Here is a 72089-nt window from a genome sequence, read left to right on the forward strand (position 1 = left end):
GGAGATAAGGAGATGGCAGAGGAACTGAATGAGTATTTTGCATCAGTCTTCACTGAGGAAGACATCAGCAGTATACCGGACACTCAGGAGTGGCAGGGAAGAGAAGTGTGCACAGTCACAATTACGACAGAGAAAGTACTCAGGAAGCTGAATAGTCTACAGGTAGATAAATCTCCCGGACCAGGTGGAATGCACCCGCGTGTTCTGAAGGAAGTAGCTGTGGAGATTGCGAAGGCATTAGCGATGATCTTTCAAAAGTCGATAGATTCTGGCATGGTTCCGGAGGACTGAAAGATTGCAAATGTCACTCTGCTATTTAAGAAGGGGGCAAGGAAGCAAAAAGGAAATTATAGACCTGTTAGCTTGACATCAGTGGTTGGGAAGTTGTTGGAGCCGATTGTCAAGAATGAGGTTACAGAGTACCTGGAGGCATATGACAAGATAGGCAGAACTCAGCATGGATTCCTTAAAGGAAAATCCTGCCTGACAGACCTATTACAATTTTTTGAGGAAATTACCAGTCGTCTAGACAAGGGAGATGCAGTGGATGTTGTATATTTGGATTTTCAGAAAGCCTTTGACAAGGTGCCACACATGAGGCTACTTAACAAGGTAAGAGCCCATGGAATTACAGGAATGTTACATTCGTGGATAGAGCGTTGGCTGATTGGCAGGAAACAGAGAGTGGGAATAAAGGGATCCTATTCTGGTTGGCTGCCGGTTACCAGTGGTGTTCCACAGGGGTCCGTGTTGGGGCCGCTTCTTTTTACATTGTACATCAACGATTTGGATTATGGAATAGATGGCTTTGTGGCTAAGTTTGCTGATGATACAAAGATAGGTGGAGGGGCCGGTAGTGCTGAGGAAACAGAGAGTCTGAAGAGAGACTTGGATAGATTGGAAGAATGGGCAGAGAAGTGGCAAATGAAGTACAATGTTGGAAAGTGTATGGTTATGCACTTCGGCAGAAATAATAAACGGGCAGACTATTATTTAAATGGGGAAAGAATTCAAAGTTCGGAGATGCAACGGGACTTGGGAGTCCTTGTACAGGATACCCTTAAGGTTAACCTCCAGGTTGAATCAGTAGTGAAGAAGGCGAATGCAATGCTGGCATTCATTTCTAGAGGAATAGAGTATAGGAGCAGAGATGTGATGTTGAGGCTCTATAAGGCGCTGGTGAGACCTCACTTGAAGTACTGTGGGCAGCTTTGGTCTCCTTATTTAAGAAAGGAGGTGCTGACATTGGAGAGGGTACAGAGAAAATTCACTCGAATGATTCCGGGAATGAGAGGGTTAACATATGAGGAATGTTTGTCCGCTCTTGGCCTGTATTCGTTGGAGTTTAGAAGAATGAGGGGAGACCTCATAGAAACATTTCAAATGTTGAAAGGCATGGACAGAGTGGATGTGGCAAAGTTGTTTCCCATGAGGGGGGAGTCTAGTACGAGAGGGCATGACTTAAGGATTGAAGGGTGCCCATTCAGAACAGAAATGCGAAGAAATTTTTTGAGTCAGAGGGTGGTGATCTATGGAATTTGTTGCCTCGGGTGGCAGTGGGGGCCAAGTCATTGGGTGTATTTAAGGCAGAGATTGATAGGTATCTGAGTAGCCAGGCCATCAAAGGTTATGGTGAGGAGGTGGAGGAGTGGGACTAAATGGGAGAATGGATCAGCTCATGATAAAATGGCGGAGCAGACTCAATGGGCTGAATAGCTGACTTCTGCTCCTTTGTCTTATGGTCTTATGGTCTTATGGTTTCCCACTGTGTCCCAAAAACACAGGGTAAGTTAGCTGGATTCTGTTAATCATCTGCAGTGTGGGTGGGTGGTGGGAGATTTGACAAGAGCTCGTGGGCGAATGAGAGAACAGGTGGCAAGGAAATATTTAATTTTAATTATTTTTTATTGAGACGGGTAAGTATATTGATAGGATTGTTCTGAGACCTGGTAAAAACCCAGTGGCTGAATATCCTCTTGTTGTATGTCATAGATATGAGAATTTACTTAAAGCAAAATTGTCCTGAATTATTGGGTCAGTTTCTATTCAAGCCATCAACAACTGGACTTTAGAAGCCCTGAACAAAGTGTTTCCAAATACTTCTATGGAAATAGTGACTTTATTTGTAAGAATATGTAATCCTTGGTACTGTCAGTAGATCAATATACAAAAGTAAGGTTTCATTAAACCTTTAATGGCTCTGTAGTTAAGAAGGCATACGGTGCATTGGCCTTCATCAATCGTGGGATTGAGTTTAAGAGTCGAGAGGTAATGTTGCAGCTATATAGGACCCTGGTCAGACCCCACGTGGAGTACTGTGTTCAATTCTGGTCGCCTATAGGAAGGACGTGGAAACCATAGAAAGGGTGCAGAGGAGATTTTCAAGGATGTTGCCTGGATTGGGGAGCATGACTTATGAGAATAGGTAGAGTGAACTCGGCCTTTTCTCCTTGGAGCGATGGAGGATGAGAGGTGACTAGATAGAGGTGTACAAGGTAATGAGAGGCATTGATCCTGTGGATAGTCAGAGGCTTTTCCCCAGGGCTGAAGTGGCTAGCACGAGAGGGCATTGTTTTAAGTTGCTTGGAAGTAGGTACAGATGAGATGTCAGGGGTAAGTTGCTTTGTTTTGTTTTATTTTGACACAGAGAGTGGTGAGTGCATGGGATGGGCTGCCAGCAGCGTTGGTGGTGGAGGCGGAAATGATAGGGTCTTTTAAGAGACTCCTGGATGGGTACGTGGAGCTTAGAAAAATAGTGGGCTATGGCTAAAGCTTTGGTAGTTCTAAGGTAGGGTCATGTTCGGCACAGCTTTGTGGGCGGAAGGACCTGTATTGTGCTGTATGTTTTCTATGTTTCTATGTTTTTCAAATGCTGGTCAAGCTTCAGCTGGAGTGCGCTGTTCATTCAAGTGTCACACTGGGCCAGACTTGGATAGTGTCAAGGTGAAAGACTTGAGTTATTTGTGTAGATTGGAGAAGCTCAGGTTGTTTTCTTCGAACACAGAACAGCACAGCATTGGACAGGCCATTTCACCCACAATGTTGTGCCAATGAATGCCAATTAATGCTAAACATCATCCTGTTCCTCATCCACATCTCCCTAATTCCCTCATTCGTGTGTCTATTTAAAGTCTCTTACCCAACCAGACAGCTTCCTTTCACTACTACTCCTGATAGTCTACTCCAGGTACCTACCACTCTCTTTGTTTAAAATAAAATGCCCCTCCCATCCCCCTAAATCTCCCCAACCCCTCAAACCATAAAGGCATGTCCTCTGGTGTTTGACATTTCCACCCTTGGAGAAAAGATTCTGACTGTCTGCACTATCTATGTGTCTCTGAATTATAAAAACCTCTGTCAAGTCTCACCTGTTCCTCTGATGCTTGGAGAGAACAACCCAAGTTTGTCCAACCTTTCCTTGTAGTTTATACACTCTAATCCAGTCAGCATCCTGGTAAACCTCTTCTGCACCCTCTCCAATCCTTCCACAATGGATCAACCAGAACTGCACGCAGTATTCCAAGTGCGGTCTCACTGAAGTTTTGTACAGCTGCAGAAATACTTCCTCACTCTTATACTCAATGTCCCTCCCAATGAAGGCAAGTGTACCATGTGCTGCCTTTACCACCTTAGCCACCTTCAGTGAACTATGGCCCTGAACCCCAAGGTACCGCTGTATCTCATTGCTATTAAAGAGTCTACCATTATAGTAAAAGAGAAATTATACTTTCTCCTTTCATGTGACCTCCCAAAGAGCAACATCTCACACTGCCCAGTTTGTATATGTCACCTTGAGATTCATTTTCTTGCAGGCGTTTACAGGAAAATAAAGAAATACAATAGAATCTATTAAAAACTATAAATAAGCAACCTATGTGCAAAAGACGACGAGTCAGGCAAACAATAAAACTGTTGTAACCTGTGCAGGTTCCAGGAAGCGGCTGGTTATCCCACGCTGGCAGCCTTCCAGCGCAGAGCCGAGAAAGCTGCCGTTCTCTGGCCTCATAAGTCTGGTGTTTCCACCCTCCGGTGCCGCCAAATCTGTGAGATTGGGATGTCTCTCCCACCCAAGCTCCGGTTTGTGTGGATGCTGTGTGATTTGATGCCCTGTTACAGGAAATGACAGATCGCACACGGCGTACAGTTAAACAAAGTACATTTAGGAACAGTAACTTAAAGTGGTTCGGAAGAAAATGAGAGAAAAAAACAAAAAGGGCCCATTATTCTGAAACAGTCAATTGTGCACAGGTTGGGGCTGATCTTAAACGTTTTCCACTGGCTCGCTGGGCCCTCGGTCTGTGTGAAAGCACACACCACTTTCCGATCGTCGCTCGAAATCCATCCCGAAGAAACGGATCTCCCACCGGAGTATTGGTTCTTCCTTCTGGAAACAGTCATCTGCACAAACCACCTTGTGCAACAGGGACGGCATCCTCAGCCATCTTTCCCCCGTCTTCTTCCAGCTCCCCGCCAACGGAGCCAGCGTTCTCCAGAACCTTCTTCCAATTCCACTGTCCCGACTGGCTGACAGTACATTCCTAAATTGAATAACAAGCCCCTTATCTCAGCTCAGACCCAAACAAGCTGAAAGCACAACAGACTGCTCTTAAAGAGCTGCTGAACTGAAATAGCCACAGTCAAAATCTGAAGCAGAATACTGAGGATGTGACTGTAGAATCCTTGAAAGTGATTCTCTCGGTTGTGTATAAAGGTGATTCCGCCTTGCCCCCTCCCCTCAGTCCAGGGGCAGACACTCAGCATGGAGGTCGTATTGTACAGCGAGTAAAAGCCTTTCAGTATTTTACCCAACCTCAGTCTTTCAGAGTTATTGAAGGTGCTTCACAAAATATTCAAAATTACATTTATTATCAAAATATGTATAAACTATACAACCTTGACGCAGGAGGGATTTCAGCAGAGTACAGGACAGCGTTTGTCTAATGGCAGAGCAGTTGGTAACTAGAAGCAGCATTCATGGTAATTAGTAAAAACTGGTAAAAAATTACAGCAGTCCGTCCAGTACTGGGGTAATCTCCAACACTACAGAGGTGTAAAGTATAGCAGTCCATCAGGTACTGGGGTAATCTCCAACACTACAGAGGCGTATAGTACAGCAGTCTATCCAGTACTGGGGTAATCTCCAATACTACGTAGTCCGTCCAGTACTGGGGTAATCTCCAATACTACAGTGTGGACCAATATTACAGAGGCGTATAGTACAGCAGTCTATCCAGTACTGGGGTAGCCCCCAATACTACCGTGCAGTCCCCCCAGTAATTTGCTGATTTTCCCAGCAATAAGGAAAATAAAGAAAACAAGTCAGCAAAGTGAACCAAACAAAGAGCAAAAATTAAAAACTCTCCTCCTGTTGTGCTGCGGATTGGAGTCAGTGCAGGGCAAATAAATTAGACAGGATGCACCCAGACCCAAAGGCCCTGGACAGACTGACTTCCAGTCTCCCCACTGGAATTCAGAATGATTACTATTTATTTTGCAGCAAATCCGATTGAATTCTAAATGGAGGAACATTGTATCATTTTTAATGCATGCATTTCTAAATGTCTATAAACGAGGACTGAGTGTCCTCATAATCTAATCTAAAAATGTTGTAAAGAGTGCACAAGCACTTTTTATATAGTATAGATAAAAGTACAGAGAGATGTAACCCTCTCCTTTCCACAATCTAGGCGATACTTTGTCATCCTCTCCTTTCCTCAGGCTGGGTAATACCTTGTAAACCTCTCCTTTCCACAAGCTGGGCCATAGATTGAAACCCTCGCCTTTCCACAAGCTGGGCCATACTCTGTAACCCTCTCCTTTCCACAAGCTGGGCCATACTCTGTAACCCTCTCCTTTCCACAAGCTGGGCCATACCCTGTAACCCTCTCCTTTCCACAAGCTGGGCCATACGCTGTAAACCAGGGTCTCCTCTCCAAACCGCAGAAACACCTTCTGCTTGCCCTCTGTGTGGTACAAGTTGTTTCATCTACTGTGTAATTGGTGCCAAGTATGGGATTTTTCTACCACAGGGAAGTTGATAAAATCTATTCCTGACATCAATCAGGTTTTGTGCAAGTTGTCCTCCTTCTTTCATTTAGTTATTCAATGAAATGTTTATAGCTGAAATTCTAAGCCTTATTTAAGTGTCTGTTGCTGATTCCCCAGCCTTCAGTTCCCACTCTCGGGGATGCCAGCTCCCAATTGACATTGTAAGGCTCACACACCTTCTCCCATATGCCAGTCCACACATCTTCCCCCATGTTCCAGTCCACACACCTTCTCCCATATCCAGTCCACACACCTCCTCCCGTGTCCCAATCCACACACCTTCCCCCATGTCCCAGTCCACACACCTTCTCCCATATCCCAGTCCACACACCTTCTCCCATATCCCAGTCCACACACCTCCTCCTGTGTCCCAGTCCACACATCTTCTCCCATATCCCAGTCCACACACCTTCTCTCATGTCCCAGTCCACACACCTCCCCCATGTTCCAGACCACACACCTTCTCCCATGTCCCAGTCCACACACCTTCTCCCATATCCCAGGCCACACACCTTCTCCCATATTCAAGTCCACACACCTTCAAGTGTCCTTGCTGAGGAAAGTCACAATGGTCAGGTCTCTGGCATTGAGTCTGTCTCTGACTGAGAAGGGAACGGGGGAGAAGAGGCACCCTGTGGTGATAGGGGATTCGTTCGCTCAGGGAACGAACAGCAGGTTCTGTGAGCAAGAACAAGATTCCCGAATGGTATGCTGCTTCCCAGGTGCCAGGCTCCGTCTCATCTTGGATCGAGTCCTCGGCATTCTTATGTGAGGGTGAACAGCTACAGGTCATGCTCTATGTAGGCACTGCTGACATGAGAAGGATGAGTGACGAGGTTTTTCATAGGGATTTCAGGAAGTTGGGTGCTGGATCAGCTGTTAGGGAATGAGGCAGGATCGCTGACAGATGCTTGTGCAGGGAAACATTTTGCATCCAGTGGCCACAATGCCACTAGCTTCAAAGTAAATATGCAAAAAGATAGGTCTGGGCCACGGCTTGATATTCTAAATTGGAGAAAGGCCAGTTTTGATGGTATCAGAACTGATCTGGCAAGTGTAGTTTGGGACAGGCTGTTTTCTGGCAAAGGTCTACTTGGAAAGTGGGAGGCCTTCAAAAATGAAATTTTGAGATTACAAAGCCTGTATGTGCCTGTCAGAATAAAAGGTAAAAACAACAGGGGTAGGGAACCTTGATTTTCAAGCGACATTGAGGCTCTGGTTAAGATTTAAAAAGGGGTGCATAACGGGTAAAGGCAAGTAGGATCAAACAAAGTGCTTATGGTGGACAAGAAATGCAAGGGAACACTTCAGAATGAAATCAGGAAGGCTTAAAGATGGTGTGACATTGCTCTAGCCGATAAAGTGCAGGATAATCCTAAGGAATTCTACAAATCAGTGAAGGGCAAAAGGATTGCAAGGGACAAAATTGGTCCTCTAGAAGACCAGAATGGTCATCCTTGTGTGGAGCTAAAACAGATGGGGGAGATCTGAAATGAATTCTTTGCATCTGTATTTTCTCGGAAGACTGATACAGAGTCTATAGAAATGAAGAAAAGCAGCATCAACTCATGGACCCTGTAGAGATTGTGTGAGACAGCAGCTCCAATGTCATAAGGGGACGTGTCATAGGCCAGTGTGATGGGTAGAGATGGGTCATAATGGGTGAGCAGTTCATCTGATGTTATTCATCTCCTTGTTTTCTTAATGCTCTTTCAAATCTTTCTGACCAATCCCATTTTGTGACAGTACGTTCAATGGATGCAGCAGTGTAGTAATGTTTGGGAGAAACCGGTGGTAGTCGTTTCCCAGGCCCAAAGATGACATGGCTTATGACACATTTTCTGGTTTGGCTGCCTGCAGCTCTGCTTCAGTCTTCTCTTGTGACTCATGTATGTCCTGCTTGTCAATGACATGTCCACAATATGAGATTTTATTCTTGAAAAACTCACATTTTATTCACAGGGTGAGATTTTATTCTTGAAAAACTCACATTTTATTCACAAGGTGAGATTTTATTCTTGAAATACTCACTCTGCGGACAGGTGTGACATGCCTCAAGGAGATCTGTGACTTTTTTTGTGAGAATGATGTAATGGTCTTTTGGGGGTCACCTGATGCAATTTTCCCGCCGATGTGAGGTCACGTGATGACATGTGCACCACGGGTATATAAGGGAAGACCCCAGATGACGTAGTTAGTTTTTAGTTTTTAGATTTCCAGCTAGAATGTACTGTGTCTCCGTTTCTGTTGTGTATTTGTTTTTTATGACGCAGTTTCATTTTTAAAATGGTTGTTATGTTCTGTTGCAAGGTACAATAGTGCTGGATTGGCAATTTTTGCTAGATGTGTTGATGTACCTTATTCCAGCAGTAGTAAGGGAGAGTGAAGATTTTATCGAAGTACAGGACCCGAAGGATTGAGAGGAGTCAGCATCGTTCAGCAGTTTAACAAAGGATCGACCTTATTGAGTCTTTGTTGAATGAGTAGTGACCTGCATCAAAGATAACTCTTGCCAAAAGAGCAAGGAGTTCATGCGGGATTTGCTCTCTAGAAGAATATAAGGTCAGTTGTTTTAAACTGATTATCTCCTGCATCGTAAATCCTGTGAACAGAACCAGCAGGAGAGTCGTGTCCATGAAGGACTCCTTCTCCAGAGAAGTCTCTCCTAATTGAATGTATAAATCTGTTGGACTGTCGAATTTACCATTTTAAGAACTATATCTGACTTTACCGCTTTAAGAACTGTTTTCACATCTAACGCTTTCAGAACCAGTGCCCAGTGACGATTTGTTGAACGGCTGCACAGCGGTTAACTTCCGGTTAAGGTTTTCGTTTTTTATCGTTTATCCGTGTTTAATAAATGGTTGTTTTTATATAACCTGTCTCGATTGATATTCATTGTTGCCGGTTACGTAACACAGGCCATACTCACGCAGCCTAGGAAGCACTTTACCAATGTTCTGGAAGTGCTCTTCATCATTCTTGCCAGTCACAGTGATGTCATCAAGGTAACATTGTGTTCCTGAGATGCCTTGGAGCTCACTTTGCAAACTGATGGAGCTGATGCATTGCCAACGATGAGACGAATATACTGGAACAGCCCCTTCTGACTGTTGATTGTGAGAAGCTTCCTACTTAACTCCTCTATCTCCATTTGCAGATAGGCTTGTGACAAGTCAATCTCTGAAAACCTCTCCCCTCCTGCCAAAGATGCAAGAATGTCTTCTATTCATGGCAGGAGATGCTGTATAGTACACAGCACAGGACTGATCTCACTCTGAGGTCCCTGAAAACTCCAACAGCTCCAGCCTTCCCTTTCTTCAACACTGGGACAATGGTCACGGCCCAATTGCTCCACTCCACCTTGGGGAGAATGCCAGATGCCTCCAAGCTCTGAAGTTCAGCATCCTCTTTAGAACGTAGTGTGTAAGGCACCAGACGTGTTTTATGGAATCTTAATGTTGCTGATCCATCCAGTTTAATTCAGACCGTCATGCCTTTGGCTTTACCAGTACCCTTCCCAAACAACTTCTCATTAGTATTGCTTGCTGACTTTTCAGGGGTTACGAAGTTGCATAAGAGCCTGTATCTTTCAGCACCCATTAAGCTGAGAAGTGTGGAGACTTTCTTTTCCTCATCCATGTCGTCCATGTTACAATGCAGTTCAACCCTCTTGATATGCAATACTGTCCTTGCCTGTGTGATGGCAGCATTGAGAACAGGGAGTGGCCTGGATGGTGTGGACTTTGGTCCCTGATCTTGATCATTGCTGGGGTTAGAGGTCAGATGAATCCACCAAATTCAGGGCGGACTCTCCCGGAGCCTTTATCAGCGATCCTTCCCGTCTCGCGCATCCTGCTGCCTAAGGGGACAGACAAGTGTGAGGTAATGCATTTTGTAGTCCAAATTATGACAGAATTTACAGAGTAAATGGCACAGACCTCAGGAGTGTTGACGTACAGAGGGACGATGAGGTGCAAGTCCAGTGCTCCCTGACACAAGTGGAGAGGATGGTGAAGAAGTCATTTTGCTTGTCTTCATAGCCAAGGCATTGAGTGTAAGTACTGGCTGTCACGTTCCTAACTGGCTGTCCCACCACCTCACCCAGCATTCCTTTCTCTCTGAGGACCACCTTCCCTCACTCCATCCTCCACCTGCTCTCGCACACACACACACACACACACACCCAGTAATGGATGCAACCTCTTAGCTGAGTCTCTGACTCTCCTCCCGACCCTCCCGAATCTCACACCCTCCTGCCGTCGCCAACTCACAGGGAAGGGAGGCTTCTGCAATGTAATAACACCCCTATCTCTGGTTATGGACAGGACTCTTTCCAGCCCTAATTCCCTGGATACCCACCCACAGTTCGCCTGCACATTCCCCATCCCTCCACAACCGTCCTTGCCTAACATCAATGCAGTTCCTGATTCGTTTGCATCTACAACTTCAAAAAGCCTTTAATTGGGAGGTTGTTCAATCCCAAATGTGTCTGGTACCACACAGAACAGTAACCCCATTAACCGTTTCAGTGCCATGTAATCACCACAGATACTAACACGTTTGGTACTTGTTGATATTCAGAGTAGAGATAATAATGAAATAAATTTTAAAATATTTTCTTATTGTGCCATTCTCTCTCAATGACCCACACACTTTCATCCATTGCCCATCCTTCCTCTTTTTCTTCACCCACTCCCACTCTCTATCCTCCCTCTCACACTCCCACTATTTCTCCTCCCCACCCTCTTCCTCCTGCCCTCCCATCACAATGCCTGCAGTGGCCCACAATGCTGGGCAGGAGATATACATGTATCACAATAAATTTCATGACAATGGTTTCGCTGGTGAGATCCTGAAGACAAAGTTCCTGCGACAGAGAAAGCCCACATTTGACCCGAAGAACATCCAGATGAGACCCTGGCTGAACTGAAAGAAGCTGCACATGAAGGTAAGAGCAGGAAACATTGGTCAGATTGGAAACAGTCCCTTTAGCCCATCGAGTAATGCCGACCCATCACAGGAAGGACGTGGAGACTTTAGAGAGGGTACAGACAGGATTCGCTAGGACAGTGCATGGATTAGAGGGCATGCGTGATGAAGAGAAGTTGAACGAACTTTGGTTGCCTTTTCCTGGAATGCTGGAGGCTGAGGGGAACTCTGATACAAATTTATGAAATTATGAGAGGCATCGATAGATTAGGTAGCATTTAATTACTAGTTTAAATAATTCAGAGAAGTTGTGTGGCTCAGTGACATCGCAGTTAGTGTAACGCTTCACGACACTAGCTGTAAGATCAGGGTCCAATGTCCGCTGCTGTCTCTAAGGACTTTGTACATTCTCCCCATGACCACATGGATTTCCTCTGGATGCTCCAGTTTCCTCTCAAGTTCCAAAGATGTATGGTTTATGATTAGTAAATTGTGGGCATGAAGCTGGCACCAAAAGTATGGCAACCTTTACGGTCCACCCCAGACTGTCCTTGTTGATTGTTGACGCAAATGACGCATTTGACCGTGTGTTTTGATGTACCTATGATAAATAATGGTAATCGCTTTAAAAGGTTGGCACAGCCTCGTGGGCAGAAGGGACTTCACTGTCCTGTACTCTTCGATGTTCCCTGATCGTTAATTTCATCCAGTGGTCAAATTACTCAAGTTATTATTGCACCACCCGGCCCTCACATCGTGTCCTTACCTCTCCACAGGTCATCTCTGCCCAGCAGCTCCCTCAGTCAAACATGGACAAACCCAGCTCGGTGGTGGACCCGCTCATGAAGGTGCGGGTGTTGGAGTCAAACAAGACAATGATTAGAAAGTGTTGCCAACAATGATTATAAATTGACGCCACGTGCTTCCAATAATGGTAAGCATCGAATTGCTTGAGTATGGCTGGGGTTAATGGTAGTTGGTTGGGTTCAGGTCCAGCTCCTCTCAGTTCTGTGTAATACGAACAGCTCTTTGGATTCTGAGTAGTTTTCGGCCCCATAGCTAAAAAGGGATGTGCTGGGATTGGAGGCTAAAAGAATGATCCTAGGAATTAAGGGGTGTTTGATGGTTCTGGGCCTGTACTCACTGGAGTTCAGAAAAATGAAGAGCATCTCATATTGAAAACTATTCAATATATAATGGTCTGCACCGAGTGATCGTGGAGATGATGTTTCAAATTGTGGGAGAGTCTAAGACCAGAGACCACAGCCTCAGAATGGACAGACCTTCTTTTAGATCAAATGTTTGTTGGAGTTTCTTTAACAGAGGATGGTGAATATATAGAATTCATTGACACAGTTGATGGAATGGTTGAGGAGATTGTATATTGTCCTTGTGACCATGTGGCTTTCCAACGCATTTTCTCTTCTCATCTCCCATTGGAAGATAGACCCATGGCCTATAAGCGAGAGCCAGTATGGCTTTGTGCATGGCAGATCTTTCCTTACCAATATAATTGATTTTTTGACAAGGTGATGAGAGAGATTGCCTGGGGTAGGGCAGTGGATGTTGTCTACATGGATTCATGGCGTCAAAGAGACCTTGCAGTTGAGGCAACACCACCTGTGAGCCTGTTGTGTTCATCTGTAGTTCCCAGCGCTCCTGATGCAGTCTCCTCTATATTGATGAGATACATCACAGATTGGGCACCGTTGTCAAGAACCTCTGCTCCACGCACAGAAAGCAGGATTTATTAGTGGCCAACTATTTTAATTGCTATTCCCATTTCTGTTCCAACATATTGGTCCATGGCCTCCTTTTCTGTCATGATGACACTACTCCTCTGGAGCAACACCTCTTATTCCATTGAGGTAGCCTCCAATCTGATGTCATGATCATCGATCTCTCCAAGTTCCCCTACTCCTCCACTTTCTACCATGGTCCACTCTCCTCTCTGATCAGACTCCTTCTCCAGTTCTTTGCCTTTTCCAGCTCTCACTTCCTAACTTCTCACTGCATCCCCACATCTCCCACCCACCTGTTTTCTCCTATCACCTTCTCACCTGTCCTTCTTCCCCTCCCACTATTTTATTATTCTGGCATCTTCCCCCTTCCTTTCCAGTCCTGATAAACAATCTCGGCCTGAAACATTCACAGTTTATTCATTTGCCTAGATGCTGCCTGACCTGCTTAGTTCCTCCAGAATCTGTGTGCATTGCTCTGGATATCAGCATCTTGTGAGACTTTTGTGTTTATATTTGCAATATTATTTCAGAGGCAGTGTTGTCTGGATTTGAACCCATGTTACTGTCGGAGCTGCTAATGTTGTGTCTGACACGTCGTCTCCTTCACTGTTTCAGGCTTCAATCTCACGTGGAACACAACCTTCCAGTTCGACGTGTCCGTGTCTGAGCTGGCCTTTGTTCGCTTCCTCGTTCAAACTCTGACGACTTCTGGAGGAATGACTTCATCGGACAGTTCACACTGCAGTTCACTAGTATACAGCTGGGTAATGTGCCAGGATCCCACACCTTTGAAACTGGGAGATGCGGAAGGAAGATTGGGTGGTGGGAGTGAGCGGTTAGAGACCAAGACCGTCCCACTGAGGTTCATTGAGTCTCACCCCTTCTCCAGGGATGGAGTCATGTGTTCTGTCCCACCCTGTACTCTCCTCTTCACATGGAAGCCTGCTGTTAAACACAAACACGAGGAAATCTGCAGATGCTGGAATTTCAAGCAACACACATAAAAGTTGCTGGTGAACGCAGCAGGCCAGGCAGCATCTCTAGGAAGAGGTACAGTCGACGTTTCAGCCCGAGACCCTTTGTTAGGGATTCTAGCGGGTTCCAGGGGGACCAATATTCTAGGTGTGCCTTTTTCATCGCACAGCTTGTCTGTACAGACCACTTGAGATGCTCAGTGATGTGAATGCTGTGGAATTTAAAGCTGTTCACCCTCTCAACCCCAGATCCATTGATGTCAATGCCCGTCTCTATTCCTCCTGTAATCCACAGACAGCTCCTTTGTTTTTGCAACATTGAGGGAGGGGTTGTTTTCTTGACACCACTCTGTAGGGTGTCTCATTATTGCTTGCTGAGAGGCATTCAGACCGACTCATCAACAGGCAGGGAGTCGAGGCATACACATCCTACACAGGCAGATGTGATCAGTTTAGATCAGCCGTAGATCTGATGAAGGGCCGATTACTACACTGTACTGTTCAATGTACAATCCATTCATCAACCTGAAGAAACAGGTTCTGACCAGAAGGTTTGAAGACAATTAAGTGACTGTTTCAGCATTTGATCAAGATACGACATATCTTGTCCCAGTTTACCTGACCCGTCACCTCTTCCTTCTCTCACCTTCCTAATCAGCTAAAACCAGACATTATTCACTACTGGGAATAACTTTAAAAAGATCCCAATAATTTCAGTGTAATGAAGAACAACAACCTCTGGGAGTTGATCATTCACTGTACTTACCAGTTTTCATTTCCTACAGCTAATGATTTCATGCAGAACACTGGTTCACACCCAGCAAGGGTTTGAAATGTGTGTATCCCATTCCTGTAGTAACTAACCAGCTGGGGGAGAACCTGGAATCTCAGGACACAAGATGAGGTCAGATGCCTCAGTGCAGACTGGAAATGGAATCTGGGATCTGCTGCCCCACATGGGGAGAAGCCTGGAGAATGGGGTTGAGAGGGATAATAAATCAGCCATGATGGACTGGCAGAGCAGAATGGATGTGCTGAATGATTTAATTCTGCTCCTATGTCTCGTGATCCTCAGTACCACTGTGCTAAGATGCACCTTGAATGGTGTTTGCACACAGGAATATTTCATATCAGAACAAGTACATACCTTCACTGTCAGATCATGGAATTTAAATGTGTGGCCACTGGGAGATCCTGCTTTCTCTGGATGATAGAGCGTAGGTGTTCAGCAAAACGATCTGATGTGGAATCTTCCTCCTGGCACTTATCCTTGTAAGTGGAACAAGTGCTACACATGCCCTTACACTTCCTCCCCTACCACCATTCAGGGCCCAGACAGTCCTTCCAGGTGAGGCAACACTTCACCTGTGAGTTGGCTGGGGTGATATACTGTGTCCGATGCTCCCTATGTGGCCGTCTATATATTGGCGAGACCCGACGTAGACTGGGGGACCGCTTCGCTGAACACCTGCGCTGTGTCCGCCAGAGAAAGCAGGATCTCCCAGTGGCCACACATCTTAATTCCATGTCCCATTCCCATTCTGATATGTCTACTCCTCTACTGTAAAGATGAAGCCACACTCAGGTTGGAGGAACAACACCTTATATTCCGTCTGGGTAGCCTCCAACCTGATGGCATGAACATTGACTTCTCAAACTTCCGCTAATGCCCCACCTCCCCCTCGTACCCTATCCATTATTTATTTATATACATACATTCTTTTTCTCTGTCTCCTTTTTCTCCCTCTGCCCTTCTCACTATACCCCTTGCCCATCCTCTGGGTTCCCCCCCCTCCCCCTTTTCCTTCTCCCTGGGCCTCCTGTCCCATGATCGTCTCACATCCCTTTTGCCAATCACCTGTCCAGCTCTTGGCTCCATACCTCCCCCTCCTGTCTTCTCCTATCATTTCGGATCTCCCCCTCCCCCTCCCACTTTCAAATCTCCGACTAGCTCTTCTTTCAGTTAGTCCTGACGAAGGGTCTCGGCCTGAAACATCGACTGTATCTCTTCCTAGAGATGCTGCCTGGCCTGCTGCGTTCACCAGCAACTTTGATGTGTGTTGCAACATAACCTCCTGTCCTTTGAAATCAATGCCTCGACTAATAAAAGCAAGCATTCAATAAGCCTTTTTAACTACCTGATCGATCGGTGCAGACACTTTCAAGGATCTATGAACTTGGATCCCAAGATCTCTCTGCTCAGCAACACTGTCAAGGACCTTGCCCTGAACAGAGAACTGTCTCCTTGCATTTGCCATACCGAGGCACACAACCTCACATTTATCTGGGTTAAGCTCCATCTGCCATTTCTCAGCCCATATCTGCAACTGGTCTACAGTAATCTACACTCTCCACAACTCCACCAATCTTGGTATCATCAAATCATAGAGAAGCACAGCACATAAACAGGCCCTTCAGCCCATTTAGTCCGTGGTGAAAACATTAAAACTGCCTATTCCCATTGACCTGCACTGGGACCATAGCCCTCCGTATCCCTACTATCCAAGGACATATCCAAACTTCTCTTCAATATTGGAATCAAGCTCACATGAACCACTTGTGCTGGCAGCTCACTCCACACTCACGACCCTCTGAGTGAAGAAGTTTCCCCTCACGTTCCCCTCAAACTTCTCACCTTTCAACCTTATTCCAAAACCTCTGGTTGTTGTCCCCCCAATCTCAGTGGAAAATGCCTGCTTGCATTTACCCGATCTGTGCCAGTGATAACTTTCTGTAGCTCTATCAAATCTCACAATCCACTGTGTTCTACAGAATACAATCCCAATCTATTAAATCTTTCCTCAGAACTCATGCCCTCCAGACCTGGCAACATCCTTGTAAATTTTCTCTGCACTCTTACAACCTTGTTTAATCTTTCCTGTAGGTAGGTGAACAAAACTGTGCACAATACTCCAATTAGATCTAACAAACATCTTATACAGCTTCAACATAACATCCCATCCCCTGAACTCAATACACTGATTATGAAGGCAATGTGCCAAAAGATTTCTTTACAACCCTATCTACCTGTGACGCCACTTTGAAAGAATTATTGACTTGTATTCCCATATCCTTTTGTTCTACCACAATCCTCAGTACCCGACCGTTCACTGTGTAAGACCGACCCTGCTTGGTTCTACTGAAGTGCAAAATCTCACACTTGTTTGCATTAAATTCCATTTGCTGTCTTTTAGCTCATTCTTCCAGCTGATCAGATCCCTCTGCAAGCAATGATAGCCTACCTCACTACCCACAACACCATCAATCGAGGTGTCATCTGTAAATTTGCTGATCCAATAAACAACACTATCATCCAGATCATTGGTACAGATGACAAACAACAGAGAATGCAGCCCTGATTCCTGCAGCGCACCATTAGTTACAAGCCTCCAGTCAGAGAGGCAGAACTCTACTACTACTCTCTGGTTTCTCCCACAAAGCCAATCTCTAATTCAATTTACTAATTCACCCTGAATGCCGAGCGACTGAACCTTCTTGACCAGCCTCCCATTCAGGGCCTTGTCAAATGCCTTCCTCAAGTCCATACAGACAACATCTGCTGCCTTGCTTTCATTCACTTTCCTGGTAACTTCTATAAAATTGACTGGACATGACTTACCACACATGAAGCCATGCTGACTATCCTTAATCAGTCCTTGTCTACCCAAATACATTATACATCCAGTTCCTTAGAACACCTTCCAATAACTTTCTCACAACTGATGTCAGACTGACCGACCTTTAATTTCCTGGTTTAAGTTTCGAGCTTTTATTTAAACAGGAGAATAACATTGTCTATCCTCCAATCCAACAGTACCTCTCCTGTCACAAAGATATTTTAAATGTCTCTTTAGGACCCCAGGAATTTCTACACTTGCCTCCCATCGGGTCTGGAGGAATACCTTGTCAGCACCTGGGGATTTATCCCCCCTGACTTATCTCAGGGTAGCAAACACCTCTTCCTCTGCAACCTGTACAGGGTCCATGAGTTGATGCTGCTTTGCCTCACTTCCATAAACTCTGTATCAGCCTCCCGAAGAAATACAGATGCAAAGAATTCATTTCAGATCTCCTCCATCTGTTTTAACTCCACACAAGGATTATCATTCTGGTCTTCCAGAGAACCAATTTCTCCCTTGCAATCCTTTTGCCCCTCACATATCTGTAGTATTCCTTAGGATTCTCCTTCACTTTGTCTGTGAGAGCAATGTCATGCCTTCTTTAAGCCTTCCTGACTTCTTTCTGAAGTGTTCTCTTGCATTTCTTGTCCACGATAAGCACTTTGTTTGATCCTACTTGCGTTTACCTGTTATGCATCCCTTTTTAAAATCTTAACCAGAGCCTCAATGTCGCTTGAAAATCAAGGTTCCCTATACCTGTTTCTTTTTACCTTTTATTCTGACAGCACATACAGGCTTTGTAATCTCAAAATGTCATTTTTGAAGGCCTCCCACTTTCCAAGTAGACATTTGCCAGAAAACAGCCTGTCCCAAACTACACTTGCCAGATCAGTTCTGATACCATCAAAACTGGCCTTTCTCCAATTTAGAATATCAAGCCATGGCCCAGACCTATCTTTTTGCATATTTACTTTGAAACTAGTGGCATTGTGGTGAGATGAGAATACACATAAAATTAAGATGTTTGCTGGCCTGGGTTAGCATCAGTGACATCAGCAAGTGGTCTGCCACCTGCCCTCAGGGGAAGGAGAGATAAGGAACAATGGAGCAGCGTCTGGAGATGTGTAATGAAGGGACGGGGGAGAGAGAGCTGTCTGGAGCGGCTCCCCCCTTTGAACCTTGAACTGTTTGAAGTGATGGACAGGCGATACCCCAGCAGGGGGATAAAAAGGGGCCGGTTCGCTAAGGGAAAACACACACGCCACCCGAGGTAACGGGACCCTGGAAGCGGTGCGCCTCTCACGAGTCGGTGGGAAGTATCAGACAACGGCCAGGGTGGAAAGGTACGATCAGCGGGAACCTGGTGTGTGTCCGCCCTTGCCTGGGTGCCGGGTTCACTGCAGAGGATCGACCGCATCTGGAGGAGGGGTCACAGTCGGTGACCTCAGGTGACATCACCAAGGACCTGCCCAAAAGCTGCTTGTGAGCCGTATCGCCGGTCAGTGAGTGAAGCCGTGTCTGAATGATCAGTTGTTCCTGTTCTCTCTCTCTCTCCCTCCACGTTGTCCATCGTCATGGCAACGATTACTGCGAACTTGACTACTAAACTGGACTGAACTTTGAGTCACTTTGAAATTTGGTCATTTACCCCAAGACAACGATAGAGCTTGATTGATGCTGTTATCTTAATTCTGTGCACATGTGTGTTTATCATTGCTAAACTGTTGCATTTATTATCCTTTCGATTACTGTGTTGCTTGTTTCTTTAATAAAACTTTCTTAGTTCTAGTACTCCAGACTCCAACTGAGTGATCCATTTCTGCTGGTTTGGCAACCCAGTTATGGGGTACGTATCAGTGGCCACTAGATGCAAAATATTTCCCTACACAAGCATCTGTCAGCGGTCCTGCCTCATTCCCTAACAGCTGATCCAGTATCGTACACACCCTTGTTGAAAATTCTACAAGCTGATGAAGGAAATTTTCCTGAACACATTTGACATCTGGTCCTTTTGCAGTATTAGAATCCCAATCAATATGTGGAAAGGTAAAACCACCTACGATAGAAACCCTATGTTTCTTGCAACAGTCTGCGATCCCTTTACAGATTTGTTCCTCTAAAACCCTAAGAGCGTTGGGTGGTCTGTAACATATCCCATTAACGAGGTCATACCTTTCTTATTTCTCAGTTCCACACATAACACCTCACTAGTCGTGTTCTCCGGTCTGTCCTGATGAATCTCTGTCGTGACATTTCCCCTGACTAGTAACACCACCCCTCCCGCTTTAATCCCTCCCACTCTGTCACGTCTAAAACAACAGAATCCCGGAATACTGAGCTGCCAGTCCTACCCCTCCTACAACCAAGTCTCACTAATGGCTACAACGTCATAATTCCAGGTGTTGATCCTGGAATCTGCCCTGAGCTCATCTGCCTTTCCTACGATACTTCCTGCATTGAAATATACACAGCTCAGGACAATAGTCGCACCATGTTCAACCTTTAGATTCCTGACTTTGTCTGAGGTCTTACCAACATCTGCCTCCACAACCTGTCCACTAACTTCTGGCACTCTGATTCCCATCCCCCTGCAACTCTAGTTCAAACCCCACCATGCAGCATTAACAAAACTTCCCACTGGGATATTAGTCCCCTCCAGTTCAGGTGTAAGCCCTCCGTTCTGTACAGGTCCCATTTTCCCTGGAAGAGAGCCTACAGCAACTCCTTCGCCATATGTAATCTTCAGAGTTCTGGCCTCACTAGCACATGGCACGGGTAGCCATCCTGAGATCAAATTCTGGAGGTCCTGCCCTTTAACTTAGCACCCAACTCCCTGAACTCTCTATGAAAACCTCATCACTTCTCCTACCCATGTCATCGGTACCTACATGGACCACGACCTCTAGCTGTTCACCCTCCCACACAAGAATGCCGAATACTCGATCCAAGGTGAGACGGAGCCTGGCCCCTGGGAGGCAGCATACCATTCGGGAATCTCGTTCTTGCTCACAGAACCTGCTGTTCATTCCTAGCTAATGAATCCCCTATCACCACAGGGTGCCTCTTCTCTCCCATTCCCTTCTCAGTCAGAGCCAGGCTCAGTGCTAGAGATCTGACCACTGTGACTTTCCTCTGTTAGGTCATCCCCCGACAGTATCCAAAGTGATAGACCTGTTGTTGATTGGGATGGCCACTGGGGTACTCTGCACTGGCTCCTTCACACCCTTCCCCTTCCAATTTCCCATGTCCTGCACCTTGAGTGTAACTGCCTCTCTATATGTCTTATCTATCACCCCTTTAACCTCCCAAATGATCCGGAGTTCATCCAGTTCCAGCTCCAACTCCTTAATGTGGATTGTTGGAAGCTGGAGCTGGATGCATTTCCCACAGTTGTAGGTCTCCCTGCCTTCGCCACATCCACAAGAGGAGCATTCAACTATGTTGCCTCCCATCTCTACTGCCCTAACTGAGCAGATATAAAGAAGGGAAGGCAATGAAAACAAGAACTTGAGAGAATGAAACTGAGAGATTTTATTCCTTTTTCGCTTTCTCTGACTGGAGCTCCCCTTCGCTGGACTTCTGATAGCAAAAGCGTTAAGATCACCATTCTGACTCTGTCCACTCAGACGACAAACATCTACAAACTTACCAACCTCCCCACCCATCTACATTTCCATCCAGGTCATTTCATACATGACAAACAGCAGAGGTCCCAGCACAGGTCCCTGTGGAACTCCACTAATCACAGACCTCCAGTTTGAAAACATCCCTTACACCACTATCCCGTCTTCCATCCTCAGTCAGGGTCTTTTTACACTTGCACTCCCTTAGCTCTTCCGACACCTTCCAACCCTATGTCACCCCTTTCTAATGATTTGATTTCATTTTTTACCAACAAAGCAACACCGCCTGCTCTGCCTTCCTTCCGATGCAATGTGTCTCCTCGGACATTAAGCTCTCAGCTGTGATCTTCTTTCAACCATCATTCAGTCATGCCCACGACATCATACCTGCCAATCTGTAACTGTGCTGCAAGTTCATCTACCTATTCCACATACTGCACACGTTAAAAATTAACACCTTCAGTCCATGCACATGAGGTACATGAAGAGTGCAATGGTCGGCACAATGCAACGTATGCCCCATGACTTGACCTGGGTTGGGTTGTAGTGGGTGAAGTCTGCCTCGATTGTGCTCATCAGCCTACTGTCACCACACTTACGACTGTCCTGGAGAACGAATGCTCAAGGCATTTCAGACCCTGTGAGAGAGGAAGATCGGAGGCAAACAAAGTAAGTCTCTGCTCAACCAGATTTAGGCACGCTGGTCTTTGTCACTTGGAAGATAAGCTGGCACTTTCCAAAGAAGATGAGGTGTGTGGATTGGGATATGGGAGAAAGTGTGCTCATTGGGATACAGGAGAAGGTGTGTGGACTGGGATATGGGAGCAAGTGTGCGGACTGAGACGGAGGAGAAGATGTGTGTACTGGGACATGGGAGAAGGTGTGTGGATTGGGATATGGGAGAAGGTGTGCGGACTGAGATATGGGAGCAAGTGTGCGGACTGAGACGGAGGAGAAGATGTGTGTACTGGGACATGGGAGAAGGTGTGTGAGCCTTACAATGTCAATTGGGAGCTGGCATCCCCCAGAGTGGGAACTGAAGGCTGGGGAATCAGCAACAGATACTCAAATAAGGCTTTGTTTTTTAGCTATAAACATTTCATTAAATAACCAAATGACAGAAGGAGGACAACTTACACAAAAGGTGATTGATGTCAGGAATAGAGTTTATCAACTTCCCTGTGGTAGAAAAATCTCATTCCTGGCATCAATTACACAGTTTATAAAACAACTTGTACCACACTGAGAGCAAGCAGCAGGTATTTCTGCTGTTTGGAGAGGAGGCCCTGGTTCATGGAGTTTGGCCCAGCTTGTGGAAAGGAGAGGGTTACATCTCTCTGTACATTTATCTATACGATATAAAAAATGCTTGTGTACTCATCACAACATTCAGAATTCAATCGGATTTGTTGCAAAATAAAAATTAGTCATTCTGAATTCCAATGAGGAGATTTCCTGCTGGAAGTCAGTCTGTCTAGGGCCTTTGGGTCTGGGTGCATCCTGTCTAATTTATTTGCCCTGCACTGACTCCAATCTGCAGCACAACAGGAGGAGAGTTTTTAATTCTTGCTCTTTGTTTGGTTCACTTTGTGGACTTGTTTTCTTAATTTTCCTTATTGCTGGGAAAATCATCAAATTACTGGATGGATGACACTGTAGTATTGGAAATTACGCCAGTACTGATTTTCATTCCAAGTTACCTGGCATACAAATATATCCTCGTCCCCCCAGTTTTCACTAATTACCATGAATGCTGCTTCTAGTTACCGACCACTCTGCCATTAGACAAAACCTGTCCTGTACTCTACTGAAATCTCTCATGGGTTAGGGTTGTATAGTTTATACATTTTTTGATAATAAATGTAAATTTGAATACTTTGATTTTGATCACCTGATTAATCTCTTGAAAGTTCACTGCCTAAAACATTTGCAGCAGCTGGAACAGCAGAGGGGAGGAGCCTGCAGGTATTAAAACTTAAAAAATACATATTATTGGCTAAGTGCCTGGCACTTCAGGCAATAAAGGGCATGGTAAAGTGGAGTGGCCATTTTGGAGTGGTCATTCTGACTGTGGCCAGTGTGAAATTTGAAAGCTGAGCCTTTGGCTCAAGAGGCTTCATCAAGAAGGGACAGGTGAGTAACAGGTAAGAACTGCTAAGGTTTTAATTTTTGTGTCGGCTTGTGACCTTTGACTTAGCATAAAGAAAATGGCAGTCAGGGCAGTGGTGATACATGGTGAAGTTCAATATATGGTGAAGGAGCTGGTGCAGAAGGGAGGTCTTCAGACTTATGAATCATTGGTCTGTGTTCCAGGGTAGACAAGAGCTGTACAAACAAGAATGTTTGCATCTGAACTGGATGGGAACAAATATCCTCACGGGACATTTGCTGGTGGTACATGTAGGGAGACCAGACATCCGGCTTTAGGCCGGACTGTCCGGCTTTTGCACACCCTGTCCTCTGTCCGGCGCCCACCCTGTCCTCTGTCCGGCGCCCACCCTGTCCTCTGTCCAGCGCCCACCCTGTCCTCTGTCCGGCGCCACCTCGAGCCAGATGTTAATTTGTCCTTTTTTGGGTCTGACTAAAAAACTTATATAAATTACCTCAGCTATACTTAAAACAGTGGGAACTGAAACCTATAACAACCCTTAACGTATTTTTATTTTATGTAGTTGCCGTTGTCAACACTGCTGATGCGCAGTGTACGAGTCACGTCAGCACGTCCGAGAGGATCAGTCTGTCCACGGCCGCTGCCGCAGTGCAGAGTGGTTGACTTCTTTGTTCTTGTTTCAAGCCCCTAAAGAAATGCCGAAAAGAAAGACTATATTTAACCATGAATGGGCCAAAGAATTTGGATTTATTGCTAAAAGCAGAAAAGATACCTTTGATGTTTTTTGTACACTATGCCATTGTGATGTGGAGTTTGGCAGTAAGGGAAAAAGTGCAGTTGAAAAACACGCTACCACAGATAAACATAAAGTTAACACTCGTACTGCTGGTACGTCATCATTGTTAGCATTCTTCTCCGCAGCTCGATCAACTCAAGATGACAAAATCTTGGCTGCAGAACTGTGTAAAGTGTACCATGCTGTGAAGTGTTAGTCAAGTGAAGTCATACAGAAGTGTTGATTGTGGAGTAAAAGTTGACAAAGAAATACAGCTTGTCACACCAGACAGTCAGCCATTCTTGTCTGGTATGTAATGTCAGGATTGGTCTCCTTTCGGATTAACCGGGTCACGGATTGAACATTCCTGACTCGACCCTTGTTTTTTTTTTATGAGGCTGAGCGGCTAGCTCGATGCTCAACCCGGAACGGATGGAAAGTGTATTTGGGGGTGAGGGGGGGTGGAGCGACTGGGTTCAAACTCGGGAGCCTTCGCTTCGAAGTCCGGCACTGATGCCACTGCACCACCAGCCGTCCCAGAAATGTACAGTGACTCATTGATAGTGAAAGGTGCAACATGTGGGGAAACTAAAGCAAAAGCTCTGTGTGAAAATATTCCAGCTCCGTATTCTCTACAAAAGCATGTGGACTATATCAAAGAACATGGCTTGCCCTTTTCAGTAGCAACTGATGCTTCAAACAGTGTTTCCCAATACTTCTGAGATACTTTCATTTTGAGAAGGGAGTGCAACATGTGTTACTTGACTTTTACAGTGATAACAATGAATCATCAGGGGACATAACAAATCAGCTACACGTTAAACTAGAGACGGCAGATCTGGATCTGAATAAAGTGTCCGCATACACTGCTGAAAATGCAGGTGTAAACTATGGAAAACACAACAGTGTTTATCAAAAACTGAAAATGGCTCCAGAGAACATTATTGCTGCAAATTGTCTGGCCCATATTTTGTACAATGCAACAAGATTTGCTACAGGAAAACTGGAAATTGATATTGAAAATATTCTGCTCAAAGTATACAACCATTTCAGCATCTCAGCTAAACAAACAGCAGAATTAAAGGAATTCTGTGAATTCGTGAATGTTGATAATTGTAAACTGTTTCGGCATGTTGTGACTAGATGGCTCTCTCTTATGCCGTCTATTGACAGAATACTTAAATGCTGGGAGGTCCTAAAAAGTTATTTTCAGAGTCTAGGTGAGGAGGAGTGCCCCAAGGTACTCTGGAGGTGGTTTGGAGATGAAGGAAATGCCTGTGAATCGTCAGAGATCTATTTCTTCTTCCTCAGTCACACTCTTAAATTGTTCTCAGACGCTAGTAAAGTACTAGAAGCCAAGTCATTCAGCATAATGTCAGTATTTAAGCTAATGGCTGAACTGAAAAGCAAACTTGAGAGAAGAGTAAAGGACTGTTTTTTGGCTTTGCAGTGAACACCAAGCTTAGTCAGCTTACCCCTGATGTGTCCAAGAAAAGTGAGGCAGACTTCATTGTTTTCTATGAAAGACTCATAAAGAACTTATAAAGCGACAGGTATGACTTCTCTGAAAACAGCTTTCATAATCAAAATTGAGCCTAACAAGTGCCTTTTGGAGAATTCTGTGATGCAGTCAAGGCCTGTAACCTTCAAGATATTGAAATGGTTGAATTATATGAAGAGTATAGGATTGTGGAGGCAATTATCAAGTCTCCTGAGATGGTAGATAGCCACAGTGAAGAACGTTATCTCAAGCTGTTCAGTAAATCTGAGATCTCTTTTACAAACCTGAAGAAGGTGAGTGCTTATATCTTCTCCATTCCATGCAGCAATGCTCACACAAAACGAGTTTTTCAATCAACACACACAAAATGCTGGTGGAACACAGCAGGCCAGGCAGCATCTATAGGAAGAAGTACAGTCAATGTTTCAGGCCGAGACCCTTTGTCAGGACTAAATAAAAGAAGAGCTAGTAAGAGATTTGTAAGTGGGAGGGGGAGGGAGAGATCCGAAATGATAAGAGAAGACAGGATGGGGAGGGATGAAGCTAAGAGCTGGACAGTTAATTGGCAAAAGGGATACAGAGCTGGAGAAGGGGGAGGATCATGGGACAGGAGGCCTGGGGAGAAAGAAAGGGGGAGGGGAGCCCAGAGGAAGATTGAGAGGAGGCAAGGAGTGATAGTGAGAGGGACAGAGAGAGAAAGGAAAAAAAAGGGGGAGGAGAAATAATAAATAAATAAATAAATAAGGGATGGGGTGTGAAGGGGAGGAGGGGCAGTAATGAAAGTTTGAGAAGTCAATGTTCATGCCATCAGGTTGGAGGCTATCCAGATGAAATATGAGGTGTTGTTCTTCCAACCTGAGTGTGGCTTCATCTTGACAGTAGAGGAGGCCGTGGATAGACATATCAGAATGGGAATGGGACGTGGAATTAAAATGTGTGGCCACTGGGAGATCCAGTTTTCTCTGGCGGACAGAGCATAGGTGTTCAGCGAAATGGTCTCCCAGTCTGCGTCGGGTCTCGCCAATATATAGAAGGCCACACCGAGAGCACCAGACACAGTATATAACCCCAGCCAACTCACAGGTGAAGTGTTGCCTCACCTGGAAGGACTATCTGGGGCCCTGAATGGTGGTAAGGGAAGAAGTGTAAGGGCAGGTGTAGCACGTGTTCCACTTACAAGGATAAGTGCCGGGAGGGAGATTGGTGGGAAGGGATGCGGGGGATGAATGGACCAGAGAGTAGCGCAGGGAGCGATCCCTGCGGAAAACAGTGGGGGGAGGGAAAGACGTGCTTAGTGGTGGGTCCCACTGGAGGTGGCGGAAGTTATAGATGTTACGTACCCCGTAACTGGGTTGCCAAACCAGCAGAAATGGACCACTCGTTGGAGTCTAGATTACTAGGATCTAATAAAGTTTTATTAAAGAAATAAGTACCACAGTACTCTAATCGTAAGTATATAAATGCAACAGGTTAGCAATGATAAAACACACATGCACACAGAAATAGGGTAATAGGAGTCAACCAAGCTCTGTCGCAGTCTAGGGGTAAAATGATCAGTTTTAAGTGACGCAGAGTTCAGTTCAGCTTAGTACAGTTTGCAGTAATCGCTGTTGTGCCATTGGAGAGACAGAGAGAGAGAGATGCAATTTGATTCAGACAGGCCTTTGATGTCTTCACAGGTGGTTTTGGGCGGACCCTTTTACGTCTTCTATCCCGCTGTTATCACTGACTGTGACCCCTCCGTTCCAGATACGACTGTTCTTCCGCGGTGAACCCGGCACCCAGGCAAGGGCAGACACACACACCAGGTTCCCACCGATCGTACCTTTACACCCTGTGAGCCTATGGTCGGTTCCCGCGAACCGGACCTCCAAACTCACACCAACTTGTGGGGGCACACCGCTCTTCCAGGGTCTCATTATCTCGTGATCTCGAGGGGATCTTAGACTGAAGCAAGGAGCAGTTGAAGATGTCAGCAAACACTCCAGCTAGATCGCTTGCACAGGCCCGGAGAACCCGTCCTGGGACGCCATCTGGGCCCGTCACCTTCCTTGGATCTATCTTCAGGAAGGCCCTTCTAACGTCCTCCTCGGTGACAATGAACCTCGATGCCACCATGTCCGGTTCATCCCGAGGGAGCGGGATGCTCCTGTTCTGTTCGAATCTTGCATAGAATACGTTGAGTTCGTCAGGAAGGGAAGCGCCAGTTATTGATATTCCCAGCATTTTCTTTGCGCCCAGTGATCTCATTTAGACCTTGCCATAGTCTACTGGCATCCCTTTGGTTAGCCTGGGCTTCCAACTTGGCTCGATATTGCCTCTTGGCGCCCTTGATGGCTTTCCGGAGTTCATGCCTGGATTCCGTGCAGCAACTGATATCCCCGGACCTAAATGCCGCAGCCCTAGCCTTTAAGGGGGACTTGACCTTTTAATTCATCCACGGTTTCTGGTTAGAGAACACCTGGATCGCCTTGCGAGACACACAGTCCTCCATGCATTTCCAAATAAAGTCCGTGACAGCTGAGGCATACTCATCGAGGTTAGCTGCCGAGTCCTTGAATACTAACCAGTCCACCGATTCAAAGCAGTCACGGAGGATCTCATCCATTTCCTCCGTCCAATGCGACACTACTTTTGACACCGTGACCTCCCGCTTCAGTTTCTGTTTGTAAGCCGGGAGGAGGAGTACGGCCTGATGGTCCAATTTTCCGAAGTGAGGTCGTGGGACGGAACGCTAGGTATCCTTGACTGCTGTGTAGCAATGGTCAAGTATATTCGGGCCTCTAGTGGGGCAGGAGACATGTTGGTATAACTTTGGCAGTGCCTTTCTGAGGTTGGCCTGGTTAAAGTCCCCGGCTGTAATGAGCAAAGCCTCCGGATACCTGGTCTCAATTTCACTGATGTTGGCATACAGTATGTTCAGAGCACACTCCACGTCCGCCTGGGGGGAGGATTGTAGACCGCTGTCAATATGACCGAGCTGAATTCCCGTGGCAGATAGTAGGGACGACACTTCATCGACAGGTGTTCCAGGTCCGGGCTGCAGGAGCTTGTCAGTGCCACTGTGTCTGAGCACTACCCAGTGTTGATCAGTAGGCAGGCAATACATCCCCTCGTCTTGCCTGAAGATGCCGTGCGGGTCATCCAATGGACTGAAAATCCCTCCGGTCGGATGGCACAGTCGGGGGTGGCAGTGGAGAGCCAGGTCTTGGTGAAGCAGAATACACAGCAGTTCTGCATCTCCCTGCAGTAGGTGAGTCTCCCTTTAAGATCATCGACTTTGTTCTCTATGGCTTGCACATTAGCTAGTAGGATGGTGGGCATAGGGGCCCTGAAGCCCCTCAGCTTCAATCTGACCAACAGCCCAGCTCTTTTCCCACGCTTCCTCGGTAAATAGTGCATCTTTCCAGGTTTCCATCAATGCAATGTGTTATTGTCAGCTCTTTGCGGTTGGCGGACGCATCCCGCGGGGAACAATCGGCGGGTCGCGTCGTCGGACGCTCCGGGTTGGGCCGAGTAACGAGGGAGGCTCCGCTGCCACTTCCAGCTGCCGAGGGCCCGGTCTGTCGATTGGGTTGGGCCCCGAAGCCGACACTTAATCCTGGAGGGCCGGTCTCCTGGCTGAAACAAGTCCGTAAACTGAGTCACAGTTGTGGAGGCCTCTGCTCCATTCGAGCCTGGGGCTCGATTTCAGTGGTTGGCGGCTGGGGCCTCACTTCCGGCAGCTGTGGATGGCCACTAACGGGGCTTTACGGTGGTCGCTCTGGGGAAGCGTCTGGGGCACCTTGAGGTCTCCGCCGTCCCTTCTGTGTGGTCGTCTGCTCCACAGAGGTGCTGGTCAGAATGGGCCGTGTCTCCAAGTGCTCTGGCACGGTCGCAGGTCGCGGGTCTCCAGGAATGTGGTGGGCCTTGTTGGTCGGGTCTAGGTGCGGTCTTGAGTTTAAGAAGCAATTCTTGCGCGGTGGTCTCCAGTTGGGTCAGTAGCTTCGCCAGGGTGTTGTTGATCGTTATCTTGCTAGATTGAAGGTTTAGAAGGGTTTCTTGGGTATAGGATAGTGGAGAAGGCAGTTTGCTTGGGAGAGCATGCGCAGAGTCGCCAGTTACCAGCGCCATCTTTAATCGCATAATCTTTAATCGTGTGTGTGTGTGTGTGTGTTTGTGTTTGTGTGTTTGTGTGTGTGTGTGTTTGTGTGTGTGTGTGTCTGTGTGTGTGTGTGTGTGTGTGTGTGTGTCTGTGTGTGTGTGTGTGTGTGTGTGTGTGTGTGTGTGTGTGTGTGTGTGTGTCTGTGTGTGTGCGTGTGTGTGTGTGTGTGTGTGTGTGTGTGTGTGTCTGTGTGTGTGTCTGTGTGTTTGTGTGTGTGTGTGTGTGTCTGTGTCTGTGTGTCTGTGTGTGTGTGTGTGTGTGTGAGTGTGTGCGAGAGCAGGTGGAGGATGGAGTGAGGGAAGGTGGTCCTCAGAGAGAAAGGAATGCTGGGTGAGGTGGTGGGACAGCCAGTTAGGAACGTGACAGCCAGTACTTACACTCAGTGCCTTGGCTATGAAGACAAGCAAAATGACTTCTTCCCCATCCTCTCCACTTGTGTCAGGGAGCACTGGACTTGCATCTCATCGTCCCTCTGTATGTCAATACTCCTGAGGTCTGTGCCATTTACTCTGTAAATTCTGTCATAATTTGGACTACAAAATGCATTACCTCACACTTGTCTGTCCCCTTAGGCAGCAGGATGCGTGAGACAGGAAGGATCGCTGAAAAAGGCTCCAGGAGAGTCCACCCTGAATTTGGTGAGTAGAATATTCCGGTGTGTCAAGGTAAGATCGCGGAAATTTCAGAAAAATGGGAAAAAAGAACCAAAAATCGGGTCAAGAAGTGGCCGAAAGAAGGAACATTTGATGTAAGTTTATGTGAGGAAATGGAGGCGCTGATTAAAAATTATAAACGAAGAGACAAATCTAAAAAAAGGGAGGAAAAAAAAACAGGAGATAGAAGTGTTAAAACTCTTTAGGATGGAGGGAGAAAGATTGAGAAAGAAAGGACGAATATCAGTAGCAAGTAAAGAAGACACTGAGAAACAAGAAAAGCAGTTTGGTAAATCACAGGAGAAACCAAATAAAGAGCCGACTCTATACCCAGACCTGAGAAATCTAGAAACTCCTCCCCCTTATTACGAGAAGGAGACTCTTAAACAGTGCCCTGTATTAACAGGAGAACTAGAACTGGAGGGAAAGTTTAAAGTCTGGGAGACCGAGGAGGAAAGAAGGAAATGTGAGGAGGAGAGAGGGGCACTGTGGAAGGAGATGCAGGAAGATAAGAAAAAAGTAGAACGAGAAAATAAGATAATAAGAGAACGTATCAAAGAGTTGCAGGAATTGAGGCTGAGGAAAAATCAGGAGGAATTCCTGTTACAGGAACACGACACTGAACAGGCGGAAAAAGAAGATGATTTATCAGGAGAGCAAGAGTCAAGTAATGAGTATGAGGGTATAAGAGAGTGCAGACAGGGGATAGAAGAGGAGTTCCTTGAAGGGGAAAAAAGAGAGAGTGGAAAGGGAGATAAGAGAAGCGGAGAAAGAGTATAGGAGATTACAGCGGAAATTGGATTTCCCACTGGGTTTCCAACAACAGTTTGAGGAATTCGCGAGGACTCGAGCAAATGTTAGTCGGAATCAGAAAGAGAGGGCTCTAAGGAGAAGTCAAGAGAAAATAGGAAAACAAGGGAGAGAGCAAACCCCAGAGAGATTTGTGTGGCAGCCAGTAAGAACGAGGTCAGAAGGGGACGAGGAGTGATGCCATTGTTAGTAAAAGGGTCAGGACAAGTACAGTATGTTCCTTAGGGCTCCCAGGACCTGGAAGTGCTGAAAAACACCCTGCCTAGCTTACATGAAGGAGCAGAGAAGTGGATTAGAGCCTTTGAAGAAGAAACTACGGGACGGTTATTGGCTATGGGAAATTTGAAGGCACTGCTGATAAGGTTGATGGGAACCTCCAAATTAAAAGAGTTGATGGAAACGGCTGGACTACTAAATGCGTTCAGCCCAATGACTGACGGGACCAGCTTTGACCAAGTGAGGCAGAGGGTATGGCAGGCCCTCAGGAAGTTTTACCCACCCCAAAGCTTTGAAAGGGGATCCGCTGGGGGACACTAGGAATCCAGCAGCCTATGTAGAAAATCAGTTGAAAAGGTGGAGGCTGGAGACTGAGCAAGAAGTGGAAGACAACTCGTTTATGACCATACTGTTCCGAACCGCCGTTTTGGAAGCAATGCCTCTGCAAGTTAAATCTAAATTGGAGTAAGTGGTCGGACTGACATCAATGAACTCACAAGAATTTAGAGACCACGTAATTCATGCAGTTGAGAAATATCGGAAAGACAAACGGAAGCTGATTGAGCAGCAGGAAGAGGTGCAAAGAAAGCTAATGCAAATGCAGCTTGAAGAACTCAAAAAGAAGGAAAAAGAGAAGGGAAAAAAGATGCTGCCAGTAGCACCCGATTTGAGTGCAACCATTGAAATGAATGAAACACCACTGTATGGAGGAACCGGTCGCGCTGTCAGACAGGGGCCAGAAAACCCCATGCCAATAATAAACGTCTTTGGAGAAGCATTCCCATGAATGCCCCATCAGGAACAGAGTAAATTTAAACAGCAGCCCTGACAGGAATGGAAATCCCAAGGAGGGGGACAGAGAGGTTATGGACAAAGAGGGCTAGTGAGGAGTCAAGGGGAGAGAGAGATAGAGAGACTGTGCTGGGGGTGTAACCAGCCACGACATATGAGAAGAGACTGTCCACTCAGGTTATGGCCCGTTACGTACCAACAGGGGCCGATGAGAAGGGAACCGCAGGTCAGTCAAGGACCAGCCCCCACAGGCTCAAGCGGATCCGTGAACCCCTATGCAAGATGCTTGGGGTGCCCAGAGAACCCAGGTGGGAAGGGACATTACCCAGTGATAACAAGGGAGGCGGAAGAGGAACCCATTGTTCAGGTTATGTTAGAAGGGCAATTGACACCCATGATGATAGACACCGGAACCACGTATACCTGTGCACAGCCACAGTATGCCATTCACCTTCCCATGTCAGGAAAATTTATTAAGACTGTGGGGTTCTCAGGGAAAACACAATTAACACAATATACAGCTCCAGTACGGTTGGGGATGGGCAGTAAAAGAATAGTTCTGCCAGTATTAGTGTCCAAAGGAACCCCAATCAATTTGCGAGGCAGAGATGCACTATGAAAACTAGAATTAAAATTAGAATGCACTAGAAATGAGTTGAGTGTGGAAAGAGCAAGAAAGCTAATGTTTTCTGGATAGGAGACATAGAAGATCAGATCTGGGAAACCTGGGGAAAATGGAAAAAGGGCGTGCAGGCCATATTGCCCAAGGCGGAAGCACCTAAGTCTGAGTTACATTGCACAGTAATTTTTGACCAGACTCAGAGTAAGGAGTTAGAGGAGAGATGGCACGGGGGGGGCGGGGGGCCCATGTACCTGGCAGCACCTAAGCGGAGAGACTATAATAATTGGAAAGCAAGGGGCAGCCCTACAAGTCAGGTGGAATACCTTTTTGGAGAAATGGTATAGAATACTGGAGGCTTTGCCCCACATAACGTTGCTGGTGAATGAAGGATACCAGTCTAGAGAGCTAGGACCCTTAGTAAAACGCACTGGAACCGTAATGGTTTGGAGGAAAATCATGCAGGAGGTATGGGCATGGGGAGACAACAACGACATTAAAATAATGGTAGATGTAGATATGACAGGAACTATAAAGGAGGTCGAAGTAATTCCTCAGTGGCACATGTTACTATTGGAAAAGGAGAAAGGTCAGGGAAAAGATAACAGGCTGGATAGGTTACCATCTATTCTGTGGTCGCAACATGACACGGACGTAGGGAGAATAAAAACAGCAAGTCCGGTAGAAATAAAACTGAAAAAGGGAGCAGTTCCACCTTGGAGACCACAATACCCTATAAGACCAGAAGCAGAGGAGGGAATAGTGCCCACGATACAGGGGTTGCTCGAAGCAGGCGCACTTAAGAGGATAGATAGTCCGTGTAATACTCCGCTGTTGCCCGTCTTAAAAGCGGACAAATCCAAATGGAGACTGGTACATGATTTACGAGCGGTAAATGAGGTAGTGGAGGACCGGCCAGCCGTAGTCCCCAACCCCCACACACGCTTTTGACTAACGTTCTGCCGGAATCAAGCTATTTTTCAGTGATTGACTTGTGTTCAGCTTTCTTCAGCATTCCCCTGGCCGATCAGTTTCAGTATTTATTTGCATTTACATATAGAGGTAACAAGTATACCTATACAAGAATGCTGCAAGGATTTAAGCACTCATCACACATTTTTAATCAAGTATTAAAGGCAGACTTAGAGGGTATACAATTGGAAAGTACATTAATACAGTATGTGGATGATTTGTTAATTTGCTCCGAAAGTGAGGAGCAGTGTGAACAGGATACCGTAACCCTTTTAGAAAGACTGGCGTATGGAGGACATAAGGTATCCAAAAAGAAGTTGCAATTCTGTAAGCAACAGGTAGAATACCTAGGTAGGGTAATCTCCAAGGGAATGAAGGCGATAGCGCTGAGTCAAATTAAGGCAATAGATAAAGCTCCTAAACCCCAGACAGTAAAGCAGATGATGACGTTTTTAGGATTAACAGGATACAGTTCAGATTGGATTGGGGAATATGCTGAAATCGTAATGCCATTAAGGAAAATAATGAAGGAGGCAGGACATACAAGTTTGAAAAGTGGCTTACAGTGGAATGAGGAGGCAAAAATAGCATTTAATACTATTAAACAGGAATTGCAGTCAGCCCCACCGTTAGCTTTGCCTGACTATGAAAAGGACTTTCATTTGTATGTATCCAACCGGCAGTAAGGCTATGTCGCAGCAGTTCTAACACAAGAGACAGGCACAGGAAAAGCAAAACAACCAATAGCATACTATAGTCCGAAACTGGATGAAGTGGCTCGGGGGTACCCACCCTGTTATCAGGGATTAGCAGCATTGTACTATGACTATGAAAAGGCATCATCCGTGACCATGGGCTACCCTGTGATCCTGTACACACACCACAAGGTAACAGAATTACTGGAAAGAGGTAAATCTGTGTTGACACCAGCCAGAATAACAGCATATCAGATGTTATTGACATTTCCAGATATAACTATACAGAGATGTACTACCAGTCATATAGCTGATTACGTCCCCTTGGGTCATGAAGGAGAACCCCATGACTGTGTAAGGGAGACAATGGCATTTGCCAAATTAAGAGCAGATTTACGATCTGAACCACTAGAAGATGAAGGTAAAAAGGTTTTGTTTGTAGCTGGCTCCTGTTATCGGGATTATGATGGAAATCACGCAGGTTTCTCAGTAGTGCAGCAGGATCAGACAAGCTTTAAGACTATTAGAATGGAAGTTTGCCCCCAACCGTGTTCTGCTCAATTAGCGGAAATCAAAGCCCTGACAGCAGCGTGCGAAATGATGGAAGGTGAGAAAGTAGACATTTATACTGATTCGGCATATGCGCATGGAGTGTGTCATTTGTTTGGGGCAGTGTGGAAACAGAGAGGATTTAAGAAGAGTAGTGGAGATCCCACACAGCACTGTCAGCAAATTTTAGATTTAATAACAGCGATGATGAAACCCAAAGCGCTGGCTCTCGTGAAGTGTCAGGCACATAAAAAAGGAAACGATGTAGTAACCGAGGGAGATCAAGCTGCAGAGGAAGCAGCCGGGAAAGCATCTAGATGTATGTTGGCCTTCATTGCGCCCCAGGTAAGCTTGGAGCCAGAACCTATGGTAGAAGACCTGATTGAAATACAAGGTAAGGCAACTTTGGCAGAGCAGACAATGTGGAGCCGAAGGGGGGCCAAGCAGAGCCCAGACGGCCTGTGGAGCATGGAGGACGGTTTATTGGTAGCACCCACCCCATTGTTGACTATCCTGATTTCAGAAGCGCATGGGATGAATCATTGTGCAAGGGGGGAAGTAATAAGGAAAATAAAAAAGGACGGTTTTTGGTCGCCTTATTTACAGGCTTCAGTAGACCATGTGCTGTCGCAGTGCGAGGTACGTGCACAGAATAATATTCGGAAAGGAATTACAACCCCAATGGGTCATATACCCATGCCCGAAGGGCCATTTAAACACTTAGTGATTGACTACTGTGACGAGAACACACATAGATAAGATGTTCGCTGTCCTGTGAGATCAACAGTTGGTCTGCCACCTGTCTTCAAGAGAGAGATAGGAACACAATGAAACAGCATCTGGAGATGTGTAATGAAGGGACGGGAGAGAGAGCGCTGTCTGGAGCGGCTCCCCCTTTGAACCCTGAACTGTTTGAAGTGATGGACAGGCGATACCCCAGCAGGGGGATAAAAAGGGACAGGTTCGCTAAGGTAGGACACACATGACACCCGTGGTAACGAGACCCTGGAAGCGGTGCGCCTCTCACGAGTCGGTGGGAAGTACCGGACAACGCATAGGGTGGAAAGGTACGATCAGCAGGAACCCGGTGTGTGTCCGCCCTTGCTTGGGTGCCGGGTTCACTGCAGAGGATCGACCGCATCTGGAGGAGGGGTCACAGTCGGTGACCTCAGGTGACATCACCAAGGACCTGCCCGAAAGCTGCTTGTGAGCCATATTGCCAGTCTGTGAGTGGAAGCCGTGTCTGAATGATCAGTCGTTCCCGTTCTCTCTCTCTCTCCCCCCACGTTGTCCATCGCCATGGCAACGATTACTGCGAACTGAACTAAATTGGACTGAACTTTGGTGTCACTTTGAAATTTGGTCATTTACCCCTAGACAACGATAGAGCTTGATTGATGCTGTTATCTTAATTCTGTGCACATGTGTGTTTATCATTGCTGAACTGTTGCATTTATTATCCTTTCGATTACTGTGTTGCTTGTTTCTTTAATAAAACTTTCTTAGTTCTAGTAATCCAGACTCCAACTGAGTGATCCATTTCTGCTGGTTTGGCAACCCAGTTACGGGGTACGTAACACTACGTAGACATGATAAGGACAGTAAGAGGGAAAAGATACATGTTAGTCGTAACTGACAGATTCAGTAGATGGGTAGAAGTGGTACCCTCGAAAGATCAAGGGGCAGGAACAGTGGTAAAATTCCTGACAAACAAAGTGATCCCAAGAGTCGGAATACCTACAGAAGTCAGCTCAGACAATGGTTCAGTGTTTATCCAAAAAGTGGTCAAATTAGTCTTGCAAGCACTAAGAATAAAGCAGAAGTTTGGATGTGTGTATCACCCTCAGTCGCAGGGCATGGTGGAAAGAATTAACGGGACTCTAAAAACAAAACTGAATAAAATTTGTGCGGGTACTAAACTGAACTGGATTGACGCGCTGCCGTTAGCGTTAATGAGTTACCACATGCAAACTAATCGAGTGACGTGTCTAACACCGCATGAAATGCTAACCGGAAGGCCCACGCCAGTGTCCCAGTGGAGAGGACCATACAAAGGGCCGAGCTTGGAACAATTGGAAGTAGAACTAAAACAACACATGCAGCAACTAACCATGATACATAAGTCTATCTCTGCACAGGAAAAACGGAAAGAGCCGGAGATCGTGCGAAGGGAAGGACCAATCAAGCCAGGAGATCAGGTCTATGTGCGAGCTTTTCGAAGAAAGTGGAACAAACCAAGAAGGGAAGGGCCTTTTACGGCAACCAAGGCGTCACCCACCGCAGTTCAAGTAGAGGGACGCTCCACCTGGTACCATCTCAATCACTGCACCAGAGCAGTCCCGCAGGTACAGTCAGGTGTGCAGCCCGAGTCTCTTATAGTGCAGGCCGCAACAAAACGCTTTCTGATGCTCCTGGAAATTGCTGAATCAAGCCCAGTGGAAAGAGAAACACCGATGACGCATTGTTACAGTTTACACGACATGCAAGATGTACAGGAGGGAAATGATAATGTGGCAGTAGACTGTAAAGGCTCCCGAGTCTTTTTTCCTGTCTCAGACACGAAGGGACAGGTTTTTGGCTCAGTGGCCTAGGAAGGTAGGGAGAGAACACCTCGAGTTCTAAGCACAAGAAATTATAGTTTGACCCAGATTTGGGAGTAAATTCTGGAGTTTATTTGAGCTTTTGTGTGTGTACTCGAAGTTTCCTCTCTCTATGTGAGACTTTGGAAGTCTCAAAGGAGGGATTATACTGGAAAACATTTTAACTCTGTTTTCTAAGTGTTTATTTTAAGTGTGTTTTTATTGCTTAATAGGTGTTTATTCAGATGTTGACCATGCCTTTACTATGCATTAAGTGTCTGTGTTACTATGGTATTTGGGATGTAACCATTGAATGAAACCTGTGTACTTTTAATCCCTCGAGAAAAACGAATGTAGCCAATTAAGGGAGATAAGAGTGATTGATTTATTAGTTAGAGTAAAAAACTTACAGAGGTATGCTAACCCAGAAGGGCTATAAAGAATGCTGTGTGAAAACGACATATGGGCAGTCAGTGACAGACTTACACAGCCTGATCCACTGTCTGTCTCAGCTTCACTTTGCAAATCGAAGTTTAAACATTTCTCGAAGAATCTTCGGCGCTTCCTTGTCATTTGTGAAACCACGACTCGCTCCGCTGTGAGACTGGTGGAGGTTGTTGCTGTGCCCACCTGGTCCACTTCCTGGAGCTGCCCTGCCGGAGAGCCGTGGCTTCAGTGCCGAGGTAGGGCGTGGCCCCCGGCACATCCACACGGGCCTCCCCAGCGGGACAGCAGGTCCAGGCCAATGGTGCAGGAATCCCGGATATCGGCAAGCCACACCTCGTACTCTGTTCTCCCCACTGCGATACGCGGCCGCCTCTTCCCTCTCATCGCCACACAGTCACAGTGACCACATGGCCCGTGTCGCCACACTGGTATCAGAGATCGCTCCATGGAACGCGGTGGGGCCAGCGCGGTGCTGGTTGAACGTGATTATCGAGCTCCTCCTCGTCAGTTTCCTCCTCTGCCTCGGTGACACAAGCCCAGGCTGGCGGTGTACATGGTGACACTGGAACGCCTTCGGGCACTGAAACTGCTTCTGCCCTCTCCACCTCTGCCAACGCCTCGGCCAGCGAGGACGGTGAGTCAAACAGTCAGTCAATGGTGGCAGATGAGAAAAGCTCGTTTATCTCAACTCGTTATTATTTCAACAGGCACAATAACAGACAGAGTGCAACAGCTCGGTGAGAACTAACTCAGTCACATACGGACGGGGAGGTGATTATCAGACACCTCGGTTACAATCAGGGTGACACACAAACACACAACTGTACAACCCGAGGTAAAATGTAACAATAAATGAACTTGGACATCTCACCATAATTTTACTGAACACACAGACCACATACACATTGTAAAACAGGAACGATAAGTAGCGCTGGCTACTAGGAATGCTGGTGCGTGCTGCCAACCACGCCCCGGACCGCCACTATATGCCCCCTTGTTTGGTGCCCTCAAAGGCAATGCCCCTAATCGCGCTTGACCGGTCAGCGGACATGACCCGAGCATTTGATGACACAAACGAGCTCTTTCCAGGACTACCCCCCTGGCACACCCCCTCGCCAACGCACCTGGAGCTATGACTACTGCCACTTCAGACCACCCTGTGGGTGCTGTGCACCAACAGTTGGTCGAAGGCGTGTGGCATCCGCTCGCCTTCTGCGCCGGTAACTCCATCTCCCCGAATGAACGACAGCAGGTTTGTCCGTCAGCTTCTCAGTCTCCATCTGGCTGTCCGCCATTTACGTTTTCTTCTAGAGGGCTGCCATTTCACAGTGTGTGTTGACCACGAACCCCTCGTACACGCAGAGGCGTATCTAAGTTATGGCAGGTATGGCACGTGCCCCTGAGCGGTTTCTGTTGAAGTCAGACAAGCCATCCTCGGACAGTGAAAAAAGACTTTTCTTCAGATGTATGATCTGTCTTCTACCCCGATCTCTGGAAACAGAGCAGCGCCGCACACCCACTGAAGTCTGTGCTCTCCGCGCTTTCAATGCCGTAACTGTAAAGGCATTTCCCCCAGATGCTCCAAATGCATCAGCGCTGTTTGCTCCTGCCTTTTGTAGGCTGTTGTTTGTGAAACCAGCTTCCTGGACTGCATTTTAAATGCAATGAATCAGGCTGCGGCTGCCGGCGGAACAGCTGCCACGCCACGTCTCCATGTCCTGAGCGTGAGCTCCCGGTCACATTTAACAAAACGATAAATTACGGACTTTAGGGTTGGAATGAGACAAACGCTGCTCTTTAAGTCTGCCGACTAACGTGGAAATGATTCTGCACATTGATGTAATGACAATTTCATTTGGACTGCATATTTTTGCTGTCTTTTGCACCATCTATTGAATGTAATTGTTTAATATATTTCTGATTGTAATTCATAGCTTTTAAACAAATTACGTATTGCAATATTCTGCTGCAATAAAACAACAAATTTCATGATTCTGATTTACCTTTGTGCTTGCACCGAATGCTCTGGCGCTGCGGCCACTGAGATCCACACAGATGTCGGGGTCACGCACCTCCGTTGATGTAAACAGCGACTAAATAAAACCTTTTCGCAATTCAGCACAACGGTTGAAGTTATACCTCCGGGGACAGCAACGGCCAGACAGCCCTAAAGTGGCTCCTTTAGTCTGATAGGCTACGTGGCACAAGTGTATAGGGAGCACGAATTCCCGGTGGTCCGGAGTGCGAAAACATTGCTGCCCCCTCGGTTCCAAATGTCCACTGCAACCGCCGTGATTTCAAACTCGACAAAACAGCAACTAGCCGGTACGTGAAACCGAACATTCAGAATTTTAATAATTATAAACAATAATGGGAGACCTTACTAATTAGCCCTTTCATATGTATGAATAAATTCAAACACTCCTTTCATACTCGAAACGGGTAGTCCTCGCTCTGGAAAAGATGGCAGATTTTAAAGATTCTTTTTCCAGACAGACATCTTCAACGCGAGTCGGCATGAATCAAGTTATCCGCTGGAGTTGAGAGTGGCATATTTCCCACCCCACACACACTCACACTATTCAACTTCCCATCTTTTGCGGCTCTAGGGAGGATAACATTACTGACACAAAGTGTCTGGGTTTCCAAAGTAAATACAGGTGTCCCCCGCTTTTCGAACGTTCGCTTTAGGAAACCTCACTGTTACGAAAGACCTACATTAGTATCCTGTTTTCGCTTTCAGGAGGTATTTTCACTGTTACGAAGAAAGGCAGCGCGTGATAAAAAGTCAGCGTGCGATAAAAGTCAGCGTGCACCCCGAGCAGCCGCTCTCCCCCGGATTCGGAATGGCATTGCTGAAACACGTTGCATTGAGCAGCCGTTAGCAAGATGAGTTCTATGGTGTCGGAAAAGCCTGAAAGAGTAAGGGTGTTACACTTAGCGTAAAAGTAGACACAATTAAGCGTTTCGATCGTGGTGAACGAAGCAAGGACAAAGTGAGTTTGGCTTGTAGAAGTTGACGAAGATGATGTTGAAGAGGTTTTGGCATCCCATGACCAAGAACTGATAGATGAAGAGCTGATGCAATTGGAAGAGGACAGGATAACAATCGAAACCGAATGCAGAAAGTGAAGCAACTGCGTGAGATTTCCGCCGCAATGATAAAGTACGACTTTAATTTTGAAAAGGTACGTAGGTTCAGGGGATATTTGCAGGATGGTTTGAGTGCTTACAAACAACTGTATGATAGAAAAATGCGCGAGGCTCAGCAATCAAGCAAGCCTTCCACATCAGCCACAGCAGACGACGAACCTCGACCTTCGACATCGAGGCGGGCAGTCATAGGAGAAAATGAGCGGCCTGCCCTGATTGACGATGAGATGACACCCCCATGTCCCACCACCCCAACACCCGGGCCCCGGACAGATACTATACCGATTCGCGAAGATCGGCAATCGCCTCTGATCTGCGCTGACATTTACGTGCCGGGCAGCACCTAATTAATTAGCATGTTTATTTCGACTTTTTTATTAACAATGTGCTGTGTGCCTCCCGGCCACCGCTGCGTTCTTCGCGGCAATGTATCGGGTCAGCGGCCTGGAGGGTGGGGGCCACTGCACCACCCAGCCTGTGACGACTCAGTCTAACACACCATCATCAGTGTGCTCGGCGCTGTTTTCCCAATTCCGGTAAGTGATACTACACTGTACATACATTATTTCTACTTTATATAGGCTGTGTATTTTTATGTGTTATTTGGTAGATTTGGCAGCTTCATAGTTTAAAGGTTTCCGGAGAGCGCATTTATGCCAACAGCGCTTGCGTGAGATTTTCGCTACGGAGATCTGTACAGGCAATCGTTATAGAGAAGTACTGTATTTCTACTTTATATAGGCTGTGTATTTATCATATCATTCCGGCTTTTACTATATGTTACATATTTTACTATATGTTTTATGTGTTATTTGGCATGATTTGGTAGGTTATTTTTGGGTCTGCGAACGCTCACAAAATTTTCCCATGTAAATAAATGGTAATTGCTTCTTCGCTTTACGATATTTCGGCTTACGAACCATCTCATAGGAACGCTCTACCTTCGGATGGCGGGGGAAACCTGTATGTCATAACTGGGCATGAAGAGATGGCGTATCCACAAAGAGTTGAAGCGACATGCACGCACGCACAAACCCTCCAAGAGATGGGCTGGCAAACAAACCTGTTTTATTACTACGGATTAGTTTCTTTCGTTGCTCATTTTTCCACACTAACACATTCTTGAAACAGCTGGAGAAGGATGAAATGGAGCTACAAGATTGTCGGTCGCAGTGCTATGACAACACTGCTGTGATGGCTGGACACAGAGGTGATGTTCATCAAAGAATAAGTGAGAAAAACAACCTGGCAGTGTTAGTGAATTGCGACAACCACTCACTCAGCTTGGTGGGTGTACATGCAGCCAAGCAGGATACAATGATGGTCACGATTTTTGGAACCATCGAAGCTCTCTACGTAAACACAAAATACTCCGCAGATGCTGGGATCATGCATGAAGCTCTCTACGTGTTTTTCTCTCGTTCAACACAGCGCTGGGAAAATCTCAAAAATGCCGTGCCTGTGGTTGTTGAGTCGGAGTCCGAAACCAGGTGGAGTGCAAGGACAGAAGTAGTGAAGCCCTTCAACAAGTACCTTGAGGAGATACTTCAACTTCACCAGGACAATGATAGACAATGAAAACGACACCAGTGAAACAAAAAGTGACGCAAGGCAGCTGTATAACTGCAGGTTAAGTTACGATTTTCTGATCTTGCTAGGATTTTGGAACAACGTACTCATTTGCATTGATTGTATTCAAAAGAGGCTGCAGGATCCTAGCATGAACTTCTACGATGCTGCCCTGGATTTGAAAGCCCTCTGAGATCATTTTTATGATGAAAGAGAAGTGTTGGTCAATGAGTCACTCGAAGAAGGAGTCGGTCTCTGTCAAGAATGGAATATTGAAGTTGAAAGATGTCAGAGATGAAAGAAACGAATGGCTGATGAGAACTCGAGAGACGCTGGGTTAACAGCTAAGGAGGAAATGGAAAGAGTCATGAAGGGAACGCTCGATCATCTTCACAGAGAAATGTATGAAAGGTTCACTCCTTTGCATGACACTGACACCAAGTTTGGGTTCCTTCTCGATGTCGAGGGACTGTGCTACAGCGCCGACAGTAACGACCTAAAGAAGAAGTGCAAAAATTTGGGAAAATTGTACAGCTCTGATGTTGATGGACAGCAGCTATATGAAGAAATTTTGGATTGCAGAATGTTGCTATCAAGGCGGATCAACATGAAAATATCAAGACCTGAAGAGCTTCTTGAATTTATTGTTCAATATGGAGATGAGAGCATTTTCCCCAATCTTCGAATTGCTATTCAGATAATGCTAACCACCACAGTTTCCATCTCCAGATGTGAAAGATCATTCAGCAAGTTAAAACTAATACTTTCGTATTTGAGAACCTCCATGGGTCAAGGCAGACTCTGTGATCTTGCTCTGCTGAGTGTAGAAAGAGAAGAAGCTGAAAAAAACTGACTTTGATCACATCATACACCAATTTGTATCAGTGAAAGCAAGGAAGGTGCAGTTATAATTTTCAGTGCCATCATTTGTTAATTAAAAGATTAATGAGCTTAACTTGTATTTTTGAGCTGATATTATGGTAAGGTTATCTAAAAGATGGGTGTCAGATGTTTGGACAGGGGTGCAATTTCAGTGCTTGCCATAGGCGCTATTTTCCGTAGATACGCCCCTGAATTTGCACTTATTTGGTGTATGTGAGCCCCTGATGCAACAGTAACACAATTTGTTCAGACAGGCTGGTTCCTGTTTCGACTTTGCAACTTTGATAATGCTCACTTTCATTCCTGACTGCAACTCAGCTGTGTCTCTGTCTGCGGTTTCCAGCGCATTGAAATCTCCAGTTGACCACAACAGAGCCCGTCTCCCGGCAAGCCAACACTGGGGGGTGGGTCAGCACCGATTCCAGCCTGGACACTGTCTCTGGGTGAGTGCACCGGCCCCGGCCGAGACCACGGCTCAAGACCCAGTCATCCCATATTAAACATAAGGAGCACTTAGAATATCAGCCAGATGAAACCGCTAAAAATATTATGTATATAGTGCAGATCCTTCAGTCCATTGAAATCTCCAGTCGACCACAATAGAGCTTGTCTTCTGCTGAGAAAATGCTGTGGAGTGTTGGGGGCAAACCAACTCCAGCCCTGATTCTGTGCCACACTCTGCACCCTCCCCCCACCCCCCCACCCGCCGCAGTGGAGCACACAGGCTCGGACGTCTCTCTACTGGTGGCTGCAAAACAGGCAACTCCACGGCTCGAGGCCCTGAGACCATTGAGTGCCAACAGAAACTGCAGTCAACCACGACAGAGTTTGTCTTCTGCCGAGCGAAGCACCGGGAGGGCAGCACCGACTCCGTCCTGGACGCCGCACCACACCGCCCCCTGGTGGAGCACACTAGCTTCGACGGCTCTCACCCCTCTCCTGGCGGCTGCTGACAGGCAACGCCTCGTCCTCACTACGACCGAGGCCGTGCAGCCTCCCTGCCATCCACTCCTGCCCTCAAAATAGATCAGCAAATCAAACTTGCAGCCTACCAGATTAACAATGTCCAAAAGGATCATGCGATTACAGGAAAAGCGACCATGATGGCCACTCACTATTGGACCGAAAGCCTCCATCAACTCAGGCAGCAGCACGATGTGGAGCTCTTTCATTTTCTCCGCCAATGAGCAACTCGCTGATATCAAGTCACTGAATATCCCTTGGAGTACAGTTAAGTCAATCATCAAGAAATGGAAAGAAGGCTTGTGGGAGATTCTGAAGTCAGCTGGAATTAGTTTCTACGGTCTGATTAAATCAAAATTGAGCTATTTAGCTATTAGAATAAACACTATGTTTGTCATAAGCCAAAAACTGCACATCATCAAAAGCACACCATCCTTACCGTGAAGTATTGTGGTGGTTGCATCATCCTGTGGGGACGCTTCACTGCAGCAGGCCCTGGAAGGCTTGTGAAGGTAGAGGGTAAAAGGAATGCAGCAAAGTACAGGGAAATCCTGGAGGAAAACCTGATTCAGTCAACAGGAGACTGCGACATGAGAGATTTGTTTTCCAACTCCAAGCGCAAAGCCAAGGCTACACAGGAATGGCTTAAAAACAATGAAGTCAATGTCCTGGAGTGGCCAAGTCAGAGTCCAGATGCAATTGAGAATTTGTGGCTGGACTTGAAAAGGGCTGTTCACTCATGACCCCCATGTAATCTGACAAAGTTTGAGCAGTTTTATGAAGGAGAATGGGAAAAATTGCAGTGTCTGGATATGCAAAGCTGATGGAGAGCTATCCACACAGACTCAAGGCTATAAATGATGCCAAAGGAGCTTCTACTAAATACTGACTTGAAAGGGGTGCAATCAACTATTTTGTGTTTTACATTTGCAATTAATTTATATCACTTTGTAGAGGTTTGTTTTCACTTTGACACAAGAGGTTTTTTTTCTGTTGATCAGCATAAAATTAAATCCACTGAGGTTCATTATTGTAAAATAATGAAACATGAAAACTTTCAGAGGGAGGGTGAATACTTTCTCTCGACACTGTATGTTTACGTAGGACAGTAGCAGCTTCTGTTGACCCTGTAGAAGTTGTTGTGAACTAACATGCCACCATCTTACCAGAACATTTTCACATTATATGTTAATGATTTGGATGATGGAATGCATGGATTTATGTCCAAGATTTGGATGAAACAAATATCGGTGGAGGGGCAGGTAGTGTTGAGGAAGCAGAGTGTCTACAGAGGCCCTTGGATAGATGAGGAGAATGGGCAAAGAAGTGGCAGATGGAATACAGTGTAAGGAAGTGGATGGTCAGGCATTTTGGTAGAAGGAATGAAGGTGCAGACTATTTTTTAAATGGAGAGAAAATCCAGACATCAGAGGTGTAAAGGGACTTGGGAGTCCTTGTGTAGGATTCCTTAAAAGTTTACTTGCAGGTTGAGCTGGTAATAAGGAAGACAAGTACAAGTTAGTGTTAATTTCGAGAGGACTAGAATATAAAAGCATGGACAATCATGATGGATATTCATTTTCCAGGAGTCAGGAAGCTTATTGCTGACCTCAGCTGTCCAACACAGTGGCATGACCTCTCCAAAGGGTCAGAGTGTTGGTGACAAAGGTGAACTTCTAAGAAATATTCTTTGGTCAGCTTTTTGTTGAAAGCAAGAACTAGTCTTCAGTTCCCAATTTAAACTGGAAGCAGTAATCAGTCAGACGTTAAAAACACAGCTTTGCAAACAAAAGTGTTACAGAAGGGCTGCTCACCCACAGAGGGGAGCTGCTGCTGAGAGATGGGAGGGGGGATCCATCACTCAGCAGTGGGTATTGACAGCTGGACCTCACCGCAGAGAATAGACAGGGAAGTAAGCTAGTCCTTGGAGAATAAGTTGGTACAGTATAGCCTCTGATAGTGAGAATACCTGTAAATACCTATATTGGATAGGACATGAAATCTTATTTTGAGTTTATGGCTTTGTGGATAATGAACCCAATTCCATCACTGGATGTAATACTGAGGCTTTATAAGGCATTGGTCAGATCACACTTGGAATATGGTGAACAGTTTTGGCCTCTTATGTAAGAAAGGATGTGCTGGTATTGGAGAGGGTCCAGAGGAGGTTCATGAGAATGATCCCAGTAATGAAAGGGTTAATGTACAATGAGTGTTTGATGCTCTGGGCCTGTACTGACTGGAGTTTAGAATGAGGGGGAATCTGATGGAAATGTATTAAATATTGAAAGGCCATGATAGAGTGGATGTGGAGAGGATGTTTCCTGGAGATGGGGAGTCTAGGAGCAGAGGGCGTAGCCTCCAAATAAAAGGACAAAGATGAGGAGGAATTTCTTCAGAGTGTGGTGAATCTGTGGAATTCGTTGCTACACACGGCTGTGGAGGCCAAGTCATTGGATATTATTAAAGCTTGGATTGATAGGTTCTTGATTAGTAAGGGCATCAAAGCTTATGGGGAGCCGACAGGAGAGTGGGGTTGAGAGGGTTAATAAATCAGCCATAATGAAGCAGGTCTGATGGGCTGAATAGACTAATTCTGCTGTTATGTCTAATGGTCTTTTGTGTTGATTTAATGATGGGAACGGAGAGTGAGCTGAGCTTTCACTGAAGACCATACACAGACACACACACAGTAATTACCACACACAAGATCATTTTTGTTTTGATGTTAATTTACTAAACTGAAAAACAGCAGTGTTACAGTTCAATCCCAGTCACCTGAGGCACAGTACAGTCTGTGAGCTTTCCAAAGCTTGGTGTAACAAACAATGTGAGAGAGAGAGAGACAGAGAGAGGGGCAATAATAATTCCCATCAGCACAAACAAAGTCAATGGCAGGATCACCTTCCACCACAGGGATTTCCCCACAGTCTATGTCTGCCCATCACCATCACCACCCCTGCCCCAGACACTTCATTGTCTGCCTGTGTGTGTCAGGGTGAGGGCAGAAAATGTCCCTGACACTGCTCTGTGCTGCTGTACCTTTTAACTGGGATGAACTATTCCCAGTGGGATCTGAGGAAGGGTCCAGCAGAATGGATGAGGAGAGGTGTCTGGTTAAAGAGGGAGGGCTCGTCTGTCCTGAGTAGTTGTTGTAATTTCCTTGTGTTAAGTGAGACTCAGTGAGTGGGATAGTACTCTGGAGTTTACATCTGCTGACCCCTGTAAACATCCTTCATAGCTCTCTGCCCCCATCCATCTCCCAACGTGTGACAGAGAATGACCGAGATTCTTCTGCACTGAATCTGAGGCCATTCCCCAGTCAGTGAGGGTTGATGAGCAACTGGAAGGACTCACTGAGTGGTCCCTTACCCAGACATTAACAGCCCTTTATTCCAGAATCAACTTCACTATATCTACTGATCATCTGACTTAGAGAGAAAAGATCACAATGAAAGGTCATATTCAGTAAGAACAGTTTTATCCTTTTTGTAGCCAAGACATTAAGATATACAGTCATTACTGTCTTTGATCGTCACCATCCCTCCTGATTCATGGGAAGTTTTTCCCCAGTTGATGATGTTCCCTCCGGTACATAACCATCCCTCATTTGCTATCTGAATCTCACTGGTGTCAAGCACAGAATCCCACATGTTAACATCAGTTATCTCCCCAACAAAGGACTCAGATTTGACAAAACCTCCTCCAACACTGTCCTGCTCCTGGCCAAGAATAAACTGACCAGAACCTTTCACAACCCAACCCTTTCTACCAATCTTCTGTAAAGAGCGTTTCCCATTTACCCAGATGGTAACCAAACCCTCTTTAGATTCCCAGGTTACACAGATGTGTCTCAGCAAGGCATCCATTTTTGGAAGGGAAAACTCTGCGATATTTCTGTATAAATAGAGGGCGATGTGTCCATTAGCACTGTACCAAATCATCAGTTCATTGGCACTCCTTGACGTTGCATAGGAGAACAAACCGTAATCGCGGGTCAATTCAGAGGCTGCCCTGAGGCAGACAGTAAAGGCAGTCAATTCGGTGAAATGCGACGGGGAAAGTCTGACATAGCTGTTGCTTGTTTCCTTTTCAAATATCAGCGATTTCCCTTTCAGGCCTGTAAAACATGAAGAGTTAGATGTGGTTAAGTCACAGTTTGAAGTGTCACCAACGGTCTGTGTTTGTGAGGTGAGACACTGCAGTAACTGGTGACCAGTATTCAGGAAGAACACATCCCTTTGCTCAGAGCAGGAGTTTGTGATATGGACTTCGTTGGAGTTTGTGGCCAGAGTAGACATAAGTAAATCCGCAGATGCTAGAAATCTTGAGCAACACACAGAAAATGTTGGAGGAACTCAGCAGGTCAGGCAGTATTTTGACCTGAAGGAAGGTCTCAGCCAGAAATGTTCATTTCCCTCCATAGATGCTGCCTGACCTGTTCAGTTTCTCTGGAATTTTGTGTATGATAGACAATGTGCTGGACTCCCCTTTAGGGAATCACAAAGGTACGGAATTATGTGAATATACTACAGGCGCAACTAATCGAGTTTAAGCAAGAGCCAGTTTTCAGTTCTTTATATAAATTGCAAGCAGTAATTGATTTGAAGTCAAAAGGACAGCAACAGTACTGTCTATAGGGCACACACTGCGTCCCACAGCAGGGGGCTGGTTACACAAGGGATATAGTTTGCAAAGTGGAGTGACCATGAGATGTTCTTGTCTGCATCAACCAAACAGAAGACAATGGAGGGATGTGAATTGGTTTTCATCAAGCCGGCCAACACTCTTTAAGCTATTTTGCACCATTCCGACTGTTCAACACCATCATCCCCTCAGTACCAATCAACAATCAGCTTGAGGTCAGACAACAGCCAGCCCAGAATGTTGCCAACCCCTGCCAGCCATTTACACTGATCACTACAATCCATAAACCCTTCACCCCGGGGAGAAGCAGAGCATTGGGTCTGAGCTGTCCTCACTTTCATAGGACATAGAACAGTCCAGCTCTGGACAGGCCATTCAGCGCACATTGTTGTGCTGATCTTGGTTATGATTCATGCGAAATGTTCCCCTCCTGTTAGACCTTCTTCCCTTATTAGATCCCTGTCTCCAGCCATGGCCTGAGAGGACATCATCTCCTTTACCCCTCTGTCTTTTCCAGCAGATCCTAGCTAGTTGTCCCGGTCATTAGCACACAAGGCCAGTTCTCCATCACAATCCTGAACAGTTGTCCCTGGAACATAAAATGCTCACAGTCCTGGACGTCACTGGTGTTTTTTTCAGGGGTCTGTCCCATTAGCACCCAAGTCCTAATTGGCTTTCTATGTCAGGGATTATCTGGAATTATGAATTTATGTGGATATTGCAGATATTAATTCCAGATAGAAACAGTCTTGAGTTCTTAATATCAATTGCAAGCAGTAATCAGTCTGGAGTTAAAAGGACAGGTTTGCAAACAGCATTGTCTACAAAGCACAGGTTTCTGGCCACAGCAGGGAGGCTGGATGCTAAGAAATGTGGTTTGCAAAGTGAACTGACCATGAGACATTGTCATCTGCATCATGAAAACGTAAAACAATGGTGTTATCTTCACCTGTCTGCATCAAACCAGGCAACATTATTATTTGAATGTGAATTTGAATTTATTTACATCTTACATCTGTCCCACAATGTGAGGGAGTTAAAATCTCTGTGTTATGACTCTGTTGCAATATACAGACATGTGAATATTTAAGTCTACTGGCTTGTAGCAAAAAGCTGTCCTGTAGTCTATTGGTCCTGGCGTTCATGCTGTGATACCATTTGCCAGACGGAAGCAGCTGCAACAGTTTATGGTTGGAGTGACTGGTGTCCCGAATGATCTTCCAGGCCTTCTTTATGCACCTGCTGCTGTAAATGTCCTCAATAGAGGGACATTCACGACCACCGATGATGTGGGCTGTCTGTACCACTCTCTGCAGTGCCCAGCCATCAAGGTTGGTGCAGTTCCCGTATCAGGCAGTGATACAGCCAGTCAGGATGCTCTCAATGGGACCCTGCAGAAGGTCTTGAGGATTTGGGGGCTCATGCTGACCTTCTTCAGTCGCCTGAGTGGAAGAGACGCTGCTGTGCTTTTGGATACTGAGGGAGAGGTTGTTGTCTTGGCACCACTGTGTTAGGGTGTTAACCTCTCCTCTGTAGGCTGTCTCATTACCGCGAGAAATAAGGTCAATAAGTGTCGTGTCATCTGCAAATTTGATCAGCAGATTGGAGCTGTGTGTGGCAGGACAGTCGTGGGTGTAAGGGGAGTAGAGGAGGGGACTCAGGACACAATACCAGGGGCACCTGTGTTGAGGGTCAGAGGGGCAGAGGTGAGGGAGCCCATCCTTACCACCTGTTGGCGATCTGATAGGAAGTCCAGGATCCAGCTGCACAAGACTGGTTGAGCTTCCTGTCAAGTCTGTAGAGAATTACAGTGTTGAATGCTGAAATGTAGTCTAGGAACAAAATTGTAATGTATGCATCCCTCTTCTCCAGGTGAGTGAGGACGGTGTGTAGTGGTGAGGCTATGGCGTCATTGATAGACCGGTTCCATCACTAGGTGAATTGTAGGGGGTCCAGTGTGGGTGGTTACATGCTGCGAATGTAGTCTTTAACCATTTAGTAACAATTTATTATTATTATCATCACATTATTTTGCACCATTGTGACTGAGCTCAAGATGGTAGACCAGACTGATGGTGTCACTTAGCACATCAAACGCGACATAGCTGATCAATCAATATTTGGTGTAGCTGTGTACAGAGACAGCCCTTGGCAACATTCATTTTGGGTGTCTGGGATCTCTGTCCCCAGAAGTTGTTACACCATCCATGTGAATTAATTTGTCCCAGCAGTGATATTTGAACATTCAGGGGAGTCTCCCACTGTAATACACAATTCAAATGAGTCATTGTCACCCCAAAATATTGAAGTAAACAATGTCATTGTAACTACTGAAATTGTATTGAATCATGAGCTGTTACCTTTGATCTTAAGGGTATAAAAGGTGATGTACATTGAGCCTGAGAGACCCCAGAGGGGATCTGCAGAAGAGTGCCTGCTTGTTGTGATGAACACAGACCTTCAGACCACCAGTTTTAGTGTTTTCCAGTGACTCAGGTCACAGTCACAACAGTACACATGGATGAGACTCCCCACAGCTTCCATAAAGCCATGGCACACACTTTGGGGAAGTCAGTCTGGCACCTGACACAGTAAAACCTTAGATGATGTACTGATCACCTTAGGGGATGAAGGAGGTCACTCAGGGATGACAGTCAGGTGTTGTAGAAATACTGCGGAGCAGGGGTTTCAGATCAGCTCTCATAGGCTCACATTGGCACAGAATTTCACAGAGGATGAATGAATTACCAGAGAACAGATGTTCAACAATCAACTGTATGCCCCATCCCGTCAGTGTTAGGGGAGTGAGGAAGATAATGGAGCTATTTAATTAGAACTGTAATTTCATACCGGGGTTATTAGACCCAGTGGCTCTCTTACAGGTTTTAATCAAAGAGGGGAATCCCCGTCTGGAGGAAGTAATGTGGGGCTGGGTGAGGAGGGGGCATTTAAAGAGTTGAAAAAGCTGTGGTCTCTGCGCCTGGTTTAGGGTGATCAGATGTGGCCTGCCACATTCTCCTTTACTACAGAAGGATGGAGTGTATTACGATGCTATAGAGGTGTGCGTTGCCGGGGACACGAGAAAACCAGTGCCATATTAGTCAACAGAAGGGACCCCTGCTGTTGGAGTTCCCCACTACACAGCAGCTTTAGGTTCTGCGGTGCAGGTTAGCGAGCCTGTAGTGATAGTGGGACAGCTCATTCTGTAAACTCCTCACACCACCTGTAGACCTGAACACAGGGAGGTTGAGAGGTCATTCAAGTAGAGGCCACCCCAAACCACTCAGTGGACAGAATCAAAAGGACTGTCATAACTGTCTGTTGAAATAACCCAGTTGGTGTCTTTTGTCCACATAGTAACCCCTGGCAGTCATACTCAAATGTCCTATCGTTACACAGAGACTGAATGGGTGAAGATAATGTCATGTATACAGTTAGAGTGAGTTTTTGGGTAGATGATTCATTTACACGTAAATGACTCTGGTCACCAGTCTTGTTTGACAAAGTACTGTGGATTGAGTTCATAACAATGCATTTCCTAAAAGCTGTGAATACTGGATGCTGCTGACGCCTCTGGGATGAAGTTTACAGGCAATTTCGAAGACAACATTATCTATACTTCAAAGATATGAATTGTCCTCTATGTTAGCAGGTAAAATGCCAAATAAATGTATTCTGGTTTAACTTGAATTCTTGAAGGTTGTGGATACCAGCCTAGACATGTGGGCGTCAGGAGGAAAGGATGAAGTCAGAAGGTGTGATGTTTTGTATGAAGCTTCAAAAGAAAGCATTGTCTATGTATTGTCTATACTTTGAAAATAGGCATTGCCTTTTGTGTTTAGCAAATAAATATCGAGCCCACATTGGGCTAGCAGACCTTTCCATCTTCACCCCTATGATGCCTGCTGTACCTTGTTGTGTCGAATACAGAAGCTGCTTTGTATCTACCAGTAACTCAGTCTCTCCAGTGATTTCATCCACACTACAACATATACCACAGAAGTTTTGAAGTTTTTGGAGTGTTCTCCCCAATTATCCTTTGATAGCCTGGGATGGAAACAGGCATCATCAGGAGTAGCAGTGGGAGCAGATTGCATCTGATGGTGCAATAGGGAGCTGAGTTTAGAACTGAACATGATATTGAAGGGAACACAACAGGGGTGGTCTCTAATTGCATGGATGTAAGGACCTCAGAGGGGTGTATGAGGTGTCCAGGGAGGGGTAGCACTTCTGGTGAAGGGGCTTGTCACACCAGCTCACTCTCCTTTGGCCCCACCGCACACTCGGTTCACAACTGTGGCACCAAGTAGCTCTTTGCCTGCTACAGCAGCAACTCTCCGTACACCACTTCGACAGGCAGGTAAACCAGGAGAGAGTGGCCAGCAGGAACCCCTTCCACTGGGAATGACTCTGACCCAGTGATGGTGGAGGAAGCCTAAAGGGGACTGTGGGGTCTTGGAGCTGAGGGTGCTCACATGTATTCACTTCCCTTCTCCTTCCGGGTGGCAGAGTCACTTGTAAACTGATAAATTAGCTTACTGTTGTCACATGTACTGAGGGTCACTGTGTTTCATACCGTCCTGACATAACAATTCATCAGTTCAGTATATTGAGCTAGAACAAGGTCAAACACTAACACAATGCAGAATAAAGTATAACAGTTCCAGAGAGAGTGCAGTACAGGTAACAATAAGGCATACAAGGGTCACGATGACGGACATTGTAAAGTCAGGAGTCTGTTTTATTATAGTAGGGAACTGTTTGATAGTCTTATCACAGCGGGATAGAAGCTGTCCTTGAGCCTGGTGGTATGTGCTCCTGGGCTTTTATATCTTCTGCCTGATGGGAGAGGGGAGAAGAGAGAATGTCTGGGGTGGGAGAGGTCTTTACTTTTACTGCCTGCTTTACTGAGGCAGCAAGAAGTGTAGACACTCCGTGTCACTTTGTGTGATGGACATTGAGGTTTCCACCCAGAGCCCAACCCGTCTCCTCATTGCATCCAGTGCTCGTCCAATGCTCTGCAGACTGCATTCAATGCAACTCCCCACCCTGTGTCGTTGGCAAACTGGCTCATTTGTCCTTCCCTCTGATCAGATCAGATGTCAACAAGTGCAGTGAATAGTTACAGACCAACATAATCCTTGCACAAAACCACTCGTTACTCCCATCGATGAGCTACACCTGATCATTATCCCCACTCCGTTCCTGTCACGAGGGCAGTTTCCAGATCAGACCAATGAATTCTGTCCAGTTCCATGAGGTTTGACTGTAGCTGACAGTCTGTCATGAGGGAATAAACTCCAACATGGTGTCACTTTAAAACATCCAATTGAGGTCATGAGCCATGACTGACTCTATCCAAATCCATGTTGGATCAGCAGAACATTCTGTCACAATGGGTGACGGGTAAAGACTGGGGCAAACTGATCCATCATTCCCAGCTGTCCCATTAGAAAGGATGTGGAAACTTCAGAGAAAGTGCAGAAGAGGTTAATCTGGATGTTGCCTGAGTTGGAAACTATTCAGCATGAGGAGGGGTTAAAGAAACTTGGATTATTTTCATTGGAGTTTCAGAGGCTGAGGAGGTTCCTGAGAAGTCAGTCAAATCAAGAGAGGCATAGATAGTGTAGATACTCAGAGTCTTTTATGCAAGGTTTAGATGTCAAATACTAAAGAGCCAAGGTTTAATGTAAGAGGCAGAAAGCTTATAGATTTGTGAGATAGATTTTCTTCTTACACAGACCATAAGATACCAGGAATGCACTGTGAGGGGAGTTAGTGGAAACACACACAATAGCAAAGCTGAGAGGCATTTGGAGCGACACATCAACAGGCAGGGAGTCGAGGCAAACACATCCTACACAGGCAGATGTGATCAGTTTAGATCAGCCGTCGATCTGATGAAGGGCCGATTACTGCACTGTACTGTTCAATGTACAATCCATTCATCAACCTGAAGAAACAGGTTCTGACCAGAAGGCTTGAAGACAATTAAGTGACTGTTTCAGCATTTGATCAAGGTACAACACGTCTTGTCCCAGTTGACCTGACCCGTCGCCTCTTCCTACTCTCACCTTCCTAACCAGCAAAAACCAGACATTCTTTACTACTGGGAATAACTTTAAAAAGATCCCAATAATTTCAGTGTAATGAAGAACAACAACCTCTGGGAGTTGATCATTCACTGTAGTTACCATTTTTCATTTCCTACAGCTAATGATTTCATGCAGAACCCTGGTTCACACCCAGCAAGAGTTTGAAATGTGTGTGTCCCATTCCTGTAGTAACTAACCAGCTGGGGGAGAACCTGGAATCTCAGGACACAAGATGAGGTCAGATGCCTCAGTGCAGACTGGGAATGGAATCTGGGATCTGCTGCCCCACATAGGGAGAAGCCTGGAGAATGGGGTTGAGAGGGATAATAAATCAGCCATGATGGACTGGCAGAGCAGAATGGATGTGCTGAATGGTTTAATTCTGCTCCTATGTCTCGGGATCCTCAGTACCACTGTGCTAAGATGCACCTTGAATGGTGTTTGCACACAGGAATATTTCATATCAGAACAAGTACATACCTGCACTGTCAGATTCCGGCAGGTAAATGCAGACCATGAACACAATGGGGATGAAGTAATTCATCCTGTCTCCAGCCTGTTAAAACAAAGCAATCCCAATTAACTCCCATTCGTGTGTGTCAGCAACACCGAGATAGTCCCTCTGGTACTCACTGTGATCCGTCTCCAACAGGCCAGCCTCACCTCAGGTGCATCCAGTACCCTGGGCACAAACGGCTGCAATTTATATTCTGCTGAGCTCGGTCAATCAATTGTAGGAAGGAACTGAGGGGTGGAGCAAACTCGTCTGCCGTTCAATACTCAGAGAACTGTCACTGGCCTCAGTGTTTACATCAGCACTTTGTACAGTCAGCACCTGAGAATGAGGGAGGTGATGAATTTCATGCTGAGTCTTGCCAGGCCTTGGATCTTCCAGAACAAACATGAATCATGGACCAGCAAAGACCTACAGTATTTTGCCCAGAGAAGGAAGCAGTCACAGTCTGTACTTCGCATGCTGTGAAGCCCAAGAATAAAAAAGCCTACAAAAAGTCATAGATACAGCCTCACAATCACAGGAAAAGCTCTCCCCACTCTGAACACATCTACACGGATTGCTGCCAAAAATAAAGCAACATCCATCATCACAGACCCCATCATCCAGGCCATGCTCTCTTCTTAATGCTGCCATCGTAAAGGAGGTACAGGAGCCCTGATTCTGTGGAATTCCTGTGGAGGCCAAGTCTTTATGTATATTTAAGGCAGAGGTTGAAAGATTCTTGATTGGTCAGGGCGTGAAGGGATACAAGGAGAAGGCAGGAGATTGGGGCTGAGAGAAAAATTGGATCAGCCATGATGAAACGGTGGAGCAGACTGGATGGGACAAATGGCCGAATTCTGCTCTTGTATCTTGTGCCCTTATTGTCTAATATTAATTAAGGAAACTTTCATGAACACATTTGACAAACTCTATCCCATCCTGCCTTTTTACAGTATGGGATTCTCAGTCAATAGTGGAAATTTAAAATCACCTAACACAACCTTGTTTCTTGAAGCTGTGAGATCTCTTTACAAATTTGCTGCTCTAAATCATGTGGACAATTGGGTGACCTATAATATTACCCCAGTCACATTTCTTATTCCTCAGTTCCACACACAGAGCCTCAGTAGATGAGCTGCCCAGCCAATCCTGTCTGATCACTGCTGTGACAGACATTTTCCCGAACTAATGATGCCATCCCTCTCCCTTTATACCCTCCCACTCTACCACGTCCAAAACAACGGAAACACTCCTGGAACATTGAGCTGCCAATCCTATCCCTCCCGCAACCATGTCTCACTAATGGCTGCAAGGTCATAATTCCACGCTCAACTGCCTTTCCTACCATACACTTTCTATTAAAATAGATGCAACTCGGGACATTATTCCCCCATGCTGAACGTTTTGACTTCTTTCCCCACAATCAATCCACTATCTACCCCAGCTCTCTGGTTCCCTTCCCACAGCAACTCGTTTAAACCCCCTGGAGCAGCAGTAGAAACCTTCCCACAAGGATATTAGTCTCCCTCCAGTACAGACAACTGTCTTGTCTGTACAGATCCCACCTTCCCTGAGAGAGCCAAATGATCCCTAAATATGAAGTCTTTTGTCCTGTACAATCTCCTTAGCCATATGTTAAACTGAATTATCTTCCCCATTTATCAACCCCATCCTCCTACATTTCCTCGTAACATTTAATCCGTATGCCAATCAAGATCCTAAAGACAACACCTCCACAGCCCTCTGTGGCAACAAATTCTGCAGATTCTCATCCTTATCTGTGGCAGAACAAGATTTTCAACAACTCAGTGTAAATATTCAGCCTAGGATTACCTGTTCTGAGATAGACCGTCAATAGTCCAAAAATAATCCCTTACACCCCGGGGGTTCATGGTTTATATAACCAGATTAAAATCACACATGACTTCAGTAGACTTGTTACCTGTATTTTCACTCTGAGAAGTCAAATTCAGATAAGACATTTACAGTTAATGGTACGACGGCAAGACATGGTCCATAGTCCTGAAAGTGGCCACGTAGATGATAAAGACACAGGATATGGGACCTATAGCATAGGAAACAGGACTGTACAGCACAGGAGCAGGAGCAGGCCCTTCTGTCCACAACATCTATGCTGACCACGATGTTGAATTGGTATCTGTCTGCACATGGTCGACATCCTTCTTGTTCATATGCCAATCTAAACACCATAGACAGAGGAGCAGAATTAGGCCATCAGCCCATCGAGTCTGCTCCACTATTAGATCATGGCTAACTTGTTATCCCTTTTGACCCCTTGTTATCCAATCTGCTTGTATCACCTTCCATGGCAGCACATTCTGGAAACCTACAACACAATGTCAAACAAAATCTTTCCTTTTAATCTCCTTTCACCTTTCACATTCCAGCCTTAAACCTATGCCCCCCAGTATCTGGCATTTCTACCTTTGAAAACGACTGATCACATATCCTGTTCATGGTTCACAAAATCTTACACAGTTCCATCAGTGTCCTTCTGAAGCTCCAGAGGAAATAACGTGGGTTTGTCCAGCCTCTACTTATAGCTAACAGTCCCATATCCTCCCGAACCATGCTAGCAAACCTACCTGCAAGGATATTGCTCCCCCTCGAGTTCAGGTGTACATCCAATCTGTACAGGTCCCACCTTCCCCAGGAGAGATCCACTGATCTAAAAATCTAAAACCCTGCTCCCTGCACCAACTCCTCAGCCACGCATTCAATTGCCATCTCTTCCAATTCTTACCGTCTCTGTCACGTAGCACTGGCAGCAATCCTGAGAACGTCACCCTTGAGGTCCTGTTCTTCTTGAGGTCCTGTTTTTCAACTTGGCCTGCCTTGTCCTTCTTCCACGCTGGAAGATGTTAATCCAGAATTTGGGCCAGCTGGCCTTCAAATGCCCCCCACATCAGATGTGAACACCTACTCCCAATCTACTCTCCGCAGCTTCTGTCTAACACCACTGTAATCACCTTTCCCCAATTCACCATAGAGTTGGGTGTTAAACAGCACCTGGAATAGTGTGTGCAGTTCTGGTCACCACAGTATTGGAAGAACATGGTTGCACCAGAGAGAATGCATAAGGAAGTCACCAGGGTGTTGCCCTGGATTTGGACAACCTTAGTTATGGGGAGAAATTGGATGCCCTGGGCTTGTTTCTCCTGGAGCAGAGGGGAGACATGATAAAATAATACAAGGGGTGATTGTTAAGTTTGTGGCCTGAGGTAGAAGGAGTCAATTTTAGAAAACCTAGCACATTTATTTTTCAACATTTACACACTTAGTCAGTGGTCGTGTAGCATACAGATCCCTTCTTTGTAGAAGTGGTCCACAGCAGGGGTGATTGATAAGTTTGTGGCTGAAGGTAGAAGGAGATGAGTTATACTGCCCTCGTTACATGCCCATGCAGTTCAACTCTTTGAGTGGTTATGCAGAAAGTTTGAAGTTAAGAACTCATCTCCTTCTACCATCGGCCACGAACTTATCAATCACCCCTCGTCTATAAAATAGTAAGAGGCACAGGTACAGAAGGAAGTCAAAATTTTTTTTCCTGTGGTAGGGTTATCAAAAAAAAGGTGCAGGTTTAAGGTGAGAGGAAGAAGTTTCAAAGAGCAGTTGAGATGGAAATTGTTCAAAACACAGTGAATGTTTGATATCTGGAAATCTCTGCCAGAGAAAATGGATCAGTCAGATGCAATCACTACTTTTAGGAAACGTTCAGACAGACACTTGAATAGTCAAGATTTAGAAGGATAAAGACCTAATAATGGTAAATTGGATGTGTAGATGAGAAAAAAAGGTTTATTGTACAACTCTATGTCCTCTGCCATCCCTGATATTACCAATTCTATTTGGAGACCTACGGATGACTCACATTTTCCATACCTTGGTGTTTCATAGCTGCACTCAAATTGGCTCAGAGGATCAATGTAATTTCTCATTATCGTTGCCTTCAGCTGTTACTGAAAATATTACCCTTCCTTTTCCATTTCAAGAAGAATATAAGAGCATAAGTCTGAGGAGCAGAATTAGGCCATTTGGCCATTCGAGTGCTCCGCCATTCAATCATGGCTGATCCTTTTTTTCCCTCCTCCGCAACCCCAGTTCCCGACCTTCTACCCGTAATATTTGATGCCATGTCCAATCAAGAACCGATCAATCTCTGCCTGAAATACAGCGATCTGGCCTCCACAGCTGCATGTGGCAACAAATTCCACAAATTCACCACCCTCTGGCTAAAGAAATTTCTCCACATCTGTTTTGAAAGGGCGCCCCTCTATCCTGAGGCTGTGCCCTCTTGTCCTTGACTCCCCCACCATGGGAAACATCCTTTCCACATCTACTCTGTCTAGGTCTTTCAACATTTGAAAAGTTTAAATGCACCACGCCCCCCCCCCCCCCGCCGCATCCTTCAGAATTCCAGCGAGTACAGACCCAGAGCCATCAAAAGTTCCTCGTCTGATAACCTTTTCATTCCTGGAATCATTCTTGTGAACTTCCTCTGGACCCTCTCCAATGCCAGCACATCTTTTCTAAGATGAGGGGCCCAAAACTGTTCACAATACTCAAGGTGAGGCCTCACCAGTGCCTTATAAAGCCTCAGTATCACATCCCTGCTCTTGTATTCTGGACCTCTTGGAAATGAATGCTAACATTCCATTTGCCTTCCTCAACGCCTACTCAACCTGCAAGTTAACCATAAGGATATTCTGCACAAGGACTCCTAAATCCCTTTGCATATCAGACGTTTTGATTTTCTCCCCATTTAGAAAATAGTCCTCACATTTATTTCTACTATCAAAGTGCATGACCATGCATTTTCCAACATTGTATTTCATTTTCCACTTTCTTGTCCATTCTCCTAATCTGTCAAAGTCCTTCTGCATCCTACCTGTTTCCTCAACACTAACTTCATATCATCTGCAAACTTGACAACAAAGCCATCTATTCCATAATCTAAATAGTTTATATACAGCATTAAAAAAGTGGTCCCAACACCCCAGCAGAACACTACTGGTCACTGGCAGCCAACCAGACATGGATCCTTTTATTCCCGCTCACTGCCTGCTACCAATCAGCCAATGCTCTAACCATTTTAGTAACTTTGCTGTAATATCATGGACTCTTAACTTGGTAAGCAGCCTCATGTATGGCAGCACATCAAAGGCCTTCTGAAAGTCCAAATATACAACATCCACTGCATCCCCTTCATCTATCCTACTTGTAATCTCCTCAAAGAATTCCAGCAGGTTCGTCAGGCATGATTTTCCCTTAAGGAAACCATGCTGACTTTGTACTATCTTGTCCTGTGTCAACAAGTAATCCACCATCTCATCCTTAACAATTGACTCTAACATCTTCCCAATCACTGAGGTCAGGCTAACTGGTCTATAATTTCCTTTCCGCTGCCTTCCTCCTTTCCTAAATAGTGGAGTGACATTCGCAATTTCCCAGTCCTCTGGCATCATGTCAGAATCCAATGATTTTTGAAAGATCATTTCTAGTGCCGCCACAATCTCTTACTCTATCTCGTTCAGAACCCTAGGGAGCAGCTACAGCACAGCAGTAAAAATCTTCGCCAGGGCATTACACCTGTAACTTCACACCTGTGTTCACGGATCAATACACAAAATGCTGGAGGAACAAGGCACATCAGGCAGCATCCGTGGAGAATCAATCAACATTTCTGACCAAAAACCTTCTTCAGGACTGGAAAGGAAGGGGGAAGATGCCCATTCCTCTTCTCTCCTGCCTATCACCACCCCCTGCTGCTCCTTCTTCTTCCCTTTCTCCAATGGTCCACTCTCCTCTCCCATCAGATTCCTTCCTCTTTAGCCATTGACTTTTCCCACACACCTTGTTTCACCTGTCACCTTCTACCTATCCAACGTCCACTCTGCCCACCAGTTTATTCTGGTATCTTCCAGTCCCGAAGAAGGGTCAACGTCAACTCTTTGTTCTTTCCATAGATGCTGCCTGGCCTGCTGAGTTCCTCCAGTACTTTGTGTGTGTTGCTTTGAATTGCCAACATCTGCAGAATTTCTTGTGTTTATCATCTATACAACTCCTGGTCCAATAATACTAATTTAAAACTCTCACCCTGGTTTTCATATTCCTCCATTGTTGTGCCCATCTTTTTCTGAGAAACTGCATCTCCAATTTTCTGTCAGTGGACTCCAGAATATCCCCAATAATTTCAAAGGCCAAACAGTTGCATCATCAGCATCTGTACCTCCAGGTGTCAAAGCTTTCTCAGGAATTGCTCTCAAAATGTCAGCTTCCAAACATCCTTCAAAATTTACAAACTTCTGATAACAGTGCAGTATCTCATATCAAAATCTGTTTGAGTTTAGAAACTATATGGACATTTGTTTCCTGTCAAAAAAGGCCAAACAGACAAACAATCAATCACACTGTTAAGTTCATCGATGACTCGACGCTGCTTGGGGCTCATAAACAACAATGAGACCGCCTAGAGAGCTCGAGGCCTGGTGACAGGCTGACAGCCATTTCCTCGTTGTTAACAACACAAAGGAGATGGTTATCAACTTCAGGAGAACCCACATCACGCACATCCCTCTTTGCATCAGTTTTACATTCCTGGGCGTGCACATCTCTCAAATCCTTTCATGGACACATCGTCCACGTTGAAAAAGCTCAGCATTGCCTTTCCTTTCAGAGGAGGCTGAAAACGGCTGGACTGTGCACATCATACTCCCAGCCTTCTACAGATGTGTAATTGAGAGCATCCTAATACGCTGCTCCACTGTGTGGTAGGGAAACTGCACTGCGGCAGACAGGGAGTTTAAACAGCCCAACACATCACGGACACCAGCCTACCCACCATCAGGGATATATAACGTGTCAGAAAAAGGCCATCCCACCCAACCTGTTATGGTCTGTTTGTCCTATTTCTGTCAGGGAAGAGGCTACAAACATCCACGCCAGGACCACTGAACTCAAAAAGTTACTTCCCCAAACCGTCACGCTAATCAATACCTCCACCCCACCACCACTCCATCCATATCAGTCACTCCTCTCCAGACCCTCAGCACCCTCCCCCTCCAGCACTACCGCATTACCCTTACACTCCACACCTCATATCTACACTGACAGTCACTGTCCTACTGTGTTCACCTGTCCTGCTACTACCCAGAAGAGCTCCACTTGCCAAGAGTCACTTTGTCACGTTATCATTTCTTGTCAGAGTCACCTGACGTACAGATATTGCTGAACCTCGTGTCACTTTATGTACAATCAGTCTGTGTATATAAGATAATGCTATGTATTTCAGGCCTCACTCAGTTACTGCTGCAGCATTTTATATGATTGGTTTTATATTTATATTTCATGTGTTTTTCATGCTACATTGGATCTGGAGTAACAAATCATTTTGCTCTCCCTTACACTTGGCTGCTGAAGTGGAATCCTGAACCTCGGCCGTCACCTTGTTTGTGATGATGTCCTAAACCTGTAATACACACATTACCCATATCGACAGATGTAAAGTACCCATTAAGCTCATCTGCCATTTCTTTGTCCCCCATTACTACCCCACCAGCATCATTTTCCGGAGGTCCAATATCAACTCCCACTTCCCTCTTCCTCTTCATGTAACTGAAAAATACTTTTTGTGTCCTGCTTTATATTATTGGCTAGTCTGCCCTCATATTTCATCTTTTCCCTTCTTATAGCTTTTTAGTTGCCTTTTGTTGTATTTTAGTCTTCTCAATCATCAAACTTCATCTCACTTTTGCTACCTTATATGCCTCTTCCTTGGCTTTTACACAGTTCTTAAATTCTTTTTCAGCCACGGTTGCCTACCCTTGCCATTTGAGAACTTCTTCCACTAGGACATATCTACCTTGTTCCTTGTGAACTATTCCCAGAAACTTCAGTATCTATGCTCTGCTATCATCCCCACCAGTATCCTCCTCCAGTCAACCTGAACAAGTTCCTCTCTCATGCCTCTGTAATTCCCTTCATTCCATTGCGATATTGATACATGTGACTTAAGCTTCTCCCTCTCAAATTGAAGTATGAATTCAATCATATTATGATCACTGTCTCCGAAGGGTTACTTTACATTAAGCTCCCAAATGAGATTTGGGTTATTACGCAACACCCAATCTAAGATAACCTTTCTCTGAGTACGCTCAAGCACAATCTGCTCTAAAAAGTCATCTTGTAGGCATTGCACAAATTCCCTCTCCTATGATTCAGCACCAACCTGATTTTCCCAATCCCCTCGCATATTGAAGTCCTCCATTACAATTGTGATATTACCCTTATTAGATGCCTTTTCCAGCAACCTTTTGCAATTTTAACCCCACATTTTGGCTACTATTTGGAGGCCTATTTATGATTCTCGTTATGGTTCTTTTACCCTTACAGTTTCTCAACTCACCCACAAAGATTTGACATTCTCTGACCCTGCAGCAGCTCTTTCTAGAGATGTAATTCCATCTCTTACCAAGAAAAGCACACCACCCAAGAATATTCCAAGAATGAACTAAATACACTTGAAAATGTCATACCTATTGTTTTACAAAGTCTCCAGTTATTTCTGCTGCTGAGTAGGAGGAGTGAGAAACAAGGAACTCAGCAGTCAAATTCAGTGTGGTTAAGCATGTTTTACAAACAATGGATTGTGTCAGCTTCAATCAATTTGGAAATTTACACTCACCCTGTTCCTCCACCTTTATCTCTTCCATAAGTATCTGAAAAACAGCCAAGGGCAGACAGGTGTAATTGATACATAACTCCTCTCTTGAAGAGGAAACACAAGCTCTCACAAAATGTGCCAAATGTTTCTCTGCTGAATATGTTATGTATCTGAAACATTGAATTTCACACGTGTTCAAAAATGACGTATTTCCTGTTAGAGCATGCTCGGCCCCATGGTTTGTTCCTCCTGCAGCATGTGGGAAATCAGAGATACCTCCAATGTCCCTGATGACTATGTGTGCAGGAAATGTGTCCAGCTGCAGCTTCTGGCAGACAGTATTGAGCAGCTGGAGCTGCGATTGGATTCATACTGGAGCATCCGCGATGCTGAGACAGTCGTGAATAGCACATTCAGTGAGTTGGCCACACCGCAGGTAAAGGCTACACAGGCAGAAAGGGAATGGGTGGCCACTAGACAGTGTAGCAGTAGGCAGGTAGTGCAGGAGTCCCCTGAGGTCATCTCCGTCCTAAACAGATTTACTGTTTTGGATACTGTTGGGGGGAGATGTCTCATCAGGGGAAGGCAGCAGCAGCCGAGTTCATGGCACCATGGGTGGCTCTGCGGCACAGGGGGGAAGGAAAAGGAGTGGGAGAGCTAGAGTGATAGGGGATTCGATTGTAAGGGGAATAGAAAGGTGTTTCTGCAGCCGCAAACGAGACTCCAGGAGGGTATGTTGCCTCCCTGGTGCAAGGGTCAAGGATGTCTCTGAGCGGCTGCAGGACATTCTGGAGTGGGAGGGTGAACAGTGGTTGTGGTGCACAGAGGTACCAACGATATAGGTGAAAAATGGGATGAGGTCCTACAAAGTGAATTTAGGGAGTTAGGAGATAAACTAAAAAGTAGAACCACAAAGGTAATAATCTCTGGATTACTACCAGTGCGTCGTGCTAGTCAGAGTAGAAATAGGAGGATATTTCAGATGAATACGTGGCTTGAAAAATGGTGCAAGGGGGAGGGATTCAAATTTCGAGGGCATTGGAACCAGTTCTGGGGAGGTGGGACCGGTACAAACAGGACAGTCTGCACGTGGGCTGGACTGGAACCAATGTCCTAGGGGGAGCATTTGCTACTGTTGTTCAGGAGGATTTAAAGTAATGTGGCAGGGGAATGGGAACAAGTGCAGAGAGACAGAGGGGTGTAAAATGAGGGCAGAAGCAAAAAGTAGTAAGGTGAAAATTAAAAGTGGCAGGCAGGCAAATCCAGGGCAAAAATCAAAAAGGGCCACTTTTCAGCCTAATTGTATAAGGGCTAAGAGTGTTGTAAAAACAAGCCTGAAGGCTTTGTGTGTCAATGCAAGGAGCATTCGTAACAAGGTGGATGAATTGAATGTGCAGATTGTCATTAATGAATAAGATATAGTTGGGATCACAGAGACACGGCTCCAGGGTGACCAAGGATGGGAGCTCAACATCCAGGGACATTCAATATTCAGGAGGGATAGTCAGGAAAGAAAAGGAGGTGGGGTAGCGTTGCTGGTTAGAGAGGAGATTAACGCAATAGAAAGGAAGGACATTAGCCTGGAGGATGTGGAATCGATATGGGTAGAGCTACATAACACTAAGTGGCAGAAAAGGCTGGTGGGAGTTGTGTACAGGCCACCTAACAGCAGTAGTGGGAATGACATTAAACAGGAAATTAGAAATGCATGCAATAAAGGAACAGCAGTTATAATGGGTGGCTTCAATCTACATATAGATTGGGTGAACCAAATTGGTAAGGGTGCTGAGGAAGAGGATTTCTTGGTATGTATGCGGGATGGTTTTCTGAACCAACATGTCGAGGAACCAACTAGAGAGCAGGCCATTCTAGACTGGGTAATGAGCAATGAGGAAGGGTTAATTAGCAATCTTGTCGTGCGAGGCCCCTTGGGTAAGAGTGACCATAATATGGTGGAATTCTTCATTAAGATGGAGCGTGGCATAGTTAATTCAGAAACAAAGGTTCTGAACTTAAAGAAGGGTAACTTTGAAGGTATGAGATGTAAATTAGCTCAGATAGACTGGCAAATGATACTTAAAGGGTTGACGGTGGATATGCAATGGCAAGCAGTTAAAGATTGCATGGATGAACTACAACAATTGTTCATCCCGGTTTGGCAAAAGAATAAACCAGGGAAGGTAGTGCACCCGTGGCTGACAAAGGAAATTAGGAATAGTATCAATTCCAAAGAAGAAACATACAAATTAGCCAGAAAAAGCGGTACACCTGAGGACTGGGAGAAATTCAGAGTCCAGCAGAGGAGGACAAAGGCCTTAATTAGGAAAGGGAAAAAAGATTATGAGCGAAAGCTGGCAGGGAACATAAAAACTGACTGTAAAAGATTTTATAGATATGTGAAAAGAAAAAGATTGGTTAAGACAAATGTAAGGCCCTTACAGTCAGAAACAGGTGAATTGATCATGGGGAACAAGGACATGGCAGACCAATTGAATAACTACTTTGGTTCTGTCTTCACTAAGGAGGACATAAATAAGCTTCCAGAAATAGTAGGGGACCAAGGGTCTAGTGAGATGGAGGAAATGAGGGAAATACATGTTAGTAGGGAAGTGGTGTTAGGTAAATTGAAGGGATTAAAGGCAGATAAATCCCCAGGGCCAGATGGTCTGCATCCCAGAGTGCTTAAGGAAGTAGCCTAAGAAATAGTGGATGCATTAGCGATAATTTTTCAAAACTCTTTAGATTCTAGATTAGTTCCTGAGGATTGGAGGGTGGCTAATGTAACCCCGCTTTTTAAAAAAGGAGGGATAGAGAAACCAGGGATTATAGACCGGTTAGCCTGACATCGTTGGTGAGGAAAATGCTAGAGTCATTTATCAAAGATGTGGTAACAGCACATTTGGAAAGCCGTGAAATCATCGGACAAAGTCAGCACGGATTTGTGAAAGGAAAGTCATGTCTGACGAATCTTATAGGATTTTTTAAGGATGTGACTAGTAGAGTGGATAGGGGAGAACCAGTGGATGTGGTATATTTGGATTTTCAAAAGGCTTTTGACAAGGTCCCACACAGGAGATTAGTGTGCAAACTTAAGACACACAGTATTGGGGTGAGGTATTGATGTGGATAGAGAATTGGTTGGCAGACAGGAAGCAAAGAGTGGGAATAAACGGAATCTTTTCAGAATGGCAGGCAGTGACTGGTGTGGTACCGCAAGGCTCAGTGCTGGGACCCCAATTGTTTACAATATATATTAATGATTTAGACGAGGGAGTTAGATGCAGCATCTCCAAGTTTGCGGATGACACGAAGTTGGGCGGCAGTGTTAGCTGTGAGGAGGATGCTAAGAGGATGCAGGGTGACATGGATAGGTTCGGTGAGTGGGCAAATTCATGGCAGATGCAATTTAATGTGCATAAATGTGAGGTTATCCACTTTGGTGGCAAGAACAGGAAAACAGATTGTTATCTGAATAACACACATCAAGTTGCTGGTGAACGCAGCAGGCCAGGCAGCATCTATAGGAAGAGGCGCAGTCGACGTTTCAGGCCGAGACCCTTCGTCAGGACTAACTGAAGGAAGAGTGAGTAAGGGATTTGAAAGCTGGAGGGGGAGGGGGAGATGCAAAATGATAGGAGAAGACAGGAGGGGGAGGGATGGAGCCGAGAGCTGGACAGGTGATAGGCAGAAGGGGATACGAGAGGATCATGGGACAGGAGGTCCGGGAAGAAAGACGGGTCGGGGGGGTGACCCAGAGGATGGGCAAGAGGTATATTCAGAGGGACAGAGGGAGAAAAAGGAGAGTGAGAGAAAGAATATGTGCATAAAAAAGAGTAACAGATGGGGTACGAGGGGGAGGTGGGGCCTAGCGGAAGTTAGAGAAGTCAATGTTCATGCCATCAGGTTGGAGGCTACCCATACGGAATATAAGGTGTTGTTCCTCCAACCTGAGTGTGGCTTCATCTTTACAGTAGAGGAGGCCGTGGATAGACATGTCAGAATGGGAATGGGATGTGGAATTAAAATGTGTGGCCACTGGGAGATCCTGCTTTCTCTGGCGGACAGAGCGTAGATGTTCAGCAAAGCGGTCTCCCAGTCTGCGTCGGGTCTCACCAATATATAAAAGGCCACATCGGGAGCACCGGACGCAGTATATCACCCCAGTCGACTCACAGGTGAAGTGATGCCTCACCTGGAAGGACTGTTTGGGGCCCTGAATGGTGGTAAGGGAGGAAGTGTAAGGGCATGTGTAGCACTTGTTCCGCTTACACGGATAAGTGCCAGGAGGGAGATCAGTGGGGAGGGATGGGGGGGACGAATGGACAAGGGAGTTGTGTAGGCAGCGGATACCTCCTCTTATTTACCCCTCGATCGTGACCCCACTAAGGAGCACCAGGCCATTGTCTCCCACACTATCAACGACTTTATCCGCTCAGGGGATATCCCATCCACTGCTACCAACCTTATAGTTCCCACACCCCACACTTCCCGTTTCTACCTCCTACCCAAGATCCACAAACCTGCCTGTCCTGGCCGACCTATTGTCTCAGCTTGCTCCTGCCCCACCGAACTCGTTTCTGCATACCTTGACACTGTTTTATCACCCCTTGTTCAATCCCTTCCGACCTATGTTTGTGACACTTCTCACGCTCTTAAACTTTTCGATGATTTTAAATTCCCTGGCCCCCACCGCTTTATTTTCACCATGGATGTCCAGTCCCTATATACTTCCATCCCCCATCAGGAAGGTCTCAAAGCTCTACGCTTCTTTTTGGATTCCAGACCTAATCAGTTCCCCTCTACCACCACTCTGCTCCGTCTAGCAGAATTAGTCCTTACTCTTAATAATTTCTCCTTTTGCTCCTCCCATTTCCTCCAAACTAAAGGTGTAGCTATGGGCACCCGTATGGGTCCTAGCTATGCCTGCCTTTTTGTTGGGTTTGTGGAACAATCTATGTTCCGTGCCTATTCTGGTATCTGTCCCCCACTTTTCCTTCGCTACATCGACGACTGCATTGGCGCTGCTTCCTGCACGCATGCAGAACTCGTTGACTTTATTAACTTTGCCTCCAACTTTCACCCTGCCCTCAAGTTTACCTGGTCCATTTCCGACACCTCCCTCCCCTTTCTAGATCTTTCTGTCTCTGTCTCTGGAGACAGCTTATCCACTGATGTCTACTATAAGCCTACTGACTCTCACAGCTATCTGGACTATTCCTCTTCTCACCCTGTCTCTTGCAAAAACGCCATCCCCTTCTCGCAATTCCTCCGTCTCTGCCGCATCTGCTCTCAGGATGAGGCTTTTCATTCTAGGACGAGGGAGATGTCTTCATTTTTTAAAGAAAGGGGCTTCCCTTCCTCCACTATCAACTCTGCTCTTAAACGCATCTCCCCCATTTCACGTACATCTGCTCTCACTCCATCCTCCCACCACCCCACTAGGAATAGGGTTCCCCTGGTCCTCACCTACCACCCCACCAGCCTCCGGGTCCAACATATTATTCTCCGTAACTTCCGCCACCTCCAACGGGATCCCACCACTAAGCATATCTTTCCCTCCCCCCCTCTCTCTGCATTCCGCAGGGATCGCTCCCTACACAACTCCCTTGTCCATTCGTCCCCCCCATCCCTCCTCACTGATCTCCCTCCTGGCACTTATCCGTGTAAGCGGAACAAGTGCTACACATGCCCTTACACTTCCTCCCTTACCACCATTCAGGGCCCCAAACAGTCCTTCCAGGTGAGGCATCACTTCACCTGTGAGTCGACTGGGGTGATATACTGCGTCTGGTGCTCCCGATGTGGCCTTTTATATATTGGTGAGACCCGACGCAGACTGGGAGACCGCTTTGCTGAACATCTACGCTCTGTCCGCCAGAGAAAGCAGGATCTCCCAGTGGCCACACATTTTAATTCCACATCCCATTCCCATTCTGACATGTCTATCCACGGCCTCCTCTACTGTAAAGATGAAGCCACACTCAGGTTGGAGGAACAACACCTTATATTCCGTATGGGTAGCCTCCAACCTGATGGCATGAACATTGACTTCTCTAACTTCCGCTAGGCCCCACCTCCCCCTCGTACCCCATCTGTTACTCTTTTTTATGCACACATTCTTTCTCTCACTCTCCTTTTTCTCCCTCTGTCCCTCTGAATATACCTCTTGCCCATCCTCTGGGTCACCCCCCCGCCCCCGTCTTTCTTCCCGGACCTCCTGTCCCATGATCCTCTCGTATCCCCTTCTGCCTATCACCTGTCCAGCTCTCGGCTCCATCCCTCCCCCTCCTGTCTTCTCCTATCATTTTGCATCTCCCCCTCCCCCTCCAGCTTCCAAATCCCTTACTCACTCTTCCTTCAGTTAGTCCTGACGAAGGGTCTCGGCCTGAAACGTCGACTGCGCCTCTTCCTATAGATGCTGCCTGGCCTGCTGCGTTCACCAGCAACTTTGATGTGTGTTGCTTGAATTTCCAGCATCTGCAGAATTCCTGTTGCTATCTGAATGGTGGCCGATTAGGAAAAGGGGAGGTGCAACGAGACCTGGGTGTCATTGTACACCAGTCATTGAAAGTGGGCATGCAGGTACAGCAGGCAGTGAAAAAGGCGAATGGTATGCTGGCATTCATAGCAAGAGGATTCCAGTACAGGAGCAGGAAGGTACTACTGCAGTTGTACAAGGCCTTGGTGAGACCACACCTGGAGTATTGTGTGCATTCTTGCCATAGAGGGAGTACAAAGGAGGTTCACCAGATTTATTCCTGGGATGGCAGGACCTTCATATGAAGAAAGACTGGATCGGCTAGGCTTATACTCGCTGGAATTTAGAAGATTGAGGGGGGGATCTTATTGAAATGTATAAAATCCTGAAGGGATTGGACAGGCTAGATGCAGGAAGATTGTTCCTGATGTTGAGGAAGTCCAGAACGAAGGATCACATTTTAAGGATAAAGGGGAAGCCTTTTAGGACCGAGATGAGGAAAACCTTCTTCACAAAGAGTGGTGAATCTGTGGAATTCTCTGTCACAAGAAACAGTTGAGGTCAGTTCATTGGCTATATTTAAGAGGGAGTTAAATATGGCCCTTGTGACTAAAGGGATCAGCGGGTATGGAGGGAAGGCTGGTACAGGGTTCTGAGTTGAATGATCAGCCATGATCATACTGAATGGGGTTGCAGGCTCGAAGGGCCAAATAGCCTACTCCTGTACCTATTTTCTATGTTTCTATGTTTCTCTACTGAATATCTTATGAATCTGAAATGCTGAATTTCGTAGGTGTTCAAAAATGACCGCCTTTCCTAAGTTAGAACATGCCTTCTCCCTCTACCTGAGCCCCCATCCCTGCAGTCTCTCTCTTTCTGACACCACCCCTTCAATTCTCCTCCCTACACCTGTATCCAGCCCTGCAGTTTGCTGAGCTAAGGGGCCAGATGCGCTTTCTATCTGATCCCTGAATTACATTTCAGCCGCTGTTTCTCGTGAGTGAAGCTATTGACTTGCATTAATATTTTTCAACTTTAATTAAAAATATTACACTCTTCATTACAAGTGTTGTCTTACTGACTAAATATTCTGTATTGAGAGCTCCGTAACTTCCTTTCCCTGGCTCCTCTTGCTGACCTTCATTTAACTTCTTACTACATCTTGGCTCATGGTGTAGTGGTATCTGCACCGGGATTTTCCAGCGAGAGGTCCCGGTTTTGAATCTGGGCAGCTCTGTGCACGAGTTCCACCTGTGTTGGGTTGAGTGTCGAGGTCACAACTCGATCTCGTTAAACAAACAAGTGCTAAAGAAAAGGCA

General features: G+C 45.9%; 1 protein-coding gene and 1 long non-coding RNA gene across 4 annotated transcripts; both read right to left on the reverse strand.

Moving 5' to 3' along the window:
* Positions 1 to 15664: 15664 nt before the first annotated feature.
* LOC134338286 (uncharacterized) lies at positions 15665 to 40080 on the reverse strand. 2 transcript variants are annotated; one of them, XR_010016193.1, is made up of 3 exons: positions 39805 to 40080; positions 25610 to 25724; positions 15665 to 23736 (listed from the first exon to the last, which is right to left on the reverse strand). It is a non-coding gene; the product is annotated as an uncharacterized LOC134338286 (long non-coding RNA). The 2 variants fall into 2 exon arrangements; XR_010016194.1 differs by lacking the exon at positions 39805 to 40080 and adding an exon at positions 38926 to 39771.
* A 7013-nt stretch (positions 40081 to 47093) lies between these two features.
* LOC134338297 (mucosal pentraxin-like) lies at positions 47094 to 55838 on the reverse strand. Of its 2 annotated transcripts, none has more exons than XM_063034049.1 (3): positions 55774 to 55838; positions 55591 to 55666; positions 47094 to 48488 (listed from the first exon to the last, which is right to left on the reverse strand). In XM_063034049.1, exons 2-3 carry the CDS (start codon positions 55652 to 55654, stop codon positions 47872 to 47874), a joined length of 681 nt encoding a protein of 226 aa, XP_062890119.1. In that variant the 5' UTR covers positions 55655 to 55666; positions 55774 to 55838; the 3' UTR covers positions 47094 to 47871. The 2 variants fall into 2 exon arrangements, with proteins under 2 accessions (XP_062890119.1, XP_062890118.1); XM_063034048.1 differs by having other exon boundaries at positions 55744 to 55828.
* Between the last annotated feature and the right edge of the window lie 16251 nt (positions 55839 to 72089).

Source organism: Mobula hypostoma, chromosome 26 (genome assembly GCF_963921235.1).
Source record: "Mobula hypostoma chromosome 26, sMobHyp1.1, whole genome shotgun sequence".
In the NCBI taxonomy this organism is placed as follows: Eukaryota; Metazoa; Chordata; class Chondrichthyes; order Myliobatiformes; family Myliobatidae; genus Mobula; species Mobula hypostoma.

What these genes read in the sequence shown, in the direction of transcription:
- LOC134338297 (XM_063034049.1), bottom strand. Translation starts at nt 55,654, where the DNA reads ATGAATTACTTCATCCCCATTGTGTTCATGGTCTGCATTTACCTGCCG. An exon ending in GCCGGAATCTGACAGTGCAG is followed by an intron (nt 48,489 to 55,590) that starts GTATGTACTTGT and finishes CATGTTTTACAG; the next exon opens with GCCTGAAAGGGAAATCGCTG.